Source organism: Prionailurus viverrinus, chromosome D2, assembly GCF_022837055.1.
Source record: "Prionailurus viverrinus isolate Anna chromosome D2, UM_Priviv_1.0, whole genome shotgun sequence".
Classification (NCBI taxonomy): Eukaryota; Metazoa; Chordata; class Mammalia; order Carnivora; family Felidae; genus Prionailurus; species Prionailurus viverrinus.
Window position 1 is genome coordinate 8,125,693 of NC_062571.1, and position 60,948 is coordinate 8,186,640.

At 45.3% G+C, this 60,948-nt stretch overlaps 2 protein-coding genes and 1 long non-coding RNA gene across 5 annotated transcripts; 2 read left to right on the forward strand and 1 right to left on the reverse strand.

The window, feature by feature from the left end:
- The first annotated feature begins 8,022 nt into the window (after positions 1 to 8,022).
- Positions 8,023 to 27,603, forward strand: LIPM (lipase family member M). Its single transcript, XM_047826508.1, has 9 exons — positions 8,023 to 8,169; positions 11,045 to 11,162; positions 15,848 to 16,046; positions 17,125 to 17,234; positions 19,500 to 19,636; positions 20,491 to 20,637; positions 21,905 to 21,976; positions 23,454 to 23,525; positions 27,123 to 27,603. Exons 1-9 carry the CDS (start codon positions 8,023 to 8,025, stop codon positions 27,390 to 27,392), a joined length of 1,272 nt encoding a protein of 423 aa, XP_047682464.1. The 3' UTR covers positions 27,393 to 27,603.
- Positions 27,604 to 28,035: 432 nt separating this feature from the next.
- Positions 28,036 to 59,621, reverse strand: ANKRD22 (ankyrin repeat domain 22). Of its 3 annotated transcripts, none has more exons than XM_047826298.1 (7): positions 59,605 to 59,621; positions 51,715 to 51,838; positions 51,213 to 51,620; positions 37,661 to 37,852; positions 35,361 to 35,468; positions 30,361 to 30,459; positions 28,036 to 30,083 (listed from the first exon to the last, which is right to left on the reverse strand). In XM_047826298.1, exons 3-7 carry the CDS (start codon positions 51,231 to 51,233, stop codon positions 30,006 to 30,008), a joined length of 498 nt encoding a protein of 165 aa, XP_047682254.1. In that variant the 5' UTR covers positions 51,234 to 51,620; positions 51,715 to 51,838; positions 59,605 to 59,621; the 3' UTR covers positions 28,036 to 30,005. The 3 variants fall into 3 exon arrangements, with proteins under 3 accessions (XP_047682254.1, XP_047682253.1, XP_047682252.1); XM_047826297.1 differs by lacking the exon at positions 59,605 to 59,621 and adding an exon at positions 32,999 to 33,076 and having other exon boundaries at positions 51,213 to 51,413; positions 51,715 to 51,826; XM_047826296.1 differs by lacking the exon at positions 59,605 to 59,621 and adding an exon at positions 32,999 to 33,076 and having other exon boundaries at positions 51,715 to 51,826.
- LOC125148317 (uncharacterized) lies at positions 36,777 to 46,606 on the forward strand. The gene is made up of 4 exons (XR_007145491.1): positions 36,777 to 36,912; positions 43,227 to 43,299; positions 44,546 to 44,701; positions 46,074 to 46,606. It is a non-coding gene; the product is annotated as an uncharacterized LOC125148317 (long non-coding RNA).
- Positions 59,622 to 60,948: the final 1,327 nt, after the last annotated feature.

A 60,948-nucleotide genomic window follows, 5' to 3' on the forward strand; every position in this document is an offset into this window, starting at 1 on the left:
TAAAAAGCCTAGAAAATCATTTTTAAAAAGTCAGAGAAAATAGGCTAATAATTTGAAAGGACAATTCGTAAAGGAAAATCAGTTAGCCAAAGCACATGAAAATTTCCCAGGTCCATTGTAACTCAGGAAAATGCAAACAAAAATGACAATATCATCTTGATTTCATCAGACTGGAAAAATTAAAAAGACTTATGAAATGGGTCACCTGGGTGGCTTAGTCAGTTAAGCATCTGACTCTTGATTTCGGCTCAAGTGATGATCTTATGGTTTGTGGGTTCAAGCCCCATGTTGGGCTCCACACCGGCAATGCGGATCCCGCTAGGGATTCTCTCTCTATTCCTCTCTTTCTCTGTCTCAAAACAATAAAAAAACAAATTTAGGAAATGCAGAATTGATAAATGCAGATGTGAATCAAAAATCATGGTCCTGCCTTATCATGAGAACTTACATTGGGTCTATCTCTTGGACACAATTTAGCAGGAGCTATGACAATGTACAAACTGCATAAACTTTGATCTAGTATTCCCCGTCTTCGGTCTGTCCTACAAAAATACTCTCGTATGTGCACACAGCATGCAGATACAATGATACTCACGATGGTATTGTTTGTGATAAACACTGCAGACAGACGAGAGCCAGCCATCAGCATAGAATGATTGCTGCCTTTTCATATCCTGATCCCCACTATGTGACTTTTTGCAGTAGTGAAATCGAACGAGGTAGATTTAAAATATTGAAATAAAAAGGCCTTTTCTAGGGCAGACATTTTCAAGGCTATATAGAAACATGGAAACATACACGTATTTCTACAGATAAATGCATTTTTTCATGTAAATAAAGCTGCATGTGTTTGTGTGTATGTATAATTATGCGTATGGAAACATATAAAAAGTATGTCGGAGGTGACATGTGGACCGATCAATGGGGATTATCTCCAGGAAGAAAAGTAGGATGAACATCTTATTCTGTGTGCTTCATAGTGTTTGAGGTTTTACTGCAAATACGTATTCTGCATAACATATAATTTTAGTCAGGAAGTTGAGCTCATTGATTTCAGAAGTCTGTGATTTCAGCTCTAACAAATTGTGGCTTAATTAATCCCGGGTTGGAAATAAATCTGAGAACTTAAGCCACCAAGTTTGTGTCCGTATCACAGGATCCTTCCAGAAGAAAGAGTAACTGGGAGAGAGCTTACTGCTCCTTAAGCAGGCGATGCACTTAGCCCATTGTATATGTTTTCCCATTTATCGTCGTGGCTCTGTATTTTCACCAAGGTGCTGAGACGACGAAGGTCACCGGGCCAGGAAGGGACAGAGTCAGGAGGAGTCAGGCTTGGACCAGCCTTCAGTGCATGTGACTGTGGCTCTCCACACTGGATGATTCCTAGTTTTACTGGTTGATAGACAAACTGGTTTATTTTTTTAAATGTTTATTTATTTCTGAGAGAGAGAGATGGAGCATGAGCAGGGGAGGGACAGAGAGAGAGGGAGACACAGAATCCGAGAAGCGGGCTCCAGGCTCCGAGGCATCAGCACAGAGCCCGAAGCAGGGCTCGAACTCACGGACCATGAGATCATGACCTGAGCCGAAGTCGGACGCTCAACCAGCTGAGCCACCCAGGCGACCCCAAACCGATATATCTTATCAAGGTCAAGTCAGACAGCAGGAGGCCATGGTGCAGAAGCCTGCCGAGCATCACCACCACCACGATCTGCATGACATAAAATTGCTGCGATGGGCTCGGTGCTCACTCTGAGCCAAGCATTGCCTTCTTATCTCACACAGAAGTCGAGGAAGGAGGTGCCATTACTGTTCACGTGTCACAAGGGAGGCCACCGAGGCTCAGCAAAGGGAAGAAAGTGGCAGAGAGGCAGACGTCCCACAAGCAGGGGGGACCCCAGCCTCCACCCCCCCAGCACAAAACTCAACCCGTAGACAATTGCCCGCAAACAACAACAGCTCCGGGAGGGTTCTGGGGTCCACGTAAGGAACCTCAGTAACAAATAACCGGAGGACAACCACACGCGAGAATAAAGGAAGATATCTTGGCTTTGCCCGCATCGCCCCAGCCCCGAAGCCGGCATTGCCCAGGGTGAAGGGGGAGCCCCCACCCCCCCCAGCTAGAGAGAGTCCCCCTGCCTGAGAAAGAAAGAAGGAGCTAAGTGGTGAGCTTCCCCGGCCTTTCAGGACACCACGTGAAAGAACCTGCTTTGGTTTCACCCCACCCAGGCGGCAGAGCTGAGACACTGAGAGACAGGTGGGAACAAAGAAGAGAGCAGGGGCCACCCATACGGCCACGCAGCAGAAGCCATCCCCATTCCCGGGCACCTGCTCTGCAGACAGACCTGGCAACTGTCCCCATGAGAGACACCAGCGGCCAGCACAGAGCCCTGCAGATTTCACCAGCTTTTCCTCCGTGGGTATTCACATCCCCTGACGCAAGCCTCCGGAGTGCCTGGTCCCCTCCACCCCCCGCCTCGGCTGCAACGGCAGCCAGCCCGGACCCTGCAGCTGCATGAGAGCAAGACACCAGATTAGACCCCCCTGGCTGACCCCCTACTGCCACGCACACACTCAGGGCTAGTCTCTCAGCCGTCCTCTTGCACACCACCCGCCAGACGCCGGTCACTGACCTCCGCTGCTATGCACGTGCCCCACAGGACACAGTGCAGTCAGCGGAGAACACATGACTGCCCGCAGCAGCCAGCATGCCCAAAGTTGAGCCTGGTCCTTGCTGCCTGCCCTACCCCCCACTACTACCCGTGCGTCTGCCGTCGGCCCCTGCCGCTGGCCCCCGCGGCCAAGTGCGCGAACAGCACCAGCCCCAGCCATCACTGTTGCCTACGCTGATCCCCAGCCCCTGGACCTACTGAGGACCCCAAGTGCCCTTGCAACCCCTGCACACCCTCACAGCACTCAACCAAGGACCACACAGTTATCGATGCCATGGACCTCAGCAGCCTGAGCCAAAAGGACATCACTCCCTCCCAGACTCAGTGCTGACACATACCTCCCACACTGGCACCCTGTGCCTCGTGGTCTGGTATCACAGCATGTTCCCCCCACAGGGGAAAGTTTCCCTCACCAACAGCAGTTCACAAAGTCTGAATGAGGTGACAGCTTCTTCAATGAACAGACACCTGTCCAAGGGTACGGCAATCATGAAGAATGAGAGAAACATGACTCCACCAAAGGAATATGGCGCCCCTCCAATAACTGGCCCCAACGAATTGGGGATCCAGGAACTGCCTGACAAAGAATTCAAAACTGCTTCTTGTAAAGATACCCAGAGGGCAAAAAGTGAACACACAGGTAGCAATTTAATGGTATCAGGAGCTCAATGGGAAGTTCAACAGGTAGAAAACATAACAAAGAACCAAACGGAAATTTGGGTGCTAAAGAACACGATGGCTGTACTGAATAATCCAACAAAGAATTCGAACAAAACTTGAACAACCGAAAGAAAAAAGAGGTGAGCTTGAAAACGGATGAATTGAAATTATCCGCTCAGAGGAGCAAAAGCTAAAAAAATAAAAAATAAATAAATACAAAAGAAAGAAGAAAGCCTATAGGACCTTATAAGACACATGAATAGAAACAGCATATTCATCACTGGAATCCAGAAAGGAGAAGAAGGGAAGGAGCAGAATGCTTATTTAAAGAAACCCTGGTGGGGGCGCCTGGGTGGCTCAGTCGGTTAAGCAGCCGACTTCGGCTCAGGTCATGATCTCGAGGTCTGTGAGTTCAAGCCCCGCGTCAGGTTCTGTGCTGACAGCTCAGAGCCTGGAGCCTGTTTCAGATTCTGTGTCTCCCTCTCTCTGACCCTCCCCCATTCATGCTCTGTCTCTCTCTGTCTCTCAAAAGTAAATAAACATTTAAAAAAAATTTTTTTTAAAGAAGTCCTGGTGGAGGGGCAACTGGGTGGCTTGGTCAGTTAAACATCCAACTCTTTATCTCAGCTCATGGTTTATGAGTTTGAGCCCCACATCAGGCTTTGTGCTGACAGCACAGAGCCTGCTTGGGATTCTGTCTCTCCCTCTCTCTGCCCCTCCCCTGTTTGCTGTCTCTCTGTCTCTCTCTCTCAAAATAAATAAACTTTAAAGAAATCCTGATGGAAAATTTCCCACATCTGGGGAGAGAGTTGCATGACCAGGTTCATGAAGCTCTTAGGTCACTCCAAAGTTTCAATTCAGAATGATCTTCCCCAAGATACATTATAATAAACCTGCCTAAAATCTAAGGCAATTTTTAAAGCAGTGAGAGGAAAACAATGATCTGATATAAGGGAGCTCCCACAAAGCCATCAGTGGATGTCTTGGCAGAGGTCTTACAGACCGGGAGAGAGCTGGACGAGACATTCAATGTGCCAATGATACTGCAGACCATGAATGCTTGACCCACAAAGTCGTCCTTCAGAAAGGAAGGCAAGATAAATACTTTCCCGGACAAACAAAAGCTTAGGGAAATTTTTTTAGAGCTTGTATATTTGGTTTTAGAAATTAACCCACTGTTTACCCAGCCACCACGATATTGTGCAATTGGTATTTTAAAACTCTGTAGTTTTCCTTGTGTCTCACATAAACCTAAATATATTCGGTTGTCTTGTTTAGCAATCATGTTTTAAATATTTTTCCCAAACTCTAAAAAAAAGTAATGTTTATTTATTTGTTTTGAGAGAGAGAGAGGCAGCGAGAGAGGGACAGACAGACCCCTAAACAGGCCCCACACTGTCAGCGCAGAGCCCGACTTGGCGCTCCAACTCACAAACCATGAGATCGTGACCTGAGCCGAAATCAAGAGTTGGTGCTTAACCAACTGTGCCACCCAGGTGCCTTGCAAACTCTAACTTTTTTAATTTAACTACAACTTATTTTAGATTTTAATAACTTTATTCTAACTTAAAATAATTTCTATTTTCTTAAAAAAAAAAAAAAAGGAGCCAACCTATGCTGATTACTATAGCTGAGAGGTATTGGTTGATTTCAAAATGAGAAACATATTTTCGGGCATGTCTGACCCGCCGGGAGAGTAGATAAGCCAAAAGGCCATTTGCCTGAAGGCCTGGAGTGTCCTTGAAGATAACTCTTGGTGAGAGAGGAAGAGATCAGGCCTGAGTTCAAGGCCTGAGTTCGAAGTTCCGGATGTTTGATCACAGAGAGATTCTGATCAGAGCCCAGACTCAGACTTCAGATAGATCCCACGGCCCAGCCTCCACCGGACTCAGGGCTTCAGCTTGTAAAACCTGAAGGAACTGTTGTAAAAAGACTCAGTTCAACTGAGTGGAACTGTGGAACACAGCTCTAAGTTGAAAGCCCTTTAACCCACAACTCAAACAGAAAAGAGGATTTCTCTTTCAGTTTGAGGGTTGTTGTTTTTTTCATCTTCCCTTTTTTTTTTTTTTTTTTTACTCTTGTGTTCCTGTGTGTTTTCTGTTTTTTTGGGTTTTCTCCTGTTTTGTATAACTGTTTCCATTTTTACAGTCTTTACACACACGACATCTTCAGGGAAGCCTACATGTCGATTCCTTTTACTGAATGAGACCCATTGCTTTTATGTAATTTTGATATTTAATTGATTTGCACGTAGTGTACTTTGGGAGAGACCCATTTTCTTAGTTTCAAGATGGCAGAGTGTTGCAGATGCTCTGTCTTTATGCACTGACACAATAAAAACCCATTTAAAGGATGAAAGGAGGATAGAAACCCTTGAAGATAGATCTCTGGGGATAAATAGTTCCAAGTGGGAGGTCACGTTGGAACAGCTGGACCCCCATGTCTCTTTCTAATGCTTCTGATGCTTTCCATGCTTAAGAGTTGCTCATGGGGTCAAAATTCTGGAATGGGGAAGAACTGAACTTATATCACATTTGTTCAAAATGTAGCTGTTTCAGCTGGGTTTAGAATGTCATTTACCTGCTTCCAAAATGACAGTTATAGGCTCCTAAAAGTCACCCGAGAATTTGGTAGCCAAATTGAACTGTATTTTCTCTGCCTGGCTCACACCCACGGAGGACACAGTGAAAAAAGGATGAAAACAAAACTACCCCAAACATAGGATTCATTCTGAAGAGACATCAATTCTTTTATTAATAAATCTGTGTGATATTCACAAGTTAATTAATCTAGTGTGGGAGTTGATCTTACCCGAATATATTGGAGCAAATGGGAGTAGATTTCCCAACTTATAATGAAATCACAGAACAATTTTGAATCTCAAATCCGGGAGAGAATGTTTTAAAGAGACCAGTTACCAATTACCAGCGACTGATGTCATTTCTTCGGATGGTGGTGAGGCTTTGTCCCTGAATGGGCAAGAGGACACTGAAATATGGCACTTTTTTTTTTTCTTTTTCCCATGCATCAGGAACACTCACCAATAAATTAAAACGCCTGAATGTCAGTTCTGGTGTTACCACAACCCACCTAGGTAACGTTGGCCAATCATCTAATGCCTTCGCATTTCTAAAAACAAAAGATTTGCCTTTTTTTCCAGCTATGTGACATCGAGAAGTCCCAAGAGGGCAGCGATGGGAGAGCCAGAGTCTGGCTCTGCAGAACTGGAGAGTGAGTGCAGAGGGTACTGGAGACACGGGGATCCTCAGAGCTAGGCGGCTGTCCCTGCTGTCCTGAACTAGGTCAAAGGGCCCCTCCTTAGCGAGCATCTGATCGGCCTGGTGGGAAGGTTGAGGTGGGTCTGAATAAGAGCCTCCGGCTTCCCCCACAGCACCTGTGCAGCCGGCCCAGCTTGGGTGAGGCCCAGACTGTGGGTGGTACTTTCTCACAGACCCATCAGTCCTGTTCTGGCTTGGGCTCCTTGGCCAGCCACATTCCAGAAGGCTGTAAGTTAGGCTGCTTCTCTGCTCCACTCTAAGGAGCTATTGTAGGGGTAAAGAAATATATGACTTTAAATAAGGTGTTTTTTCTGATATGCGAACACATTCTTTCTCAAAACGACAGCACGTCTATCCTCCTGGCCCGTCCAAATAATAGTAAGTTAAGGAGGGGTTTGTGTGACCACACAGCACAACAAACTGGGACATTTAGCTCGTGCAAATAACTAGGCTGCAACTCATTCTAGTTATTGCAGACGATTTAATTACCAGGTATCCGTCTGATTAATCTCTCGGCAATTAGCCAGTGGTTACGACCCCACACGAAACTTTTCTCACGTGTCTATTTAATGGAGCCACATTAAAAAAGGGTCTAAACGTGGAAGATGCATTTTCTTCCAACCAATGATCTCACTCGTCACTAAAAAAGAGGGAATGTCCTGTAATTTTCTGACATGTTAAATAGAACTCCTTATAAGCTACATTGATCTTCAATAAAAGGACTGATCATTGAAACCCTAGAAGGTGGCTATCGAAACTTGTAATACGTTCTGCCGACTGGATTCCACCCTTGGAAGAGAGATTGAAAACTAGGGGAGAAAAGGGGGGGCAGCTGGGTGGCTCAGTCACTTAAGCGTCCAACTTTGGCTGGGGTCATGATCTCGGCGGTTCGTGGGTTCGAGCCCCATGTCAGGCTCTGTGCTGACAGCTCAGAGCCTGGAGCCTGCTTCAGATTCTGTCTCTGTCTCTCTCTGCCCCTTCCCCCACCCCTCTCTCTCTCAAAAATAAAGAAACATTAACAAAAAAAAACTAGGAATAAAAGAAAAATGATCTTCCCTATGGTTCTTATTTCCTGATGATGAAGAACAGAGGTTTTATGGGCTGTATCACGTGCACATAATTCCAGGTTGCATCAAAGAAAGTTCCCCACACCTAGAAGGTGAGGATTGGTGAGTTTGAGCCGTGTGAGCGGTAGGAGGGGCCTGGTGGCATTGGGACATCCTCGGCCACGTTGCCAGTCCACTTGGTGTTCTTTCCTTCCTGTCAACCAAGCTTGTTGAATCTGTCTCAGAATTGGGGGGAAGCGTCCTAGATGGGACACTCAGCAAACAGTGTTTAAACCTCCAGATCCTTCTGACATTAGAACCGGTTGTTCCATCGCCGGGAAAACACACACATGCAGATGTTGGATCATGTCAAAACTCTTGTCAAGAGTGTGGATTGTCTCACACAGGACGGAGATGTGGCTTCTGATTGTGGTGGCATATTTGTTCCAAAGAAATGTGAATTCGGGAGGTATGCCGACTAAAGCAGCGGACCCAGAAGCATTCATGAATATTGTAAGTTGGGATTTTCCACGCTTGGGGGGAAATGACGTGGCTCCCACGTTAACTTTTGCACTGCGTATTATCTGCATTATATATTATATTTATGTGTGGTCGTGACTTTTGCTGGCAGAGCGTACTCATGGACCAGTACACGGTACTGGGAAGAAAGCCAGTGAGTGAGTAAGCCTGCATTCTCCTTGAACAAATTCAGTGAATTTGGGCGAGTGGCTTAATCCTTTTGCTTCGAGCACAACTTAACTCTTTCCTGGATTCTTAGGCTCATTTTAGGAGCAGAGAAACCACTGTGGCATCTCGTGTGGATCAGAAGGGTCTCGCTTCTCACTCCTTACTGTCAGGACACCTGCTCCTCGTCACATCCTGTGCCCGTTCTGGTGTATTCTCCTTACCCGCTTTTGGATCGGTCACTCGGTTGGCTGGCAATAAGAGGTCCCGGAGGAAATCTAGAGAGGGGTAGAACTCATGAACGGCGTGACGACTTTTTAAGCATCCCAGAGAAGTTTTCAGCTCACTTTCGAGCTCTTAGTGGAGCTCAGCAGCGCCCTTCATCAAGCTGTGCGTATCCCGTCGCAGATACTGTCATGAAAACGGCAGAGGGGCCGTGTCCTCCTCACTGCCCCCCTGCAGTAGGTAGGATCATCCCCGTATTTCAAATCAAGAAACAGAATAAAGAGGCTATGAGGAGCATCCGTTGGGCCACACCACTGGCAGGTAGCATAGCTTCAACTTCAGTCCAGGCCTGCCCGAACACAAGCCTCATCACTCTAACCACTGCACAGTGAACCCTCCCAGGTGAGGAGAGGCTCCCTCCTCCCTCCTGGCCCGGCGAAGGTCCCACACACATTCCTCTGAGTAATTAGAGGGAATCTCTCTAGCCATAGACAGAGCCGGTCTCCCTGGCCTCACCCACTGGGTGTGCCCAGCGCCGGGCGCCCTTGGGACCTTAGGAGCCCTAATACTAAAATCCATTGAACCGACTCTGCCATTGAGAGTTCATGCATGGAGAGGCAAAGTAAAGTAGGAAATTCATATGATTACTGGTTTCGATTCAAAGAAATGAAATATAAGCGGTTCGGAGTCTGAACGGATTTGATTCCGTATACTGATTTACACGGGTATAGTCTCTCCTATGTTTTGGTAGACAGCTGGCTTCATGCGTGTGGTTTTCTAGCTGGTGTTAACTGAGCACCTATTAGGCCCTTGATATGTGCTAATCACTAGGTTACAGAGATCTAAGGATACCAAAAGACCCTAGTTCATGGAGCTATACCGTCCAGCAGGGAAAATAGACACTCAATTGCTAATGACAAGAGCAGTGAAATCAAAGAAGAAAACATAAAATAGGGGGACCCAATCCAGAGAATTCAGGAAGTTTTTTCTGAAAAAAGGTCTCTTAACCTCACATCTGCAAAATGAATAGTAGTTACTTGAGAGGGTGGGCGTGATGTTTAGTTACAGTAGTCGCTAATGTGCATTAAACACCTACTATGTGCCAGGTAATCTAGTGAGTGTTATATGTGCATTATCTCTTCACATTCCTTGCAAGAACCCCATGGAGTATAAACCATGGGCATACCTCATTTATAGGTTTATAAATTGAGGAACAAGGACAAGTTAACTAATAATCGTACAGCTAGTTTGTGTATCAGTGTTCAAACCAGGATTAAAAGTCAAGCAATGGGACCTCAGGGACTTTCTCTCCACTACTAGGCTTTTCCTCAGGTACTATGCTGGGCATTTCAGTCCCGGCTTTCTCCTCTATCGGTCCTTTTAACGCAGCAGCTGATAGAAATAATTCCCTCCTCTGGGTAATGACAGTGGGTAGGAATAGTGAAGATACGGAGATTTCTGAAGCCTCGTATTTCACAAAGACCTTTTACATGTGATAACTGTGTAGAGTAGGGGTCCTTAAACAGGGGTCCATACACAGGCAACAAGAAATCAGGAACTCCTGAAAGTATACACAAAAACGTGTTTGTGTGTCCATGTGTGTATTCCTTTTTATAGTTCTCCTCGAATTCACCGAGGGATCCTTGACCTAAAAATGTTAAGAACTGCTGTTCTTGAGTCTGTGGTTTTTATTGTATTGTATTTATTGTATTTATTGTATTGTATTTTAAAAAGCATGAGCAGGGGAGGGGCAGAGAGAGAGGGAGAGAGAATCTTAAGCAGTCTCACACCCAGAGCAGAGCCCGACCGAGGTCTCAATCCCGTGACCCTGGGGTCATGACCTGAGCTGAAACCAAGAGTTAGATGCCCAACTGGATGAGCCACCTAGGTGTCCCGAGTCTGTGGTTTTTAGATCTGAAAAGAACCTTAGGAAATTCCATGGTCTAAGGGTTCTCATAAGCTCTCCTGGGACAGATGTCTGCATTGACTGCATTAGAATTACCTGATCCCTAACCTGAAGTGGGCCCAGATAGCTGTACATTTAAGTGCCCCAGATAATTCTGATGTCCACTCAGGCTTTGGAATCAGTATTCTGGTCCAGTGGTTCTTAAACATTAGGGTGAATCAGAATTTCCGAAGGAGCTCGTTAAACCACAAATCCCTCCCAGTTCCCAATTCAATAGTTGTGGAGGGAAACGGATCACTTGTAACTCTAACAAGTTCCCAAGTGATGCTGATGCTTTGGGTCCAGGGCCCACACTTTGAGAACCATTGCTCTGGTCCGTTCTCCACATTAAAGGCAAAGAAATCTGGTGGTAGTGTTGGTGGCTAGTTTTTCTAAGGTAACATGCTTAACTAGGGAACAGAAGGGACGTCTTGTCCACATCTTCCAGGTCAAGGAATCTACTAACTACTTTTGAACTATTGAGAGTATAGCCATACAGAACTGAACTCAAAAGACACTGTGCTTTTTCCTTAGAGTGAAATCATCCAACATCAAGGCTATCCCTGGGAAGAGTATGAAGTCGTGACAGAAGATGGGTATATCCTTTCTGTTAACAGAATTCCTCAAGGCCTAACGAAACTTAAGAAGACAGGTATGATTCACCCCATGCCCCTCCAATATGGCAGCCTTCCCTACAGTAATGACTTCCTTGTGATTTGGGTGTGTAGAGGGGAGTCTGTGTTCTTGTTCCAGACTGGAGCCCATTGTTCGGGTCAAAAGATAGCTTCACTACCCCCCATAATCTCCATCACAACCACTCCATTAATCCAAATATCTCCAATTATCTCAAAGAAACATAGTGGTTGCCTAAAAAACAAAAACAAAAACAAAAACAAAAAAACCTTCCAGGAAGGTCCATTCCTTGACCCCTTCTAGCATATAACCCATCCCCAAACTCCTTTTATATAGACGTTCTAGAATATTCACTGACAGTCTTTTGACCAGACCACACCAGGCCCTGCTCATGAAGAATGCAAATTTCAATATGGCATCTCACACCCACCCCTGCACACTCTATCTCCCATCCGAACAGCACTTTAAGTATTTGAGATATTGCCCAACTTCTCACCAAAATTTTTTAAAAATCAGGCAACACGTGTACATTTAAAATTTGTTAGACCTTTCTACAATTCATATAATCCCATTCTTTGTATATAGGATTTTCAGCTCATGCTGGTTTTTAAAAAATTCGCGCGTTCCTTACCAATGAAAGTGTGCCCACCCTCTGCCTCCATTTGGCTCTGTTCCTTTGAATACTCTAGCTCTACGTGTATAACAGCAACTACATTATTTGTGATGAGTACAGATAATATAATTTCATATTGTGTTCTTTCTAAACGCCAGGTACATGGCTACGTGTTTTATTTGCATTCGTCTCATTTAACTTTCACAATACTCCTAAGAAACTGCCCCTCACAGAGGTTAAGTAACTTGTCCAGAAAGCCTGTGCTAGCACTTGCTAGAATGTTGCAAAACCCACACTCAAATCAAGATCCGTCTGCCGCTCTAGCCCATGTTCTTAACTAGAACCAGGGAAGGCTGGGTGAATGCTATTGTCTTTGGTGTGAACAGGCTTTAGGGTTCTGTTTTATTGCAACTTACACTTGTGCGGCTTTTTGAAAACCAACTTGTTTTAAGCCAGCTGCACAACCCTGCCTGATATATCTTCAGCATGCCCCAACCTCGGTGCCTTTGAACTTAACCGTGCTCCCTCTGGACCGCTAATTCATCAGATAGCTACACAGTCTGCCCGGGCCTTCATTTAGGTCCTCTCAATCATCTTCTTTCCCTAACCACCCTTTTCAAAATAGCAGCCCTTTGCCACCTAGCAGGCTCTCGCCGCTTTATCATGCTTCCTTTTCCCTATAGCACCTGTCAGCTGGTGGGATAGATATTTACTTATTCACGATCTGTCTCCCCCAACCAGAATGTAAACTCATCGGGAACTGGGACTTTATTCTGTTGAAGGCTACACAGCCAGTGCCTAAAAGAGTGCCACACACGTTCTAGATGCCAATAAACATACGTGGACTGAGTGAGTGGATTTTAATGAATTTTATACAAATAAACAAGTAGCCGGGAGTTGCAGAAAGAACTTCTCACCAAGCCCCGCTAATCCTAGGACGTAAACCAGGCACAGCTCTTCTGAGCGATCGAGTGACTGTGGCAGTTCCTAAGCTCACGAATCACCTGCAGCCCCCATTCATGAATGGAATTTGTTTCCTCACATCCTGTTTACTTAGACTGTTCACTCGTCACACGCGAGTTTGGAGTTCAGTGCATCCACCTGCCTTTTGGGTCCAGTTGATGCAGAATACTCCCCTCTCGTGGCCAGTGTTGTTTCTGCAGCTTCTATTGGCCTCTTCGAGGAGGCCTTTCTTCGAGGAGAAAATCCCCTAGGAGGCTAGGTGGTACCCTGATCGCCTTCACTAAAAATGTTCTTTTCTCTCATCACAGCACATTTCTCAAAAGGTAGGAAATTGAATGATTGATGTTATTACCTACTGCATATCCCATATTACAATTATGTCAGTTATACCAAAGTCCTTTATATTTGCTTTTATCCCTGGTCAGTAATCTAATCCAGGGTCGTATGCCACAGTTAGTTGTCATGTTTTGTGGGGTTTTTTTTTGGGGGGGGGGTTCTCCTTTATAAACTGAACCAATTTCTCAGGTTTTGTCTCTTTGCCTTTGACATTTTTTAAAAGCGTTTTGGACAGTTATTACAGAACGCTCTCCAATTTGTTTTGTCTGGCGTTTCTTCATGATGGGATGCAGGTTATACATTTTGGCGGGAATGCCACAGAAGCAGAGGTGTGCCCTCAATGTGTCATATTTTGGAGCACATGATAACGGCTTGTCCCGATACTGGTGATATTCGCTTTATTAAAAAATATTCTTCTTTTCTCCCCAGCTTTATGGATGCATAATTGACAACATTGTATATATTTAAAGTGCACAGTGTGATGGTTTGCTCTGATACATTATGCACTGATCGCCACAAGCAGGTTAATTAGCAAGCACATCCATCACCCCCAAGAGTTACCATTTTATTTTACTTATGTTTTTTTTTGTAGTGAGAATGCTTAAGATCTATTCTGTTAGCAAATGCAATATTATTAGCTTGATATTACCTATTATTGATAATATTACTGATATTACCTATTACCTATTGATAATATTATTGACATTACCTATTATTACCTTCATATTAATATTACTATTAATATTATAGCCACCCTGCTATACATTAGCTACCCAGGAATTGCTCATTTTATAGATGAAGACGTGTACCCTTTAACCAATATTAGCCCATTTCCCCCACCCCTCAGTCCCTGGTAACCACTGTTGTATTCTTTGTTTCTAGGAGTTCAACTCTTTTTTTTTTCAGATGCCACATATATGTGAGATTATACAGTATGTCTTTCCCTGCCTGACTTATTTTGCTTAGCATAATGTCCTCTAGTTTCATCCATGTTTGTCACAAATGGCTAAATTACACACACACACACACACACACACACACACACACAGACACCACATCTTTATGCATTCCTCAGTCAACAGATACTTAGGTTGTTTCCAATCTTTTAATGCTGCAATGGACATGAAAATGTAGATATCTCTTTGAGATTGCACTGGTTTTATTTCCTTTGAACATATGCCCAGAAGTGTAGTTGCTGGTTTATCTGGTAGTTCTATTTCTAATCTGTTGAGGAACCTCCATATTGTTTTCCCTAATGGCGGTAGCAATTTATGTTACCACCCAAGTGTACAAGGGTTCCCTTTTCCCCAATATTCTCAACGTCCTGGTTGCTCCTTCTTTTCTATAACAGCCTTTCGAACAGTTGTGAGGTGATAGCTCATTGTGGTTTTGATTTGCATTTCCCGGACGATGAGTGATGCTGAGCACATTTTCATGTGCTTGTTGAACATTCGTATGTCGCCTTTGGCAAAATGCCCTTTCAGGTCGTTTGCCCATTTTTCAATCAGATGGGCTTTTTTTGCTGTTGAGTAGTACGAGTTCTTTTTATTCGGGAATATTAACTGCTTATCAGATACATGGTTTGCAAATATTAGCTCCCATTCTGTGAGTTGTCTTTTCACTATGAGGGCGTTTCCTTTGCTCTGCAGCGGATTTTTAGCTTGACTCGGTCGCACTTGTTCATTTTTGGTTTTGTTGCTTGTGATTTTGGTGTCTTATCCAAAAACATCAGCGCCAAGGCTAATGTCAAGGAGATTTTCCCCTATGTTTAGTTCTAGGCATTTTATGGTTTCAGGCTTCACGTTTAAGTCTTAATACATTTTGAGTTAATGTTTGTGAATGGCATAAATGACTGGTCCTGTTCCCTTTAGCGATATTAGCTCTCTAACAATTTTGTTAAGGTAGAGTCTGTCGGGTTTTCTATTCTGAATCCAACATTTTCCCCTTTGTAACTAACAAATAATTTTTGAGGAGATACTTTCAGATAATGTAAATATACTATATCTCGCTGAACTTTTACCCACTGATTTTAGCATCCCCTGATGATTTTATAAGGCCATCAATCTTTCCATATTTATTGATATTTTACTGTAAGTAAGAGCTTTTCTTTCCCTCTCTAATTATTTGTTTATTCTTTTATTGGTGGGTATCAATATAGTCTTAGGCATTCTTAATGTATTCACTGGGATATAACTTACTGCTGTCCTTATTTATTTTGAGTCTCAAAGGTTCCCATATTTGAGAAGTGGGAACTTCTTCAAGCTGGCTAATGAATCCTTTTGACATGAAGGGCCCATAATCATTAAACCATTACATATATGGTATATGCGAAACATACATCTATATATAATTTTATAATAATAAATTATATATACATTTAAAAGTAGATGATAGATAATTATATTTGTCATTACACAATTATCTTAATCATGATACTATACTGCCTCCAGGACACTTCCAATGTCCTCTGTGGTGCCCAGACACATCTAGTGATAGTAAAAACTACACAAAGACCACAACGGACGCTGAACTTTATTGATCTCTTCTCTATGCCCGGCATGGCCCCATCTGCCCCTTGTGCACTATTTTACTTAATCATAACAAAAATCCTGCTCTTCTGATGAGGAAATCAAGAAGCAGAGAGGTTGAGTGACCAACCAACACAATCCATCTGGCAAGCAGCTAAATCAAAATTTGAACACAGGTCCTTTGGCCTTGAAAGCCCTTACACCCTAGAGGGTAACAAGAAAGGTGGAGAACATTTCACGTGGCTGAAATTCTCTCCCGTGTAGGTTCCAAGCCTGTGGTGTTCCTGCAGCACGGCCTGCTTGGAGACGCCAGCAACTGGATTTCCAACCTTCCCAACAACAGCCTGGGCTTCATTCTGGCCGATGCTGGTTTTGACGTGTGGCTGGGGAACAGCCGGGGAAACACCTGGTCTCGGAAACACAAGACCCTCTCCATTGACCAAGATGAGTTCTGGGCTTTCAGGTACACGACAGTGTTGAGAGTGGAGGCGGACATGGATGTCTTTGGGAGAACTGGATAAAGAATATGGCTTCTAGCATTTGGATAATTTACCTTGGTTGGCTCATCAATATCCTACCGTGATGTCCCTCAATTGTTTTAGTTTCACTAGGGGTTCTTTGAGGGGAGGAGTGGGGAAGATCGGGTTTCCCAAGTAGAAGGTGGGTCTGGCTAAAAGTGGTGGTTGTTGTCAGGTGGTTGAGACTGGGAGGAGAGAAGATGTAGGTCCATTTCCTTGTAGATGCACATCCTGGGGCTAACTCCCTCCTGAGTAATGACAAGGACTGATACCCAGAAAGTGATGAGATCAGGCAACATTAAAGACATAAGGGAAACTCGGGGTGCCTGGGTGGCTCAGTCCGTTAAGTATCCAACTCTTTGTTTCAGTTCAGGTCATGATCTCACAGTTTGTGAGTTCGAGCCCCGCACTGGGTTCTGTGCTGACAGCACGGAGCCTGCTTGGGATTCTTTCCTTCTCTCTATGCTTCTCCCCACTCATGCTCTCTCACTCTCTCGCTCTCTCTCAAAGAAAAAAAAAAAAGATATGAGGGAAATCATGAAGTCTTAGGGACCATCAATTTAACTAATACATATCTCACACTCTTACGAAAGGTTTTTAACGTTTTTATTTAAAGTACCTATTGGCATTCAACCTGCTCTTTATCCATGTGATCAGAGAAGGGCCCCGCAGCATTTTCAATCCTTTCCATACAAATGAATGTGCACGGCCCTGTGCTGTTCTACTAACTGTGTAACAGGACGCCTCCACTGGGAGGTAAGTCGTGTGCTCAGTAAACATCCACGGAAGATGATTACTGCTCTGCGATCACATCTGGAGAAAACAGCAGTGTGCAAATAGCTGGTGGCCCCAGAGGCCCCCATGTGTCCCGGGTGTGAAACAAGTCCATTCTGAGGGTTGTGAGGGGCACAGTAACAGGCCTGTGGGGATGACGCCTCGGGGGCTTGTTTGTAAACCCCGGGGCTGCTTTTGTCGTTTCTGATTATAATTTTTCATGTAACTTTGTCTTTTCCCCCCTTATAGTTATGATGAGATGGCTAGGTTTGACCTTCCTGCAGTCATAAACTTTATTTTGCAGAAAACCGGCCAGGAAAAGATCTATTATGTCGGCTATTCACAGGGCACTACCATGGGTAGGTTCGAAGGAAAGCAGGTTTGTACAGTCAGAAATGCGGGCAGGCGGTGCGAGTGGCTCTGCCTGGGATCCGTCATCCGACACGCGTCTCAAAACTGACCCCATCCTCTTCCCACTCCGAGGGCCGTGGGAAACCAGGGGTTGAGCTGAGAGAAGCTTGTGGTGTGGTAGAAAGAGCGAGGGCTTTCGAGGCGGACAGATGTGGAATTAGATCCCATCTGGCTCTGGGGCCTCGTAGCTGAATGTCCTTGAGCCAATTATCCAGCCCCTCGGGTCTCGGTTTCCTCATCTGTAAGATGGTGATAATCACTCCTTCTTAGCAGAGTTAGAGGTAGTTTGGACTATTCAATGGTAATGTATACAAGGTCTGGGAAGGCAGGGATTTCATCTCAGAGCCGTTTCTGGCCCAGAGCATACCTGCAATTCAATACACAGCAAGCATTGTCGTCCCGCTGCGGACAGCAGTGATGGGGGATTTTATCCAGGTCTTTTTCCTTTCCTTCGAAGGACAACGCCTGGAATTTTGTGCTGTTGTCCTTTTGCATTCGCTGCACTTGCGAGAGACCGTAACGCACAGCCCCTGCGGGATACAGGTCATCTACCGGGGAGACGGGAGTGCAGTCTGCGGCCTCCCGCCTCGTCTCAGACCGAAACCAGTAGGAAAAGTGTGTTTGGCTTAGATCAGGACAAGGGGAGAGCAGGAGGGGCCCGGCGCAGGCCGTGAGGGGAAGGCTGTCCCGGGAGGGCTGAGAGAGTTCACCCCGAGCCGAACCCGAAGGTGACGGCCAGGGTATGGGGCTCTGAGAAGGCAGGTAAGCGCACCTCCTGGAATTCGGGGCAGGTGTTCAGTGGGCTTCTTTTTATTTGGTGCTCTCTGGCCAATGAAGAGTCTGACTTCCACGTTTTCTCCTCTGGATTTTTCAACAACATTAACCGGTTGCGGTGACGCTCCCGTCTCCCCACACACTTCTCAGAAAGAAAGTTGGGGTGTTAGTGCCTGCCCTTGCTCTAATGTCCAGAGGCCCTTGAGATTTTCTCTTCTCTACACGCAAATTGTCCAGCATGACATTAAGACCAAGGTGCTACTGATGAGGCCAAAGGCTATTTCGAGAAGAAAAAGGGGGCCAAAAAAGCACAGGACTCTTCCGGTGGTCAACCGTGGAGCTGTTCCTACAGAAAACTTGTACTTGATTTGCAGAAAGAGAAGTATCACTGGGGGAGGTTAGCGGGAGTTCTCAAACTTGACATTCGAGGGAGTTCAGAGAGGGTCACAGTGAAGCTGGACTACAGTTTAATGGCGTTCCGGCTCCGTCCTGCGATAGGACCTACAGCTGGGAGGGCAAACGCTACGAGTGAGTTACTCTTGAACCTGCCTTGGCCTGTGGCTGGCAAACCTAATCACAGGGAGGGAGAAGTTGAGAAGGAAGTGCTCTTCGTGAATACTCACCTTCTGGGGACGGGAGGAAGTCACGTGATACTGGTTTCCGTCTGCCCTGCCCCCTACCGCTCAAGCTGCAAATACCTGAGTGCACAGAGTATTTCAAACTCAATGACCTTGCCCTGGCTTTAAAAGGCCCCTTTTCCTCCCCAAGGCTCCACAGAGATCTCCCCTACACGGTGGTAATTTGGACTGTTTCATAGATAGCGAAACCGAGGCACGGACTGGCTAGCCAGGGTCCCAGACCTAGTCTACGACAAAAATAAGAGTTGAAACCCAGTTCACGAGACAACTTAGATTACATTACAGTTTGGGCTCCAGAAAAGGTAGGAGTCAAGGAGACCAGCGTAAACCCTGCTCTCCCAACACCCATTATATTACGGAACATGCTCATTACCAATAAACAAGGTGATTTCTCTAACGCTCAACCTCTTTCACCGTAAAGCAGAGATTTGCCTCAATACCTCCCTCGCAAGAGTCAGAATTAAATGAAGGAAGAGCTACAAAAGTCCCCTGAAAAGTGTCTAGCACACAGTTACTTCCCTCTACATATATATGTTCTCAGAGTCCGTACTCTTGGACTCAATAGGTCCATTCGGTAATGTAATGAGAACCTACTAGTTGGAAAGTGTTTGCAAGATGTCTTAGGGGACACAGAGGTGTTTTGGCGGCTGGTGTTTCCCCCTTTTAAGGAGCTTGTATTTCCCTGGGACGGTTAAGACACCATCGCACAGAGTTCCTGAAATAACTTGACCAGAGTGAAATCAGTATTTTACGGGTTTTAGGAGATTCAATATCCACACTGACGTATCTCTTCTTTTGTAGGCTTTATTGCTTTTTCCACCATGCCAGAACTGGCTCAGAAAATCAAAATGTATTTTGCTTTAGCACCCATAGCCACTGTCAAACACGCCAAAAGTCCTGGCACCAAATTTTTGCTGCTGCCGGATATGATGATCAAGGTATGTGAGTCCTCAGAGAACTTCCTGTCTGTGTAGAAGGGTCTCCAACCCGATTTGCCACGACACACAGAATATAAAATCGACACAATGATCTTTCGACTTTATGACGGCGCGAAAGCATTCACTAGAAACCATACTTTGAATTCTGAATGTTGATCTCTTCCTGGGCTAGTGACATTTGGTACGATCCTTTCTCGGCAGCCACAGCTCCTGGGCAACCACAGGGTCACGAGGGTCAACGAATGATACACTTACCACCCTTCTGTCCCCACACAGCCACTGTTTGTCACTTTCGGCGCAGTACCCAATAAATTACACTTTATTATAAAATAGGTGTTGGGGCACCTGGGTGGCTCAGTCAGTTAAGCGTACGACTCTTGATTTCCACTCAGGTCTTGATCTCACGGTTCATGGGTTTGAGCCACACATAGGGCTCCATGTGGACAGTGTGGAGCCTGCTTGAGATTCTCTCTCTCTCTCTCTCTCTCTCTCTCTCTCTCTCCCCCTTCCCTGCTTGTGTGCACTCTCTCTCTCTCTCAAAATAAATACATAAATATTTTTAAATCTCCTTTAAAATAAATAGATAAAATAGACCTTGTGTTAGGTGATTTTGCCCAACCGTAGGCTAATATAAGCATTCTGATCATGTTTAAGGTCTGCTGGGCTGAGCTATGATGTCAGTAGGTTAAGTGTATTAAGTGCATTGTTGACTTTGGGTATTTTCAGCTTATGATGGGGTATTATTGGGGACATAACTCCATCGTAAGCTGAGGAAGATCTGTATGCTTTTAAATTAGACTCACTTCTTTTGAACTCTAATGTAATAACTACTACCCCATTTCATATTTTTACAGGGGCTGTTTGGCAAAAAAGAATTTCTGTACCAGACCAGATTCTTCAGACAGTTTGTTATTTACCTGTGTGGTCAGATGATTATTGATCAGATTTGTAGCAATGTCATGTTACTTCTGGGAGGATTTAACGCCAACAATATGAACATGGTAAGTGGGAGCCTAATAAATCCTGTTTCCACTAGGAGTGATCGGTCTCAGTCCCTGTAAGTGAGCTACTACAGGGCAGGCTTAGAGAAATGACATACACGAACTAATTCGGTTTTCTTCAAATCATACTAACACGCAGAAAATACTTCACCACGGGCTGAGTCAAGGTTGAGGTAAGGGCATTGCTAGATACTAACTTCGTAGATTATGGATGGAACAGGTGTGAGAGCAGCTCTACTGCGGTGAGTTAACTGCCAGACATCACACACCTCTTCTTTCTCCGTAGGTCCTTCCAGTTTGTAGTTTAAGGGGACGTCTCGGAATCTCCGTTCAGCTTAGGCATAGCCACCGTTGGTGGGGTCGCTGGCGGGCTTCCTCAGAAAGCACCATCTGAGTTGGAGACTAGTGTGCAGAATGATTTGGAGGGAGACCCTTGGGATGTCACCCAGGGCAGGGAAGGAAGCAGGATTCAGTAGACTGAAAGCGTCAAGTCGCTATGGGGTCTCGGTGGGAACCTCGGTTGATGTGAATATCAGATGACCCTTCCAAGCTGTCCCAAGTCAGAGTGAAGGGGTTGGTCTTTATAATCCCGCTTCAACCCATCACTTACTACAGATGTCACCGGGGGAGATGTTGGGCAGGACAGCTCTCTGCAACTGGGACCCCCCCCCCTCCCCCAACTCCAAGGAAGTCCAACAGTGTGCGAGCCACACTCCCAGCAGCCGGGGGCATACGTCTTTCACTCCTAAAGATTTTTTTTCCCTTTTTTATTAATAATATGATTAATAGCTACCATTTATTATATGCCAGGCTAAGTGATTCCCTATAACAACCCTATGAGACAGGTATTATCAATACGTCCATTTATAGACTAGTATCCTGAGACTTAATGCATTAAATACCTAAAGAATTAATTAATCAAATATATAATGCATTAAAGAACTCCCAAATTGAATGACAGAGGTGGGATTTGAATACAGACCCGGTTCTAGAGCCCTCATGCTTAATGATCTTAGTCAAGCTTTTAGAAGAAGTCAGATGTCTAAAGAGAAGCTGTTCTCAGATGAAAAAATACAGGTGCCTGAGAATACACTTAGTGGCATTTTTAAAATTTATGTGCATGTGTATATGTCTGTTTCGTAGATAATTGCTGCTAAACTAACGATGTTCCCATGTCTTACTCTGACCCCCTGGAGATGTGGTCTTGTCAAGGTGCACATCTCGTGAGTTTTCCCACGCCCCACAAACCACCCGTGCTTTGTTACAGAGCCGAGCAAACGTGTACGTGGCGCATACGCCCGCCGGGACGTCTGTGCAAAATATCCTACACTGGAGCCAGGTAGGAACGTCGCCTTGGCTGAGGGTCTGTGCGTCTTGTCTGAAGTAGTCGAAGGATGTCCTTTTGACTGCGCAAGTGTTATTTCACATGTATTCCAACAGGAAACATGATCCTGTCAATGCTGTTTCCACTGTGGATTTAATCTAGAGCAGTGAATCTTTTCAGGAGATGGGAGGGAAGATGGGAGGGAGATGGCTCAAGGAATCTTGGGTGGACCTTAAGAATGTGACTTCAGGGAAGCCAGCGTGGTTCAGTCGGTTAAGCATCCGACTTCAGCGCAGGTCGTGAGCTGTGAGTTCGAGCCTGCTTCAGATTCTGTCTCCCTCTCTCTGCCCCTCCCCTGCTCAAGCTGTCTCTCCCTCTCTCTCTCTCAAAAATAAATCAACACTAAAAAAATTTTTTTTGAAGAATGTGACTTCAGATGGTCCAAGAGAGACCTTTCTCTGTCCCTGGACACGTCACAGATGAGGCTGGAGATCACGTTTCCATTCTCTTTTTCGGCTCCTCCAGCAGCACGGTCAAGTGGTGACAAAAATGTGAAGGCAGGACCTAAATGCCCCAAGAAGTTTTCACAGGAGTCCTTTGTGCTGCTGACTTCATCGACAGTCACAGACGGGAGAGTCCCGATCACCAGACACATGAACTGTCTCTGGGGGCCGCGGGTGGATCTCGGATTGCTCAGAACTGATTCTCGGACTGTGTGGATGCTGATTAGCCTTTCACACGTGGAGAAGCACCACACCTAATATTGCTCGTTAGAGACGTACTGCAGAGTCTACGTAGACTGGCTGTCGGAGGAAGGACGGAGATAAAGACAGAAAGCTAGAGCGTGGTTAACCTTAGATTCTCATCTACTGCAACTACCACTTCGTGGAACACGTAAACAAATAAAACTACGACTTTGTTGAACAAAAAATCCCAGAGGGATCCTACTGCAAGCAGAAAGTTTTAAGAATATGATGAGGACCTTTAAAAGCCATAAATATGGGTCCTGTTTCTCCAAGGATTTAGAGCCTAGTCAGATTGTTCTTCTAAGGTCATTGCTGTGTGTGTGTGTGTGTGTGTGTGTACAGGGCGGGGGCGGTAGCGGGGTGGGAGAGAGACTTTATTATCAAAAGCAAAGAAGAATTCTGACCTGGATTGTACCTCGGTGGCCTTCTCCGAGCACCACCCCACCGCGAGCGCCAGGGGGCGCTCTCCCGCCGCAGCCGGCTGGTCCTGCGGGACAGCCGACTGCACACGGGCTGCTATGGGCAGGCACTTCCTGCAGTTGTAGGACAACGTGGCAAGTGCTTTCCGGGTACGTTTTTCTCCCCGAAAGGGCCTCACTCTTGCCTTTACGCCTTCCCGGAAAGCATCCTAGCCCCGAATGGAAGAGCAGCCTCAGCCTTGGTTCTCCAGTTCCCTCCCGACTACAGACGGTGGTAGCAGATGCGTCTGGTGCGTTTGAAGGCCATGTCCGTTTGTCTCCTTTTAGGCAGTGAACTCTGGGGAACTCCGGGCGTTTGACTGGGGGAGCGAGACCAAAAATCTGGAGAAAGGCAATCAGGTAAGAAAACCAAATGCATCCTGTTTTGGCAATAAACGGGAGGGAAGTGATCGTGGCAGGGTTTCTGTTTTGTTTTGTTTGGTTTGGTTTTGTTTTTGTTTTTCGTCAAGGCGGGAATAAAATATGAGAATTTGACCAGCAGCTAACAATTCGGGCTTGACTCCATTTGAAAAGAGAAGTTCAGGGGCACCTGGGTGGCTCGGTCAGTGAAGCATCAGACTCTTGATCTCAGCTCAAGTCTTGGTCTCAGGGCCATGAGTGAACTCAAGCCCAGCGTTGTGCACCACTGGGTGTGAAGTCTACTTTAAAAAAAAAAGAAACTAGAGAAGTTCACGGCTTAGCCAAGAGGCCTCCTGCTTTCATGATGGAGTAGCAGAACTTTCTAGATGAGGCTGCCTCCAGGAAGAAGGCTCTTGGGCTTCTAAGGAGCAAGGACAGGGTAGATTTAGTGAAGGGAAGAGTGTCGTCTGTGGTGGTCAGTACAAGGATCTTTTTAGGATGAAAAAATAAAAATAAAAAACAAAACCATGAGTCAAGATGGCAGGGGTCAGGCTGCTTCATGGCCCATGAAAGAGCACTCAATGCCCATGGGCCCTTCTCTTGCATGACCCTCTGTGTGGTCCTGGGCGAGCTGCTTTTGATTCCACAGACCCCCATGTCTCCGTCTTTAAAAGTTAGTGGACTCGATAACCCTTAAGAGTCCTGCTGGTCACACTTTTAATGAATCTGTAATTTGCAAGTGAAAAACACGGAAGGTTATTGCATTACCTAAGAAAATGCACAGTTGATGCTACAGGATAAAATTAACCGTTGTGGAAAGTCTGAAGGGACTAGGATACTCTTCTGAGCATGAAATCCCCACTGAAGATTATTGGTTGGCTTCTGTGTGAGTGCAAACAAATACTGACCATGCAAACATAGAGCGAGAGGGAGCCCGATAGAGGCCAGCCTCTGAGGGTCTAGATGTAAAAAGCCGAGAAATGGGACAGACAGGGAGTGCCCTGACCAGCATATTCTCCATCAGAGCCATCAGCTACCTTTTATTAGGTCCTTCTTCACTGTTTCCTAAAACACGCCTTTGGAGAAAGCAGTCTAGCTTCAAGATAGTTTTATCAACATAAATGTTTTACATTCTAGAGAAAGCAGCGTGTGCAACATAGGCCCTAGAAATGGTCAGGGAAAGGAAAGGAAGACACGCGTGCCAAAAAGGTGTCGTAGAATCACAGCACCTTGGAGTTCGACCCGAATTCAGTTCAGTGTTCTCACACGTAAAAGAGAAAAATGCATTAATGGCACCATAGAATGCTCCGAACTTTTGTGTCGAAGTTAGGCTATAGAAGGTAGTTCCGATCACTCAATTCCTCTGTGTGTGTGTGAGTGCGGGGAGACCCCTCACCACCAACAAGCAGTTCTCCGGGCACCAGCTGGGGTCCTACAATTTAACTTCATTCGGGCACTACCTGGAGACAGCACCAGATCAAGGGCTCGATTTGCTGAGCGTGCCCTCCGGCGAGATGGCAATCTCAAGCCCAGGTTGTTCCTGTGCTTCTGACCGACTAGCCATAAAGTGAAGATCTAACAACCCTCCCCTTGGGTTCTGTTAATTTGCCGGATTGGCTAGCAGAAACCAGACAGACGTTTAACTTACTAGATCACCCATTTATTGCAAAAGACAGTGACCCAGGAATAGCCAGATGGAAAAGCTGTATAGGGCAAGGTTGTGGGCAAGGGGCAAAGAGCCTCCAGCTCTCTCCTAGCATGCCACTTTCCCAAATCCCCACGTGTTCACCAGCTAGGAAGGTCCCCAACCATGTAGGATGTTTATAGAGGGTTCTTTACATAGGCAGGATTGATTCAATTATCGGCCACTGGCGATGGAACTCGTCTCCAGCCCCTCTCCCCTCCCTGGAGGTCTGGGGGCAGGACTGAAAGTTCCAGCCCTCACGTGCTTGTGTCCAATGGGGGGCCAGCCCCCATCTTTGGGTGAAGTCCAAAAGTCAGCTCATTAACTTCACAAAAGACACTTTGTTGGCTCTCATCACCTGGTAAACTCCAAGGGTTTTAGGAGCTCTGTGCCAGAAATGGGGATGGAAACCAAATATATATTTCTTATTCTAAATCACAGTCTCAGGCCAGAACTGTCAATTCTTAGAAAGCCCCAGAGAGTCAACCAGGACTGCCTGGGTTGACACCTTGGCTCCACAGTGGATTTCCTGAGAAGAAATGAGCCTCAACTTCACTGTGGAGAGTTCTAGGTGCTTGATCAACCTCAGGGCTCGGACAGCCAGTATGATCTGGAAGCACGTCTTGACAAAGGAAAAGTATCAGGAATCCTGGATACTTTTCTTCGGGTGATAGAAGACCGGAACCGGGCTCTAATTGTTACCTCGCTTGGTTCAGACTACCTGCGTTCCAGTGCCATTGACTTCCCCAGGTTTTGAGCTTGGGTCTGCCTCAAGGGCTTTCTGTTATTCCAGAAAGTCTCTGTGAAGATTCCAAGGACTTCTCAGTGAGGCTCCAATCTCTTGCCTTTCTCTATAGAATTGTGTATATATATATATATACATATTATTATGTGTATATTATATATATGTATATATACACATATATATGTATGTATGTCCATATGTATTTATGTACATGTGTGTACACATACATGTATGTAAATACATATGTGTAGGCACATATATGTATGTGTATACATGTATGTATGTACACATATGCATATATGTGTACATACATACATACATGTATATACATATTATGTGTATATTATATATACACACACATACATTATGTGCATATTATATATACACATACATATATATACATACATATATTATACATATATAATATATAATATATAATATATAATATATATTTATATTAAAATATATTATATTTAAATTTATATATATAATAATTATATTGAAAATAATAATAATAAACATATATATATATATATATATAAAATTTCCCTCTAGCCTTGTGGAATTTCTGAAATCATCCTTTAAAAGGACAGGAACATTATCTTCCAAAGATAATGTGTGTGTTAAGTATTTATTAATAGGAAGAAAAGTAATGGAAAATTAATGCTTAAAGTGGAAGCCAACTAACATGGTTTCTCCCTTAACCTCCTAAGTTATTACAGGTGTCATCCCCATTTCCCAGATGAAGAAACTGAGGCCCAGCAAGGTTAACCAACTGTGCCTTCAAGCAGGGGCTGAACAGAAATTCTTGATGAATTTCTGCTTGGCTGCAGGTGCCCGAGCACCTTTCTTCACAACACATGGCATATATTTTTTTCAAAAGCTTGTTTATTTATTTATTTTGAGAGAGAGAGGGAGAGCGTGCGGGAGGGGCAGAGAGAGAGGGAGAAAGAGAATCCCAAGCGGGCCCCTGAGCCATCAGCCCAGAACCCAACTCTGGACTCAGTCTCAGGAACCATGAGATCATGACCTGAGTCAAAATCAAGAGTCAGACGCTCAACCGACTGAGCCCCCCAGGCACCCCACACGTGGCATATTTTTGTCGTTTATTTGAAATATAAATTGTGAGCTTGAAAACCCAAACATTACCTACGTTCCTTTTTTCTAGCCAACTCCTGTAAGGTACAAAGTTAGAGACATGACGGTCCCCACGGCGATGTGGACGGGGGGTCAGGACTGGCTTTCAAACCCAGAGGATGTGAAGACACTGCTGGCCGAGGTGACCAATCTCATCTACCATAAGAACATTCCTGAATGGGCACATGTGGACTTCATCTGGGGTTTGGACGCTCCTCACCGTGTGTACAATGAAATCATACACCTGATGAAGCAGGAAGAAACCAGCTTTTCCCAGGGAGTGTGTGGCATCCGATTGTGAAACCGTGGACACTGACAAGTCTCAGAAAAGCCTCGGGGAAGAGGGAACCCTTAAATGGAGGATTTTAAGGATTTCCAGAATTGAAAACCCACCATATGAGTAGGGGGGTGGAGAAGGGAGGACAGAGATATAGTACATATTCCTTGAGATTTCCTGTATTTGGCACTAAAACTGACATTTAAATTTTTATCAGCTAATTAAAATATTGATTGGGTGAACATAGGTTTCATGTGTCATATTCTACCATCCTGAAGGGTAAATTTTACCTGACCACTAGAGGTTATCTAGGATTCTCTATGTCATTCAGAGAGAGCCCCTTAAAATGTTAATTTTCTTCTATAAGCCATCTATTTGGACCAGTCAAGTCAAATGACTGATCGGGACAGAGACAAAGGTCTTGAATCTCTGGACTGTTGTGACCTTGACAAAATAAGCTGGACATTTTCACCTTATTGCTGTAGAGACATAATACTACTCCAGGAAGCTGAGCTGAAGAAAGAAAGAAAAAGAAAGAAAGAAAGAAAGAAAGAAAGAAAGAAGAAAGAGAAAGAAAAGGGAGGGAATGAAGGAGAGAAGGAAGGAAGGAAGGAAAGAAAGAGGGAGGGAGGGAGGGAGGGAGGGAGGGAGGGAGGGGACAATATGGATGAAATACATTTTAAGCCCCATTAGAAAGGGCCAGGGTTTTATAGTTAAGTCTCAGAGGAAATAATTTTGTGAGGAATTTAGTGACTTTTCCGTAAGCACGTTATGCACTCCATGAAGCACGTATACGTATTTCAGTACTTAGCACCTAGCCCAGCTCGTTTGAGAGTTCATTGACTGACGCTAGAAGACCTAATGTCCACAAATGTCTGCCCCGGTTTTCTGCCTTCAAAAACGAAAAACTAGGAAGAAAGTATTAGAATGTCATGAGCATAGAGACAACAAACTATCGCATATTTTATTCTTTGATCTTGATAACTGCCCAGAGTCAGTCACGAATAGAAGAAAATGCTCAATTTTCACACCGTCTCAAAGATGACAGTTACGGTCACACATGAGTGATAGCGTAATTTTGCAAACCAAATTGAAGGTACACAGGTGCGGTGGAAGGTACACTGGTGTGTGAAGTTCATTTGTTGATTCCATCCCCCAGAGCCACCTGCTAACTCGATTCGGTGCCACGTATCTAAAATAATTTCAGAGACACGTAGGGGCTTCTGAATCTGTATCTACACACTACTATTTCCTTCACAAAACATACACCTTAAGGCTCTGTACATAGCTCAATAAATATTCCGGATTTGATTTTCTGTTCAAGGATGGTAAATCTTTTCTTCTTAGACTGTTCATTTGTGACCTCATATAGTGTGTGATACGTCTACACTTTAGTCCATGTCTAAAGATATTAATGATTCAGTCCTGCTTGGCGAAATTTGATCATTTTTAAATGTGTTTATTTCTACTCTGTGTCATTGACACAGGACTTGAGAAATGTATTTTGATATTCACTATCTCCCTTCTGGAAGTATAATGCAGATACCATCTTTTCCTGTTGCTCTATTTATTGTAAAGAAATCCTTTGTCCCACGTTAACAGTAATAGTTTGAATTTTAACAGTGAAAATAAACAGAAAGAACAACCTTAGTAGCTGCCTGGCATTCACGAGAGAATCATAAAGGTATTTTTGAAGGAACATCTATTCTCTTAAATGTTTATTTATTTCTGAGCCAGAGAGAGACAGAGCATGAGCGGGGGAGGGGCAGAGAGAGAGGGAGACACAGAATCGGAAGCAGGCTCCGGGCTCCGAGCTGTCAGCCCAGAGCTCGACGCGGGGCTCGAACTCACGGACCGTGAGATCGTGACCTGAGCCCAAGTCGGACGCTCAACCGACTGAGCCACCCAGGTGCCCCATGAGGAAACATCTTGATAGTTGCCTGATTTTGTTCATAATTAAGACGGATTTTACTTATAAGCTGAGAGCAAAATGTCTAGAGGTATTCTAAACTGGCTCTCGGGAAAGAAAACGAAAAAGCCTGGCTTGTAGGATTTCCCAACATGACTGTGGCCTAAATACCCCCACCCCTGATGACTGATAGATGCTTTTATTGAAGTTGTTTCACCAAATGAATATTTACATATGAAGCTCTCCCCCCACCCCCCCACCGACACATCATTCTATACAAATATATCTACTTCGAATCTTCCTCCTACCACTCAAAAGGACGGAGAGAAACAGTCGTTTTTTGGGTATGATATAGACAGGACCACCTCTTGGTCACAGTGGCACACCTGAGAAGAGAGGACCGAGCCAGCCAACTGCGATTCTCTTCTTCAGGACCAACCGGGGTGGAAATGTCACCTTTGTGTTGACCAAAGTGGAAACTCCCACGACTTCAGTGTTTCTCCTAGAAAGATTATGACCATGGTGAACTCCACTGGGAGAAAAAAAAAATCATCAGTACAAAGCTCTTCCACAAATGTCACCATGGCAACCGCCATTAGGGTTACCCATGGTAACCGTAAAATTGCAGCATCCAGGTTGAGCGGTCCACAGACCGATTGATTGTCCAAAATGGAGAGAGAACACGGCGCTTTAGTTTCTTTCTACTTCTCCACGTGAGGCCTCTAGGATTACGATGCTTTCCTTAGCATTGACTCAATCTGGGAAAACTTCAATCTCCGTGCAATGTCCAGCGAAGTCTCACCACGCTGAGGAGAAAAAGAAATTACGGTCCTTTGTCTCCAATGGAGTCCAAGGTCGATGCAAAAGGCCTAGTAAACAGTCTAGACCAACTGACTTACAGGCCCGGCAAGGGCTCTGAAGGTCATTTGGTTCTAACAGGAATAGGACAACGTAATTCCTTAGTGAGGACAATTAGCTTTGCTGTCAACAACATCGGAGGCAATTAATTCACTTCAGCACACAGCCCAAGTTAGGAGATGCTGTTGCTGGAAGGACATCGGACCACAGCCCACAGATTCTTACCCGATTCTTGATCATGGGGTCTGCATGAGCTTCAAGGAGCAGAGGGATGAGATTCTGGTTTTTCATTTCGCAGGCGTAATGTAACGCGGTGCAGCCGTACTGAAACCGAAAGACCAACAGGGAGTTCATCGTGGGCTCCAGGGACCCGGCAGGCGGCTCCTTCGGCAAGCACTTGTCACATCCTAGAGCGTCCCCCCAAGCCGACCGGTCTGCAAATCATCCACGCACACCCACTTTTCTTGTATTTCAAAAGCCTTCCCTGCCTCCATGTGTATACGGTTAACGTCCTATAAGCCATTAATATCTTCCTTTCTCATTTTCTGTTCCAAACTTAACACAACCTGCAAGAAGTTAACGCTCGATTGTCTCAAGGTTTCTTGGTGGGATTCTACTATATGTCTGGGCAATCACCGCCTCGATCATTGTACAGTCTTTTCTCCTCAAGGGTCCCCACACGGGCTTTTTTGCAAATATCATCCCCCGTGGTTGTTGATCAAAATCCCCACAACCTGAAGACGGTGCTCATGTCACTACAGCCCAGCTCCAGGATCGGTGCAGTTGGGTCTATGTAGAAACCTCTCATGCTTGGTTTGCTGTGGCTTATATTCTGCATTCTGAAATAGCGGATCTACTCTGCTGGTACTAACTTAAAACACCAACTACAAGTGAAAAGAGATGGATAGCTACGGTGTTTGTACCCCAGATATTGCCTTTCAAAAAGCAGCCCAACAACCGTGGTTTGGGTATGTGACGAATTAATGCCAGACCTTATCAACTCTTCCAAGAGCATAACGGATAATGCGGCAATTGCTGATTTTTCTTAAGTGATAACATCATGCACCAAACAGCTGGCTTTGAACTTTTCCATGTGAAATAAAGTGAGTGTAATTACCTAGAAATACAATGCACCGCATTACTTAGAGTTGGAAAAACTATCTGAATATTCAGATAGTCCTAGAAAAATGGTGGTGCATGTGTGTGTGTGTGTGTGTGTGTGTGTGTGTGTGGAATGTAACAGTCCAGCTAGAGATACATATCGAGAAGCAGAAAAATATCCTAGAGAAATTTTGATCACAGGCAAAGTTTCAAACCTTTTGAATTTCAATGAAAGGACCAAGAAAAACCTTCAGCGAACCATTCACCCAATCTTTAATAACATCTTAATACATTTTGAAGTTTTCTAAGGAATGACAGAGCACCATAGTCGTCTATCCAAATTAACCCAAAAATTCTATTTTCTTTTTTTTTTTCATGTTTATTTATTTACTTTGAGAGAGGCAGAGAGAATCCCAAGTAGGCTCTGCACTGACAGCGACAGTGACACGGGGCTCAATCCTATGAACCGTGAGATCATGACCTGAGTCAAAATCAAGAGTCAGACGCCCAACAAACTGAACCACCCAGGTATCCCCCAAAATTCTATTTTAAATAAAAGGAAAAACATACACTTCAGTAACTTATTCTCCTGTGTTCTTTCTCTCTCAATCTCTCACACACACGCACACACACGTGCACACACACGTAGAGCTACCTCCGTTTAAACATATGATGATACCAATATAATCAAAACTAAAATGATGTAAATAATTAATAGAAACAGGGATGGGCACATTTTCTCTCTCATGGAACAGTGGTAACACACACACACCCACAGAGATGCACACGCCATAAAACAAATCAAGGATCACAGAATATTGGTTCGTGTCTACTCAAATTGCAACTTGCCTCCTTTTTAAATAAACAATTGGGAATCCAAAATTTCATCCAGTCAATATAAGGAAATAAGACGTCATACAAATAAACATCGGGCCCATTTATGATCATTTAAGGGAGGAAGAGGGGCAAGGGTGAAAGGTGAGAACAAAACCTTATATTTAGTTAGAGACAGGAAGAAGTTCACTGCTGCTTGCTTATCATGCCCTCCGCGCCACTTGGGCTCTTTGACTTTGATCCTTATCCATGGAGTTTACAGGTGGGGACTCGCTTAAGGGTGGGTTGGGAGCTTGGCCACCGCAGCTGTTGTTCGTTGAGCACTTATTGTGTGCCAGGCACTCTGCTGAGCACCCTACATGAGTCTGCCTCGCAAGGTAGGTTCGTGGCTACCCTCACATTACAGGTGAGAAATTGAGAGTCCAATACGTGTATGACTTGTGAAAACGCCCACAGCAAACCATGAGAAGCTGGGGGCTGCCTGGGCGGCTCAGTCGGTTGAGCTTTTGACTTCGTTCGGCTCACATCATGATCTCACAGTCTGCGGGTTCGAGCCCCACGTCGGGCTCTGTGCTGACAGCTCGGAGCCTGGAGCCTGCTTCGGATTCTGTGTCTCCCTCTCTCTCTGCCCCTTTCCCACTCGTCTCCCCCTCTCTCTCTCTCTCAAAATAAAAACATTTTAAAAAGTTCTAAAACTGTCCTCCAGTCCATAAAGATCCCTGTGAGTTTAGTGGCAGCATCTAACCAACCCCCAGCTCGCCTGACTAGCAGTGAAAACCGAAAGAAAGAAAAATGAAACGTAAAGAAAGACGAGGAACATGTAGACGTGTCTAGGAAAACAAAGCGAGTGACTCTGTAGGTGACAAATACTCTGCCCGCAAATACCATTCTGAATATCGTTTCAAGGTGACTAAACGCACGAACTTACGCAGTCCGTGGCGTTCACGTCGATGCCAGCGTCGAGCAGCATTCGAACGAGAGCCTCGTTCTGCTTGGTCTTTGACACCTGTTACAAACAACACGTCAAGAGGAGGTTCGTTGACAAGCATTTTCTCCATCGTGTGCCTGGACTATTCTATTCCACAGGGTTTATTTTAATCCCAACACCTCTGTGCGTCTATGCATCTTTCTTAAAATCTCCCCGCCTCCTCACCCCGTCCAGTACCAATCAGGTTCTCAGATTGTGGTCCTGAAGCAGCAGCGTGGGCACCTGGGAACTTAGAAATGCAAATTCGGGGGCCCCACGCCAGACCTGCCAAATCCTATTGAGGTTGGGGCCCAGGGACCGGTCTTTCCCTTCCTGGCTCAGAACCCACAGGCACTGTCCCATTGCTCTGAGGACAAAAGCAAACTTCCCAGCCTGTCCTGCAAGGCCCAATTTGTTTTGGCCTCTGGTCCCTGCCGGCTCACCCCGCCCTGAATGTTCCTTCCGCCTAGAAGCCTCTCCTCTCTTCTTCTATTTTCAAAAAACAATTTTTTAATTTTATTTTAGAGAGAGAGAGACAGAGAATCTAAGTGGGGAGAGGGGCAGAAGGGGAGAGAGAGAATCCCAAACAGGTTCCAAGCAGAGCCCAACATGAGGCTGGGGCTCGATCCCACAACCCTGGGATCATGACCTGAGCCAGAATCAAGAGTCGGACGCTTAACCAACTGAGCCACCCAAGAGCCCTGTTTTAATTTTTTTTTTTAATTTTATTTTTAAATCCATTTTTAGTATCCCAGCCCGAGCCCCTCTTCCTCCAGGAGGCTTTCCCTGACCTACCCGGCGAGGTGAAATCTCTCTCTGGGCTCTCGTGGCACTGATCACGTCCCCGTATTACCTACTTCAGAGTAATTTTGCAGGCGTTTCTGCCGTATTGTATTACTGATGCGTTCTTCACTGCCCTCCAGCGAACTCTTGCACGGACAGGACTCCATCTGTTTGGTTCATCTCTGCATCCCTCACACCCAGGGCCTGCACATAGTAGGGCCCCCGCAAGAGTGTGGCAGAAGGTCGAACAAAGAAACGAAATGAACCAGACCCCTCAGAAATCCCCTTTTCCTACCCAGTTCCCCGAGACCCTGACCACAGGACAGTTTGGGCATCACCCCAACATCCCATTGCTAGGGGAGCACGGCAGTCCGGGCTGTCCTGGAGGTCAGCCCTTAGCCATACAAGAAGCCCCACCCACTTTCTTCCCTGGTTATACTTCCCTCCTCTGTCAACATCTACACTGCCTTTCTCTGCAGTGACACAGTCCTTCCTGGTCCCTTCCTCTGAAATTTCCTCCCCGGTCGCTTATGCCGTACATATCTCAACTGCACAGATTCAAGCCCCATGAATAAGTAGGAAAATGTGCATTAAGAGGCGGTCATTCATTCCAATTGGTATTTTTGCCAGGGCCTCCGGCTTTTAAACATCTGACCGTCTTAGACAGCAGCGTTGTGAGTCAACAAATTCTGAACGAGTCTTTCTAATCCCCCTTGTGATCCTTTTGAAAATAAACGGAAGATCTCTCACCAGTCCTGAAACTCCAACTGCCATGTACTAAACACACAAGTAATTTTTCGAGAACTTTTCCGGGGTATAAACAGAGTATGTGTTTATCAGTGACTTACAGTTTTCTTTTTCCCATAAATCGAAGCATCAAAATCAACACTATCATATCTAATTCTGTAACACTTAAATACCCAAGGAGGTAACAATGACACTTCCAACTGGCAGATTTTGTCCCGGAGCCCATGTTAGCAAAGACAACTAACTAACATCCACGGTCTATTAGCTGCAAGGAGAAGGGAGCTTGGTCATTTAACGAGTAAGTGACACATGTGTTGAGTCATCTCTCAAAGGTGGAACCAGCCACTAGGGAACCAGATGGAAAATAGGGAATGAGTCAGCACAGAGCTGGTGTTCTTTGGGGGGTGAAAAGAGGGAGGCACTTGGGTGGCTCAGTCGGTTGAGCGTCCGACTTCGGCTCAGGTCACGATCTCACGGTTCGTGGGTTCGAGCCCCACGTCGGGCTCTGTGCCGACAGCAGGAAGCCTGCTTGGAATTCTCTCTCTCCCTCTCTCTGCCCTTCCCTGCTCTCACTCTCGCTCTCTCTCTCCCCCTCTCAAAGTAAATAAATGAACATTAAAAAAAAAAAGAAAGAAAGAAAGAAAGAAAGAAAGAAAGAAAGTATATTTTTAGATGCAAACCGAGAGTTCATTTTTGTTACTATTTCTTTATACATGACCGGCCCAGCAAAACTTGATGATTCATGCTGCTGATCTCCACGTTTGCCCTTTGGTCACACGCACGGTGTACTCACCATGAGGAAATACCCAATAAGCATAACAGGCATTAAGAGGATAATGAGTAGGTAATCAAAGAAGGTGAATTTCTTCTTCACAGCATAATGCAAGCAGTTTCTCTGTTTCTGAAAATTAAGAAAAGGATTCCTCATTAATATTTGTCTCAAATTTCATATTTTCAGATTACTGCATCAAAAAGTTTAGTTTCTGGGGCGCCTGACGGGCTCGGTCGGTAGAGCGCGTGACTTCTGATGTCGGGGTTATGAGTCTGAGCCCCACATTGGGCAGTGGAACTTAATTAACCTTTAGAATATGTGCATTTTTCCATGCCTTTTAAAAATGGTAAACATAGGCCTATAACGGCTTCATGACTTTCTACTGAATGGAGCTATTCTAGTTTATTTAACCAAACCCTATCTGTTGGACATTTCAAGTTTTTAGCTTTCTGTTTTTATAAATTATGCTGCCTGAACATCTCCATTCATAAGGCTTTGTCAACATTTCTAAATTTGTCTTTAGCCAAAGTTTCTCAAAGTGTAATTGCTAACATGAAAGGTGTGAATGCTTTTTGTATTGTGCTAAACTGTGCTCGGGTACAATAACGATTTAAACTTCCTTCCTGAGGCACCCGGGTGGCTCAGTCGGTTGGGCGTCCGACTTCGGCTCAGGTCCTGATCTCTCAGTCTGTGAATTCCAGCCCCACGTCGGGCTCTGTGCCGACGGCTCGGAGCCTGGAGCCTGCTTCGGATTCTGTGTCTCCCTCGCTCTCCGCCCCTCCTCCACTCGTTCCCTCTCTCTCTCTTTCTCTCTCAAAAATAAACATTAAAAAAATTTTAAACTTTCTTCCCGATCAACCCTTGGTTTTCTTTTTTAATCCTGCTCAGTCTGACAAGCCAAAAAAAGAGCGTATTTATGTTTTAATTTAATGTGCTCTCCAGAGAATTGATGGTCTCTATTAGGTGCATGCGTGTGAATTACCCACAGAGCTTTTTGTTTTATTTTCAGGCCTTTGTTTATAGGACGTCTGAAAATGACTCCTGAACATAGATTTAAGACACGAGAAGGCACCGGTTAAGTTATTAACGTGCAAAGATTAGTGTTTGGGAAAGATTAAATATTTAAAAACCATTAACCAGAGGATCCCTGCAGGCTGGCTGAGGTTCTCCGCCTTCTCGGCCCCATCCCTGTGCTGTCCGACATCACCCTCCCCCAGCTTCCAAATGAGCACGTCCCCCCGACAGAGGATGTGAACCCACGGACATCTGCCTTCGCCACTCCCACTCACCACAAGCCCACACACCTGGCCCTCCAGCTGTGTGCAAGGGAGACGGCGTCACGGTCCACGAAGCTGCATCGCTGTCACATTCGGTGCAGGCATGCCTTGCTTTTAAGCCCAACCAAGCAAAAAATAGGAAGTACCAGCAAGAAGGCCCGGTAGCGATCCATTTGCTGATAATACGCGATTGCTCCAGAGGAGCTGGTGTTGATACTGACTCGGAAGGGGGTAAGCGGGGCCCCGACAGGCTGTGTTTTCCTCACTCCGTGTATGTGAGTGGAAACAGAGCGTTCGTAAGTATTACAAATAATGACTTTTTATATTTACTGAGTGTACTTTAAATGCTGTCTTTACTCGGATGCAGACACTGGCCGTTCCAAGGTGCTCCGAAAGAGATGTTCGCAGCAATACACTTGTGTTCCGCTCGTCCTTGATTCTTGAGGGTTCCGTCAGCTAACACTGCATCTTTAAGTACAATCTTTCTGCCTCTCTGTGTGGCTTCAAGGAGCCTCTGGTTCGTGACCTTGTTTGTCCTTGGCAAATACCTACCTGGCCTTCTTCAATCCTATGAGCGAACGGTAGGATCTCCCGGAGAACATTGACCCAGTAGGTAAAAACCTCATGAAATAGCACCACCAGGTCAGCATTTCTTTTCCAGGAAATCTTTCCCATTCCTTCTGGAATCATGAGGAGGAGGAGCAGGGAGAGGGAAGCAGGAAGGCAGGGAAAAGCATGAGGAGGAAGAGGAAAGGAAAGAGAGAGCTCTAACTAGTCAAATGAATAAATGAAGGAATGAATGAACCTTTCTTTTCAGAAGTACAAGGACATAATTAACCATAATTATCAACCTGCTGATTGAACTATGATTTATTTTGGCTCTTTAGCCTGATAGAATAGTATGTGTTAGTCCCTTTAAAATAAAGAAAAAAAAAATTGGTATCAGGAGCTACAAGCAACGAGAAAATGGCACATCCTCGACTGCTAGGAGGAGAAAAGATTAACACAGTCAATTGCTGTCTCCACTCATGTGTAATGGCCTACCTGGTTTTTGAGGTTCACATCAGCATTTCTTTTCAAGAGGAAGGAAACGATTCTCAGGTGCCCCCGGCGGCAAGCACAGATCAGGGGGGTGTCTCCATTAAAGCCATCTTGCACATTGATACGGTTGCGGTCCTCTCTCACCCAGCGCCACACTTGACCAAAGTCGTTCTGATAGGCCGCCTGGCAGATGGGCTAAGAGGGGAAAACCACAAGCAGGTCCTGAAATACCGGCATAATGAAGCCCCCCGGGAGAGAGAAATCACCACCCGATAATTTAAAACGCAAGTCTTTCCCAATCGTGAGACAGTAAAACCTTGGCTTGCGAGTAACCTGTTCCGTGAGGGTTCCACAAGACGAGCAAGAATTTCTGACAACTTTTCACTTGATAAAAGGGCGATGTCTTGCAATGCGAGTCGTACATGACGCCGAATGTCACGTGATCACAACTGAGCCGATGGTTCTTGAAGTTCACTTTGAGAGACAACCGCTTTGGATTACAAGCATGTTTCTGGAACGAATTATGCTCGCAAAGCAAGGTTTTACTGTGTATCGCTTTGTACATGAGATTTTTGGTCTCCATTATGCCGAGCCTTAAATCCAGAACAAGCCCAAGTCCACGAGGAACCTCTCAACGATTTCCTGAATTGCTTGGCACACAGATGTGTTCATGGAATGAGTGAACAAGTGGAAGCAATATTGCAGATTTAACTCCGCGGGGAAGAGTGTGCTCACGGATGGATGACGCCTGTCAGAGAGGCAGGATTTCACCGAATATAGAGTAGGTGCATCAGAGGAATTTAGGGCAGTACTAGATGATCAAACAAAGACATATGGCGCCCTGTGCTCCAGGAAACCAGCCCAGTGGAAAAGACCCATTTTAGACAAATAATACATAAATAACAAATGACATCATTGATTGGATCCGATGCTTTTTATTTAGAAAGTGTCCTAAGGGGCTTTGCAAAGCATCATGGGAGCTTGACAGCAAGACCTAAGCTGACCTCCTCCCCTTGCCCACTTTCCCCCACCTCCTTCTGGACCTGTCTTCTGTTTTCAATGCTTCATGTTTGGTTTCTTCCATTTGGGCCCCGCCCTTACTGCTTCCTCTGCACAAAACACCTTTCCCCCTCTCTGCTCACCTGGCCGCCTCTGGCCCATCCCTCGTGTCGTCAGTTAAGTTTTACTTTACCCGGTCTTTGCTGACTCCAGCCCTGTTTCACAGCAACTGGCCTAACTGTCCACTCTTGTCTTAATTCTGTATAATCGAGCGCTGCAGGCCAGCACGAATCGGGAGGGGTTGAGGCAGCATAGAGTGCGGGAAGGCACTGGCTGCCAGCTTCGTGCGGATAGAGGCTATACTGTTCCACGTAATGTTTGAATTTATTCCATTCATACCCCCAGTATGTAACACAGCACTGGCACATGGTAGGCAAATACTAAATATTCTCAGACTGATTTTAATTAGAGAGTGTGAATAAAAAAAAGGCACTTAGAATCACACCTGGCATGCTCAACTTATGGAAATTATTATTACTGCTTATTCAGTCGTTCTGTAATTTGGCGACAAGGTCAGACCTCTGCTGTGTCCCAGTCGCAGTTGCCGGGGACAGGTGTACAAAATACTCTCAACCATGCAAAATGTACTTACCGGTTGGGAATATAGCGTGAGCACACACACACACACACACACACACACACACACACGTTCAACAATGAGAAAACAATGTTAAAGAAGCATAGATTGGAGTAATGAGCACCAGTAAGAAAGCTGAGTGGTACGTTTGCTAAGCAATTCATGTTTCTAACATAGCCAAATATCATAATCAGTGAGCTTTTAAAAGTAAGATTTTTTTTAATGTTTATTTATTTTTGAGGGAGAGCACGTGCACGCAAGCAGAGGAGGGGCAGAGAGAGAAAGGGAGACAGAACCCCAAGAGGCTATGCACTGTGAGCGCAGAGCCCCGATGCAGGGCTCAAACTCGCCAACTATGAGATCATGACCTGGGCCGAAATCAAGAGCTGGATGCTCAACCAACTGAGCCACCCAGGCACCTCAAAAGTAAGATACTTTAACAAAATTTTTTTGACATTTATTTATTAAAAAAATTTTTTTAACGTTTATTTATTTTTGAGAGAAAGAGACAGAGCATGAGTGTGGGAGGGGCAGAGAGAGAGGGAGACACAGAATCCGAAGCAGCCTCCAGGCTGTGAGCTGTCAGCACAGAGCCTGACGCGGGGCTCGAACTCACAGACCGCGAGATCATGACCTGAGCCGAAGTCGGACGCTCAACCGACTGAGCCACCCAGGCGCCCCAATAGTAATATACTTTTAAACCCAAGGCCCCACTCACGAAAGAAACATCCCAGAGGCAAGTCGGCTCAATAGCAGATAAGAGGCAAAGTTCTGTGCCCCCAAAAGAATTGGGCATGATACAGGCGTCCAAAATGCAGTAGAAATGCCCAACCACACAACCCCCCTTCCACTACCCTGAGGTCATCCCGTGCCTAGGCCTCGTCACCAGCTGGGCTCAGCAGCGTCTCCGGGTTCTGTGGGGTGACGTGCAAACGACCAGAGCGTTCGAAAGGACGCGTTTGCTGTCAGCAGACTGGGTTATAGTCCTGACGGTGCAACTAGCCGCCTGGCGACCGTGGACAAATCTCTCCCCCTCGTGCATCTTGGTGTCCTCAGTCACGAGACGAAAGAATGAGGCGAACGTCCATTTCGTCGTCACACCCTGTGACCGCCACCCTCCAGGCTCTCCCCAGCCAACGCATCTGCCCCATCCACTGCGAGGTGGTGGGGAAGTCCTTTCGAAGCGCAAATGCTACCCCACAACGTTCAGCCCTTATCTTAACAGTGGCGCCCAGCCACTGAGATCCCAACAACGAACAAAACAGAACGAAGCACAACAGGCGATGCTGAGTCGCCAACTCTTAATTCTGCCAAGTAAGTCTGTGAGAAGCAACATCATCATTTCGTAAAATAAAAGGCGTTTTAGCATAAATGTAGGAGCAAAACTACTTTAACAAAATATACAAGGACACAGTCACAGAAGAGGGGGAAAAAAAAGCCATCTTTTATATGAGACAGATTTCGCTGTATGGAAAACCCTGCTTCTTCGTCTGCTTCTCTTCTTCTAATTTCACCGTAAATCGGTGCAAATTTGCCCCAGATTACGACTCATCCTTTATAGGACTAGCATTTGGTAACCGACAGACCACCATACTGAACTTGAAAGCAGGTGGCTATAGAGCTAATTTCTTTCTTCTTGAGATTTTAAATTACAACATTAAAAATCCTGGCACATTTCATGCACTCATCTGGCTTCCCAACTTCTCTTAAAACATTTAAAGCTTTGACAACGCTGGGCCCACATTCCCATAGGACACCAAATAAAGCCCCCCTTGCGTGGGCTCCGCAAAATCTTCACTGAGAGTCCTCATCAGAAAGGAGGAAGGGACAAGTAGACAGTTTACCTTCAAGAGACACCCGGTACGGCTGAGTTCTTCCTTAATCCCATTCAAGCGACCGTCCTTAAAACACCACCCCGATCTTATCTCTTAATCTTTCCTCAGTTTCCTATGTCCCAGGCACAGAGCTCCTGTATTTGAAAAGTAAAGTGCCATCCTGGTTCAGCTGGACCCCCAAGTGGCTGGTGGAGGGAACCACAGGAAGGGTTGGGCGCTGTTGTAAACTCCCAGACTCCACCAGGGGGCAGCTCAGGGTCACGAAAGCACCGACGGGGACCCAAGGGAAGTCCAATACAAAAGCTAGGGCCCAGAAAGAGTAAGAGGCTGTCCTTGTGCCTTGAGGGAAGAGTTATCGTGAATTCTGTTGGCCTCTGAAGTTTCTGGAACTTGGGGGATTCTGGGGGAGGAGGAAACCGGTGGAGACCTTGGGAGATCGTCATGATCCTTCCATCCCCTGGTGCCCTTCTGCCCATCCTCACTGGCAAAGCACTAGTTCAGATCTTCGCTGTTCTCACCAAGACTGTTGCAAAACCGGTGGCTAACTGACCTTGCTTCCTCCTGTCTCCCCCTTCCAGCCCCCAGTCCGACCGCCAAAACGGCAGCTTCCTGTCACTTCCCTCCCGAAACGTTTGGTCACTTGATGACCCGCTGGGTTAGGATGCTGTCCTCCAGCGGACACACGATTCTTCGGATCTCCCAAATCCTGTCTTTCCAACTTCATCTCTTACCACCGCCTTCTCTGTACCCTTGATCTAAGGGAAGAAAGGCACGAGTATTACTAACAGCTATCTCCCCAGCTAGACTGTAAGCTCCGTGAAAGCAGGTACTGTGTCTGTACTAGAACATTCTATCCCCGGCATCCAGCATATGCCTGGCACACAGTAGGCATCCAATGTCTATTTGGTGAACCAGTAAGGGAGTGAATGAGTCGTAATGTGATCTCGCCTTTATTGAGTCCTTCAGCCAGTTCCTTTAACCCTCACACAACCCTCCGAGCAAAACCGTATGCCCCTTTTGTATTGGTGAGACTGAGGGAAGTTGCCTTCCGTGCCCATGGTTACACAGCTCATAACTAGCAGTGCCAGCAATGAAATCAAGGGGAATGACTACAGAATACATCCATTCTTCCGGCTCTAATTACTTCAGGCAGTTTGAAAAACAGCCTTCAGAATGTCTTTTGGCTGCAAGACTTTGCATTTGAGATTATTTTGTGTTCCACTTGCACCCCAATTAGGCTACAGTCTACACTCTCAGGAGGCTGGTCTGTCCCCTTTCTGCCCTGATCAGCTGGTGTCCAAGCCTTCCTGGTTATGTATCCAGATTCTTCTCCAAACTGACCTAGATTTAGCAATATCTGCCAAGAGGTAGAGGAGTGATGGTCAGAGAGGTTGCAGGAGAAACCAGAAAAAGATTTGGTCCAGATGCAAAGAAGAAAAAGTTCCAAAATGGACGTAAGGGTATGAAGTGTAAGGAGAGACTCTGGATTTGATCATGAATAAGTATCCAAAGATCAATGTTCATAGAGTGATGGGGCAGGAGGCAGAACACGGGGGCCTGAGCACATGGTCTACAAGGAATCAGAGGGTGTGACTGGAGAGGAATTGTCATCACTTTGGCAGTAAAAGCCAAGACAGAGCTCCTGGAGCACAGAGGGAGGCAGCAGGGTCTCGTCCTCATTCCGCGCATCTGTAGGCAAAGTGCTATCGCATGGTCAGAAACGCGAGCTCTGGAAAGAAACTCTCTGGGTCCCAATCTCCACACTGCCACATAAGCGTACTGTTAGCTGGACAACTTACTTAGCCTCTTTGTGCTTTGTTCCCCTCTAGATTTAATAACCACATCTTCTTGGGGCACTTGGGTGGCTCAGTTGGTTAAGCATCCAACTCTCGATTTCGGCTCGGGTCACGATCTCATGGTCTGTGGGATCGAACCCCACATCAGGCTCTGTGCTGACAGCGTGGAGCCTCCCTTGGGATTCTCTGACTTCCTGTCTCTTTCTGCCCCCACCCCCCGCTTATGTGCACTCTTGCTCTCTCTCTCAAAATAAATAAATAGACGCTTTAAAAAATAATGATAACCAAATCTTCTTTATCAGGTCACAGGAACGTGATTGCATAGATGAAACACTGAGCTCAGATCAGACCCATAATAACAAGCCCTCGATTAAGGTAAAGTACTCTTGTAATTATTTAAAACATGAGGAGCCAGGGAAGACGGGCAGAGGTGGTCATGAAAGGGAATGAACAGCAGTGGAAGCACTGGCCTTAAACAGGATGACAATCCGGGCTCTGAGCAAAGCACGGGAGGCAGCTCAGGTGGCTGGGATAGAAAGAACGTTTTAGGTCGGTCAAACTTTTCGCCCAAAAGCCTGAAGTTTTGATCTCCATGCTTTATGCCAATACGTATCTATCGTAAATAAACAGGCATAGACAGATAACTCAACAAGCCACCATTACGTTTAGCTAGATGAGCAGGTTAGTAACATAGGAGACAAGACTGAGACAAGGATAGAAGAGGTTCTGGAACCTGGTGGGGAAGATGTGGGACAGCCATCATGAAACGCGCTGCATGAGAGGAACAAAAAACATGAAATTGCTTGAAGCGTCAGGTTATGTAGAAACGCGTTAGACTACCAGACAGGTTTGCAGTTCTCCTGAGCACATCTGTCGTCAGGGAGGGGTGGGGAAAGTGACAGGGGCAAAGAATGAAGGTTAGGAAACAGGTCTGTCAGGCAAGGGCTTGGGAGGAGCAGCTCACCCTGGGATACAGACTGAATGGACGACACATGGAAACCAGGTGGAGCCTGATGGACTTGGAAACAGAGACAAGCAGATAGAAACACGAAGGAGGATGAGAGCAGAGTCAGCACGTGTGATCTAGTGGGAAATGGGACCAGTTACGGAGTTGGGATAGGAGGCAGAGTCACCGAATCCTACCCGTTGCAGACTGGGCTTCGTCCCTAGAAGTCACGAGCAGTCATGTTGGGTGGTCGATTTGGAGCACAGGCAGAGGTCCGGAGAAGAGAGGGAACGCTTGGGGGTGTGGAGGTCACTGCAGATGACCCCAGGGAACAGAAAGAAAGGGGAAATTGCGCTCCGGAATCAAGGGAGGTAAGGGTGGGTCCTTGGAGGAGGGTGGGCAAAAGTGAGAAAATAGAGAAAAGGGCACAAGCAAAGTGATCGAAGGAGAGACGGTCACAAGACTTCAGTGGACATGCAGGGGAAGGTGGAAAGGAGGAGACGGAAGGGAAGGAAGAGAAGGGTATGTACCAAGAGTGTGTGTGAGTTCACATCCACTGACTTGTGGGGATGGCGTCCCCTGGAGTTGGGCTCCGTGCAACCTGGAACACTGAGGCACAGCGTGAAGGGAGCACGCTAGTGAACGGACTCTTCTCTCCCATCTCATCCTTCCCAGCTAGTTCAGGAACATTCCACGTCCATTTCTGTATTCCGTCTGCACTTGGTTGTGAGTGTACGGCTGGCCCTCTTCCAGGATAAATCATGTCTCAGCCCACACATCACCTCTTCAGACAGGCTTCCCTGACCACTGGCCATCCGTCCCCCAGCCCAGGTATGGTCTATCACATCACCTTGTTTTAATTTGCGTCTATTTAATTTGCGTGATTTTTTAAAATTTGCGTCCATTATTACGGAGATTGAGCTTAATGTTCCCCATTTCCTAAGAGAGTGAGGTGGCCATGATTTTTGCCGTGTTCAAAGCCCCTCAATTGTTCTTCCCCCTATTCTGGCCTCTCTTTCAGTCCAACGGCCTCGCTCCCACCTTAGCTACCTGCTTGCCACCGTTGTGACTTCCCAGTTGCACTATGGGTCCCTCAAAGCCCACTTCATGGCTCACATCCAAGGAACCTCCTTGATCTGTCCTACCGAGAGCATGAACCACACAGCGCCTCACCCTGCTCACTGGCCTTTTTCCTGCGTGTTAAGTCCGGTCCCTCTAACCAGACTGTAGCCTTGATGTGAGAACCAGTGGTTCTCAACCCTGACTAAGCATTAGGGCCCTTAAAAAAATTTTTTTTAACGTTTATTTATTTTTGAGACAGAGAGAGACAGAGCATGAACGGGGGGGAGGGTCAGAGAGAGGGAGACACAGAATCGGAAACAGGCTCCGGGCTCCGAGCCGTCAGCCCAGAGCCCGACGCGGGGCTCGAACTCACGGACCGCGAGATCATGACCTGAGCCGAAGTCGGACGCTTAACCGACTGAGCCACCCAGGCGCCCCTAGGGCCCTTTTAAAGTACAAGCCCGGGTCCCATCACTAGCCAACCGAATTAGAATCTAGGGAAGAGGGTACGGCGAGTAAGGCGGGGGTATTAGTGTTATTTTAAAAAGTTCCCTGGGTGTTTCTAAGGCATAGAGAGGGTTGGGAACCACTGCAGAGGTGAAAGAAGAGAGCCCCATAATAGAGGTAACCCTTAATGAAACACTGCAACTCTTACACTGATGTTCGTTAAGGAGCATCAGGAACTCAGGAAACTTGACACGTCAGGGACCACTTTTCGTGCACTTTCGTCTCGCCATGAGCCTGGTTTTAAAAATACCCCAAGGGCACCTGGGTGGCTCAGGGGGTTCAGTGTCCAACTCTTGATTTCTGCTCAGGTCATGACGTCAGGAGATCGAGCCCTGCGTTGGGCTCGGAGTTGGGTGTGGAGCCTGCTTAAGATTCTCTCTCTCCCTCTGCTCCTCCCCAGCTCATGCTTTCTCTCTCTAGTTCAAACTAACTAACTAGATAGATAGGTAGATAGATAGATAGATAGATAGATAGATAATAAAAAGACTCCCAAACTTGGTGCTAGAACCCCGCCCCTGCCCACTTTGTATCTCACTCTCCTAGGGCCTAAAATTTAAGGAGTGTCTCTGGGGAGCTCATGACACGTTCAGCAGGTAAATGATCCGCTAAAATATTCTATGTGTATCATTTACAGAATCATGTTGGACACCAATCCCAGTGGCGGAGACATCACAGCTGGGAAATACTTGGTGTTATTTTAACCACGTAGCAATACCTGAGCCGCGTGCACCATTACCAGTGTCTCTAAGAGCCACACGTGCCCCCCGCCCCACTTTCACCGTGGTGAAAATTCTCCTACAGAGTAATGGAACTTCGCTGGTTCCCAGTGTAGGGAAAGAGCTCGTGGAACTCTGCCTGCTCTCCGGAGGACTGGGTCAGTTGTTGATTAACCATCTCCGCGCTGAAGCTCCACACCATGTGAGAGGTTTCATAACAATTTCTAAGAAGGATTTGTGCTCTTTGAAGCAAAATGATTCATGTAAGGAGCCTGGGCGCACTGATGAAATGTCTTCTCGGGAAACAAAAGAAGATGGGGGCGCCTGGGTGAATTAAGCATCTGACTTCCGCTCAGGTCACGATCTCGCGGTTCGTGAGTTCAAGTCCCACTTCTGGGAACACGAGCCCCACTTCGGGTAAAACATGAGTCCCATTATTTTGGGGTGAGCCCTGCTTCTCTCTCTCTCTCTCTCTCTCTCTCTCTCTCCCTCCCTCACAGGATTTTCTCTCTCTCTCTCTCTCTGCCCCTCACTCACTTGTACTCCCCCCACCAAAAAAAGAAAAAAATGGGATGCCTAGGTGGCTCAGTCTGTTGAGCATCTGGCCCTTGATATAGGCTCAGGTTGTGATCTCACAGTTGTGGGATCAAGCCCCACGTTGGGCTCCGCGCTGAGCATGGAGTCTGCTCGGAATTCTCTCTCTCCCTCTCTCTCCATCCCTCCCCTGCTGGAGTGCTCTCTCTGTCTCTGTCTCTCCCAAAAATAAATTAATTAATTTAAAAAAAGAGAGAAAACAAGACAGTTTTTTTTTCCTTTTCAGATTAACTAATCTTAGGGAACAGTATTGAAGGGTCCATCTATTTGTACAATTAATCTCAAGCCTTTCTTTCTGATGGCTCATTTTGTCACATGCTGGAATTTGGAAATTTCTTAATAAATTCTGTCTGGAAGGCAAGTAAAAAAAGCATAGGGTTGGTTTTTTTATTTTTAAGGTTGACTTAGGCCCATTCAGCTTTTATGTAACATGAAGGAAAGTTCCAGAAGTGGTTGAATTGTAAAGAAGAGTAGCAATGAGGAGAAATGGAGGCAGAGCATAGTTATCTGTTTTGTATTCTTTCTCCAACAAGGTCTCCTTGAGAGTATGTTGTCTTTACTGCTGGAAGACTAAAGGGGCCCCACTGCTGGGCATCAGACCGGAGAAGCTCTGAGGCCAGTGATGACAAGAAGGAGAGAGCAAGAAAGCCTTTTCTCCCAACGAGGAGGAGAAAAGGTGACTTCTCGCTGCCGGGATCGAGCAGATCAGAAGCCCAGATACCTTCCTGCCACCTCAGACCACCCAAGAGGTGAGTGCCGAGCCCAGAGGAAGCAGGAACGTCACCCTTACAGCCTCCTGGGCGCTGGGACCTTCTGTCAAACAATGGCCACCCGAGGGTAAGGAGGACCATGCTGGAGTTACTGGCAGTAATATACAAATATACTGCAGCACATACAACTACGGAGGCATTACGCTACGCACCCGAAACTAATATAATGTTACGTCAATTATTCCTCAATAGATGTATACATATATGCAGCGTAGGCACCCCAAAATACACCCCTGGCATAACGATTATTCTGAGCTGAAGGCAACAGAGAAGAAGCAGATACAAGGAAAGTTCTCTGCCTTCCTCCCAGTTACTTAAAAGCACGATATAATTTTGTGAAGGGGTTCCCCCTCTCCTCTCTGCCAAGAAGGACAAAAGTTACCCTTGCCAGCCCAGAGAAGGCACCAAAGGAAGAGACATAATAACATTTACTCAGCAGCCCTTGCCTTCCATTAGCTCCCCCATATATCTGCCTTCCACAGTTTGCCACCCTAAGAAATCAAAGTCCTTCTGCTGTGTCTGATAGCTCCTCTGAAAATATGTGGTCCTTTTGTCGAGACGGTGTAAGCGTCCCAGTTCTGATCACCCCTTTGAGTTACTCATCACTGGGTGCTCCCGTGTGTGCTTTGATTAAGAGACACTTAGCATGATGAGCACTGAATGAGGTATAGAATTACTGAGTCACTATATTGTACACCTGAAACTAATATGACACTGTGTGGTAACTACATTGGAATTTAAATGTTTTTAAAAAGCATAGGACCGGGGAATGAATGGCGAAAACTGGTCGGCTTTCGTCCTGTCCTCATTCGGTGGTTTGCATTCTTTACACCTTAGGAAACATAGAAGGAAACTGGCACAAGGCCAAAGCGACTGGCAGAAGGCGACTGGCACCTACATGACAGATGAGGACACGGTGTCTACACATTTGAGGAATTACTTCAGAGCTTCTCACCCTCTCTAAAATCAGAGGTGGGAGAGTCTCACAGAGAGACTGCCTCAGAACACCAGAGGATAAGACTAAGTTAGGTTGTTGTCTTTTCCATTCACCTGTAATTCCCACGTGCAACTACAGTTCCAGCTTCCGGAAAACAAGCGACGCCTTCTTCTCATCTAAAAGCACCCACTTTTAGGGGCGCCTGGGTGGCTCAGTAGGTTGAGCGTCGTCCAACTTCCGCTCAGGTCATGATCTCACGGTCCATGGGTTCGAACCCTGCATCGGGCTCTGCGCTGACAGCTCAGAGCCTGGAGCCTGCTTCGGATTCGGTGTCTCCCTCTCTCTCTCCCCCTCCGCCCTCTTTGTTTCTCTCTCTCTCAAAAATAAATACACATTAAAAAATATTTCCAAGGACCCACTTCTCTTCAGGCTCTCTGACCCACGACTCTGGGGCATCATCGCTCAGTCAACTGAAAATGCAAAGTGTCTAAAGCCAGCAGTCAAACCAGAGTCCCTTCAGCAGAGCTCAGTAAGAGCACCCTCACACCAGATGAGTACCTCCCAGGGTCGAGGCTGCTGGCGAGTAAGGAGAAAGCAGAATACACACCTCTTTTCCGGAAACAGCATCCTTGGCACAGCGACACTATGGAAGATCTAACACTTACTCCTCATAGGAACCTGCTACTCAAGCCAGTTTTACCACTGCCTTTACTATCCTCAGTGGTGGCTACGTTTACCTTAAAAACAAACCACAAAAACCAAGTCGGTATCAATGGGGAATCCTGCAAATTGAGAAACTCTTTGCCAAAAGGGTGGGCAACTCTCGTCTCTGAAAATGGTGAACCTCCCAGGTGCTCATATGTTTCATACTGCTGTTACTAGAGTTAGTGAACAAGTGTGCGCAGTCAGACGGAAGGGCCTAGAATCTACGTCCACTTGTGATATGGAGTCGCACGGCCATCACGTCTATTTCAACACTACCTTAGACTATCTTGGATTCGATACTAATTATGAGCTTTGAATAATTACCTATGAGCGTCTAGGCATGTTAGGAATTTTTAGAGGTGCGTGTGTATGTGTGTGTTTGCACATGGGGTGTCGGATTTGTCTTTAAATATCATAGTACATTCCAAGTTGCTTTGTCCTCCATATATCTGAAAAGCGAAATATTTATTCCACTTCTGGGGATATTCTCATTGACCCTGAAGGGGCCCAGGGTAAGTCTCCCCAGAGTATGCCACTTTGGCACGTGAAGTCTTGTTTTGAGCTAGAGGCAGTCAAGATCCAGTAGACTCAAGAGAAACAATATATGTAGTGTTCCCATACATACAAAATCAAATTTGATTTTCTCCTGTTAATCTGTCTCATGTCAATTTAGTTCTTAGACCAACCAGAAGAAATTTTGTAGAGGAAAACTTTTCCCCCAACAATGCTTATAAACAATTCTTCGTATCTTGCCTTGACTCAACTACTTGCCAGATCAACACCCGATAAACAAACAATATGCACCGCACAGGAAGAAGACTTTTTTTTTTAACGTACTTGGTCTCAGGACCCTGATTACAACCTGGCTGCTTAAAGTGTGGTCCAGGGACCAACAATACAAGCGTCAAGGAATTGAAATGCATAATCTTCACCCCCACCCAAACCTACAGAACCACAATCTGCATTGAAACCAGAGCTTGGGTGATCGGTCCTCACATTAAAATTTGAAAAGCACTAGCCTAGAGCAGTGTTTCTCCCAACGGAGGTAAATGGCTCCTCTCCCTGAGAATCACTGGGTTGCCCCCCTAAAAAGTAAGTTTCTCCATTCTACCACAGTGAGTGATGCAATTTCTCAAACTTTAGATTGCCTAAATCTAAAGCTTAAACTAATCAACGAGTACATTTACTAGAAAGACACACACACACACACACACACACACACACACACACACACGGCATTGGAAAAAGTTGCAAACGCAGAGAAACGGCCTTTAGTAGAAGAACCACCAGAGAAGGTTCTGTTGAGCATTTGTAATGAAATGCAGAACAACTGGTTAATTGTTAGAGAGGAAAGGGAGTAAATTGTGAATAATGACATCATTACTCTAGTTCATACATTACGTGTACTCCTTTGAAACATTATTTAAAAATTTATTTGATTCTAATAGGTTACTTTCAATACAGGGGAAAGAAAGCGTTTTTGTATCCATCAGATACGGAAAGAAAAAACTCAAAGTGCCAAAAAATATACATTCTGCATTTGTCCCTCTCTTATACAGGGATAATCTTTACTTATAATCGCTGGTAGTGATTTTCTTTTCAAATACCAAGTTGAAAAATGTCAGACCGTCCCTGCTTTTCCCCAGAAGAGTCAGTCTACTTTTGTATGTTTAGAAAATCCAGTGGGGCGCAATTTTCACTTTTCCTCTGGATGTTTGACATCAGAAAACATGACTCTGTTAATTCCATTTTCCTAAGTCCCTGCAAGATCCAAATTACCCCCACAAACGTCATCTAGACATCGGGACATATATATACTGTATAACTCTCTACTTACACCTAGCTCGAGTTGTAGAATTACAAAATGATTTACCACATAATATTAAGTGTATTAAAAAGATTAACGCCCAAGACTTCGTTTTGACTTCACACTCTCACGGAAAGCTACGCAGAAGAAAAGGAGACATTTTCACAGGACCGGGGAATTACATTTGAAAAGCAAGAGCGATTTTTAACACCTTTGGAGTCTTACTTCCAGAAAGGTCACATACCTCAGAGTATAGGATTCCCATGCTGGCCCTCCACAGATTTGCGTCACCCCTACAGCTTCTTGAATCTTCCGGAGGTATTTCTGATTAACATAAAATCCGTCCCGGCCCAGAGAAAGGTCTCTAGAAGTCAAGGCTGGTGGCAAGTCCTTTCTTCCCACACTCGTGAACGTTCTTCTGGCAATTCAGTCAGCCGCACACCTTCTAGAGAACCCAGCCCAGGGAAACACAGGCATTGGTTTACAGCGTAATGACCCCAGTGTGGCTCATCTGATGTTACAACCCTGGGGAACCGGTTTCTGAGTCATATTTGCTCTTCCAGTACTGACTTGTGGGAAGACGGGAGCAAAGTCAAGAGTGAAAGGGAAGTTCTCACCCCAACAGGAAGGACTCAGGGCTCAACATGGGGTACTGTGGGGAAAAAAGTAGGATACTGTGTTAAAGACATTAACTGAAATCTGGTTTTCAGTGGCTATTGAGAAAGGCTAGGGATGGCCAAACTCACTTGTTAGAACACATATGTCTGCCACGGGCTTGACTTTGATGAAAAATAATCTTCAAGAACTGTCACCATGGATTCTTTGCGATCTTTCAGCACAGATAAGGTTAATTTTTTTTCTTTGATGCTCCTGATTAATATAAACAAATTAAAATAATAAGTCAAGTGACAGATGAAGGTCAATTTTTAAGCCATATTATTTTACATACGTGAATGTGTTCACTTCCTTTTTTTTTTTTTAAATTTTTTTATATTTCTTTATTTTTGAGAGACAGAGTGAGACAAAGTGAGACAAAGTGAGACAAAGTGAGACTGGGGGAGGGGCAGAGAGAGAGGGAGACACAGGATTGGAAACAGGCTCCAGGCTCTGAGCTGTCAGCACAGAGCCCGACGCGGGGCTCGAACCCATAGACTGTGAGATCATGACCCACAGACTGTGAGATCATGACCTGAGCCGAACTCGGACGCTCAACCGACTGAGCCACCCAGGAGCCCCGAATGTGTTCACTTTCAAAGGCATCTTTGAGTAAAGCTTGAGCAACTCAAATTGAAAAAACTAACCTCTTTGAAGAATCAGTCCCATTTATATCCTAGTTAATTAAATTATCTCTAAATGTTTAAACTACACTTAGAGTATTACTCTCTATATTTTTAATGTTTATTTATTTTTGAGAGACAGAGCATGAGTGGGGGAGGGGCAGAGAGAGAGGGAGACACAGAATCTGAAGCAGGCTCCAGGCTCTGAGCTGTCAGCACAGAGCCTGACGCGGGGCTTGAACCCACAGACTGTGAGATCATGACCTGAGCTGAAGTCGGACGCTCAACCGACTGAGCCACCCAGGCGGCCCAGTATCACTATATTTAATTTTCTTTTGTAAACACTTCAGTTCTGAACCTAACAATTAATACTTTCCCAGCTAAGTGGTCTTATAAATGTAATAAACTTACTGTCATAATAAGTATTAAGTTGTCTTAAATAGTCTAATACTGTTTATATATTCAGCCAAATATTTTATAATATTCAATTTTAAAATTGTCTATTTTAAATGAGTCTAAAGTCGCTTATTACATATTTTATTTTATTTTTTAAGTTTATTTATTGTGAGAGAGAGCGAGAGAGACACAGAGATAGAGAGAGAGAGAGAGAAAGAGAGAGAGAATGAGTGAGGGAAGGGTAGAGAGAGAGTTTCTCTCTCTTTGAGAGAGAAATGCAAGTAGGCTCCATGTTGTCAGCACAGAGCCTCTACATGGGGTTCTATCTCATGAACCGTGAGATCACGACCAGAGCCAAAATCAAGACTCGGATGCTCAAACAACTGAGCCACCCAGGCCCCCTATGCTGTTACGTATCTTAAATGGAATCACCAGGCGACTTGGCCAAACGTTCTAATACGCCGAATCTCTTTAACATTATACATTTTGTATACTAAATATCATACCAAATACTCACACACTATCTCTGAACACAATCAGAGCAAAGCGTGAAAATTTCCCAGAATTAGAACATTCACACACACCTATGGGAGAACTAGTTTCAACCATCCCGAGCAAACTGTTGGGATTCTTCCAATCATTGAAGTTTCTTCAGTGGCCAAGAACGGGGGCCGGGACCCAAGGCCTGGGCCTACATATATTCAGGGAACTTCTTCCTACACCACTGATGGACATGATGAGCTACTTTTATACGTGTTATTACAAGAATTACATCCTTTGCCTTGGACTTGGCATTAGGACCAATCTCCTGGGAGTTTAAGAATTAGCTAATTCTTTGGGCTCCTGGCTGGCTCAGTCCATAGAGCATGTGACTCTTAATCTGGAGACTGGAAATTCCATCCCCACATTGGGTGTAGGGGTTGCTTTAAAAAAATGTTTTTCTTAAACACAAAAGAATTAACTAATTTTTCTGTTGAAGGTGGAAGTGTGCAATAACCACTAAAATTGCGGCTGACTTCCCTTTTGGCTTGGTTCGATTTTGCATTTTTTAAACGTCTTAAGACCTTTTCGGTGTCTTTCCTTTTGATGTAAGCATTAATGTTATTTCCACTGGGTACTTCATGCTCTTACGCAAATCTCCTGCAACCCCTTTTAGCTTCTTTTGTAACCTCTTTTAACTAAGTGGTGTGGACAGACCTCGTCACTCTCACTACCTCTCTGCTAAGATTGCTTCCTTCTCCACGCTTCTTCCTCCCTGATTGACCTCGAGAGGCTTCTTTAAATTTTTTTTTCAACGTTTATTTATTTTTGGGACAGAGAGAGACAGAGCATGAACGGGGGAGGGGCAGAGAGAGAGGGAGACACAGAATCGGAAGCAGGCTCCAGGCTCTGAGCCATCAGCCCAGAGCCTGACGCGGGGCTCGAACTCACGGACCGCGAGATCGTGACCTGGCTGAAGTCGGACGCTTAACCGACTGCGCCACCCAGGCGCCCCTCGAGAGGCTTCTTTGATTTCCTGTCAGGACCCAAACCCATCTGATGGGATTCCGCGTGTCTCTCCAGACTGCATCTCCAAGGAGAGCAGAATACACCACCCTAAAACACGCCTGTTTGGCATGAGGATTGTTTTGACTTGGTTGTTTCTGAAAGCCTGCAGACACACAGGAGAATCTCTGAAAACAGAGCGGAATCTACCTTTCTGTAAAGGACACCTACCCTTAGCAAAGAAATCTCTATTTTTAAGGTGTCTCCCTCTGGAAGAGTAGACTGACTCTAAATCTCGTTTGGAGATTAATTCTCCAATTAATGGAGAAGACAATGGCTTAAATCTAGAGAACAAATGACGCTGTTTACTGTGTTTTTACCGGTAGCATCCCATAACTTTCCCCACGCTCAAACATCTTCTTTTTTCTTTAGCTGGAGATGGTGTTTAAGGCATTGGTTTGGGCCACTTCAAAGGATTTTACTCAGTTTTCCTGGGTCTCCCATATGGACACATGAGGGACGCATGTTACTGAACTTCAGTTTGTTTTCTTCTTCTTAATGCCTCTTTCGTTATGCAGGGTTCTCAGCCACAGAGCCTCGAAGGGAAGAGGAATGATTCTTTTTCCTCCCCTACAGTCTGGTTTTAAAGGCACACAACTATTATAATTATGGAAGAGCAACTGCTTCCACGTAGGGTTGCCTCTTAAAAACCAGCCAATAAAAAAGCAATCGACTCATTGCCATTGGTAAGGACACTCTAGGCCAATGAGTCTTGACCAGCGATGACTTGGCCCCCAGGTAGGACTGCCAGATTTAGCAAATAAAAATACAGGATGTTTAGGGGCGCCTGGGTGACTCAGTTGGTTAAGTGGCCAACTTAAGCTCAGATCATGATCTCACAGTTTGTGAGTTTGAGCCCCACGTCGGGCAGCTCGGAGCCTGGAGCCCGCTTCGGATTCTGGGTCTCCCTCTCTCTCTGCCCCTCCCCTGCTCTCTCTCTCTCTTTCTCTCAAAAATAAATAAACATTAAAAATTTTTTTTTCAATCCAGGATGTTTAGTTAAATTTGAATTTTAGATAAATTTCTGAAATACCGCAAGGGGCATGCTTATACTCAACAATTGTATTGTCTAACTGAAAATTAAAGGTACTTGACAATGTCTGGAGATATTTTTGGTTATCACCACCAGGAGTGGGGGCAAGCTACTGGCATCTAGAAGGCAGAAGGCCAGGAATGCTGTTACACAAATTCCGGTGCTCGGAACGGCACGTCACAGCCAAGAATTACCCTGTTCAAAACAGTGCAAGGGTAGAGAGAACCTCATCGAGGCCAATGGGAGAATTTAATGTGAAAGAAGGGGACTTGATGAGTTACAGTGTGGGAATGGAACATGGTTGCAGAGAGGGGAAGAAATCTTTTTCCTTCTACCCTTCTAGGTTCTTGGCTGGGGTTCTCTAACATAAGATAGGTTACCAAGAGAAAAATGAAGAGAAGTTTGTTATATCTCATATCTGTATAGAAGAAGCCCGGGGATGTGGAAGTCAAAGAGGTGTTTAGCATTTAGGTTACATACCAACTTAGGCTGACGGAAAAGAGGATCTGGGGAAGGGATGGAAGGAAAGGGGGAAGCGAGTTACGGACAGGTGATCAGGGAAGGTGCTGCAAACAAGGGATGTTCAGTAAGGTTTGTTGGGCAGATTTAAGTCAGTGTCTTCTCTACAGCTAAGAGGTAAGAGTGCACTACAAATTGAAATTTCCTTTATAGATGTAAATTTCCTTCATAAAAGGAAAACTTGTGCTCTGTTTTTCAAGCTTTTCTTGCACCTATTGGTTCTCAAAAAGCCATTAGCTCAGAATAACCCAGGTGCCAAAGAGGCATATTTTAGGGTGATAGATTCTGGTACTCCTCATGTTGAAACACTGTCATAATGGATAACTTTATGCATGATGGATACATTTTTCAATTAAAAAAAATTTTTTTTAAGTAGGCTCCATGCCCCAGATGGAACCCAACACAGGGCTTGAACTCACAACCCCTACACCCTGAGATCAAGACCTGAGCTTAGACCAAGAAAGTGGATTTGAGGCAGACAAGAGAGAAAACAGCAAGATGAGATGAGTTAGGAGGCCACTGCATTAGGTCAGCAGAGAGATACTAGGACCTAAGGCAGGAGAGCAGCAGTGGGGGTGGAGAGAAGAGGAGGAAATCCGAAGGAGGTAGAAATAACGGGCTTTTTGTTGAAAATGCATCGGGAGGCTGTGTTGAAATAAATGTCTATGTCCAAGATGCTCAGAATGCCACATCAGCAAACCAAAACCGAAACAACTTTCTTATTCTTATAAATGATCCATCTGACCAGAAAGGCGGTATTTGCACCCAGTCAATCCCCAACTGCCAAGAATCGGTGCTGATACGTAGTTCTGAGTAAGGTCAGTTACGCAACCCTGGCCAATTAGTTCACACCAAATACGTTTTCCTTATTCCCTGACTGACCTGCTAGCCTCAGAAGGAAATACCTGACCTCCTAGCCACGGATGCCCTGTTTCCGTGTTGTGCTGCTTCTAACGCTCTCTAGAACTCACTTCTGTGCAATCATCATCTCTTCGGGAGAGTGTCCCGGCCACGGCTTCTTCTCCCTTGAATAAAGGACATCACATGAAATTGTTTTATTGTCGTCATTTGACAATTGTTGTCTCCTGGCACCAAATACACGTCTGCATATGTTGCTGTGGGACGCTCACACTGGCTCTCCGTGAGCTATGTTTCTCTTTTTCCCGTTGGCCTCCTGTTAGATTTCCCCCATAGGGAGCACTGAGGGAGGACAGTAAGACTAAGGAGGCAGAAAAAGAGCTGCCCTTTCCTATGTGTTTGCTGATCCCATTAGCATAAACCCAGCCATAGCCCTTGATCTTGGAAACGGCCATTGGTCTGGCTTTTTCCCTGCCTTCCCTAAACCAGCCTAATCACACCCTTTAGAGGTACCAATACCAACCATCTCCCGCCTCCAGCTCAACCAGGTGTCACTCCTCCCCTGAGCTCTTGTGGTAGCCGCAAGCAGATAGTAACCCCTTCTCAATGGCTGGGCCCCAAGAATTTCAGGGTCCTTCCCACAAGCTCCTAAATGCTGGTAACCCCAACCTCTGTTCTCTGTTCCCCCAGTCCAAGAGATGGTAGCCCCTCCTGGGGCTCTCTGTCACCCCAATGTTCTCCTTTGGCCTTTTCAGACTTGCAATACCCACCGAACGGATTCCTTGTATTAAATTCTTTTGGTTAAAATAACTAGTATGGTTTTCCTTACTGGGGTCTGACTGATAGAGTACTCTAGAGATGTGCAGAAGCTACAAATAGCAGGAATTCTCAAGCTGATAGAAGGGACACGGGGAATCCCAGATCAAGGACCGCACGCATGTGTCCCGCTTGGCGCCTTTCGCCGAAATGCGAAATACTGGAAGGGAAATAAGATGAGGGAAGGACTGGGGAGACACGGTCGGTTCCAGTTTGCACAAGTTGTGTTTCAGCACAAGTTGTGTTTAGCACGTCTAAGTGCAGACACACAATAGGAAGTTTGTTATGTGGTTGCAGAAGCTTACAGTCAGAGTTGAGGCAGAGATTTGCCGAGAATTATCAGCAAATAGACCCGTAGTTCCCAAAGTAAGAAATGAGGGAGGTTAGATACCTTATTAGAGTCTTTCCGCTCATACACAACCTGTATAAATTCCTTGATTGGATAGGGTCATTCTCCTTAAATAACACAACAGCTTTTTCTTGTCATTTTAGCACGTTTAAATGCTAACAATGGCTATCTAATCAAATAAGTACTTTTGCTAATCAGAATGTTTGCGTTTCCGAGTTTTATACGTCAGAGCTCAGCCATCTCCTCCCATAATTCTCTTGCTTGTGACACCTTTTTATATTATTTGTTCGCTTAAAATGAAGCCCAGGATTCTGAGGCCAAATTGCAATAATAATCATTGTTTTGTACCAATGTAGGGTTTTTTACTCGAAGACTTAAAAAATCTTGTCAAATTTGAAATCACTTTTGAATTTTCCAGTAATTAAGAAACTGATGGTAATGGAAAAAGGAAATGGGGTCAGCCAACCCTTAAAATAAAAACATACATTGGCATCGTAAGTTTAAATGTAAAACAGGTCACTTAGTTCTTTAGCACTTAGGCAACCCTTAATTCTCCGTGTGTTCTATTTCTGTGTCATCCTGTCATGTACTCACAGAATTAGTAATTATCATGTGCTTTCATGGAAATGCAAAGAGTTGGGCGCCCGGATGGCTCAGTCGGTTAAGCATCAGACTCTTAAACTTGGCTCAGGTCATGATCTCACGGTTGGTAAGATTGAGCCCTATGTTGGGCTCCATTGTACTGACTGCAAGAAGCCTGCTTGGGATTCTCCCTCTTCCTCTCTGTCTCTGACCCTCCCCCACTTGTGTTCTCTCTCTCTCTCTCTCTCTCTCTCACTCTCTCTCCTCTCTCTCCCCCTCTTCCCCTCTCTCCCTCTCCCTCTCTCCCAATGAATAAGTAAACTTAAAAAAACTGCAAAGAGTAAACTCATGCTCCTGGTCCCACAATCACTGGGATGCTATGATTTGTGTTGCTTAATTTTTTAAATAACTTCACGTATCTGAGACAAGAGCTTATTTTTATTTCTTGGTAAAAACAGAAAACCACTGACAAATGCTGTTACGGTGGATGACTGTTTCGGGATATAACCAACTACTTCTGCAAGCTGTCCACTCTTCCTCCAATGACTCAGGAATGTGTTGGATGAATTAAATTATAAGGCTCTTACAATTTTGCGGTAAAACCAGTTTCACAGTATGAGACAAGCTATACTCTTCAGGGTGTGGGTTTACTGCTCTGCCCCAGGACAGTGGATGTTGCCTACTTTATTTACACTTAGAACTACAATTTTCTCTCACTCCTGGTGCTTTGTGGGGCTTGAAAAAGAGGTGATTCATATCAACATTTTTGTGGGGCCTTAACGTTCGTTGCGTTACATTCCCTTCTGAGGTTATGAAATGCAGTCTCAAGTTTTTATGGGGTTTCATTGGTTTTGTTCCACTTTATAATAAAGTGTTGCATTTGGATTTCGTTGTTTTGTTTCTTAAATTAAGCTATCGTTAAGGTCACAGCTGTCAGACTTCGGTGGGCCAGATTCTGATCCTTCCTCTTTAGAAATTGACCTATTTGGGGCACCTGGGTGGCTCAATTGGTTAAGTATCCGACTTCTGTTAAGGTCATGATCTCATGGTTCATGAGTTCGAGCCCCGCGTGGGACTCTGTGCTGACAGCTCAGATCCTGGAGCCTGCTTTGGATTCTGTGTCTCCCTCTCTCTCTGTCCTTCAAACTCAGGATCCTGATCCTGAGATCAAGAGTCACATGCTCTTCCAACTGAGCCAGTCAGATATCCCGCCCCCCACATCCTTATTTTTTAAGTCAAACTGTAAGTGGGTTGAACCTACTTTCCAACGCTTTGAAGACATCCAAGATCGCTCACATACTGGGTTTTCCCCCTTCCTTGGGACATATCAGAAGCCTTGGTTTCTTTTTTTTTTTTTTTTTTTATCTTTCCGGTCTTTTTTGATCTTCTTGGACAGGAGGCATTCATCTGGTTCCAAAGGCAGTTTTGGACCTGTATATAAATGCATTTGAGTATGAGATTCTAAAAATTCTTCACATAAAATTAATGAAGCTGGATAGTGAATACTATTCCTGACCTTAATGCCTCTACTCTCTCAACAGCAATACTCATTTCTCGATAGGCCATTTTGGGGCCAGAACTGCCTGCTCATTTCTATTCTAGGCAGAAAACCTAAAAAAGACCTTATGGTAAATAACCCATGAAATAGGAACGGATTCATGCATGCGTCTGAATTGCTGGGGCCAAGGTTTGGACCTACTAAATTTCCTACACTAGATTTTTCTTCCTTGGCCATCAACATTTGTTTGTTTCTCTTATTTTAACTAATGTGTGCTCAGTGGGGATGATATCACTCCCCGCTCCAAGCAAAATTACTTCTTGGAGAGAGAAAGAAAAACTGATAATTTTCATAACTATAGCCCAGACATAAATATAGTACATAAATGGATATACAGTGTATCTGTGATACTAAAATTTCACAGAGGAGGGTCAATTACAGAAGGACGTCTACAGAGTTTCTTTAAAAAGAAACATGAAGGAAAGTTTGAGAAACACTGCTTCGACTGATTTCGATCTTAATTTTCTAGTTTGTAAAATAAACAACTTCTGAGGTTGGAAAATAAAGAAGAAACTGATTTCTGAGCATCCTGCTGCACAAGCAATCCATGCACGTAGCATCACCAAGCACGCAGATGTCACTCACTGCTCCGGGGAGTAGTCTGAGCCCTTTACGTGTATTAACTCCTCTAAGATGGTCAACAGTCCTTGACCACATTAAACCCAACAATGATTTAACAGGTGGGGGATTGAACAGATGTGTCTCTGAGGCACAGAGACATTAAGTAACGCACCAGGGTCACACAACTAATAAACGGCAATAAGAGGGTCAAAACCCGCGACACGTAGTTTCAGAATCTGTCACTCTAGCCATTATCGTCTATGGCCTCTCTTTTGGTACACAGCCTTCACCTCGTCCAACGGGTGTGTGTGCACCTAATTAATTAACTTGCAAAAAGTGATTTTTGTGTGCGTGCAATTATTCACATCCTACCTTTGCCCTGGGACAGTACCTAATGACACTCTTTCCTGTCACAAAATGGCCTTCAATGTCGTGTCTTGTGATGACATTCACGTTTCCTTGCTATTGATGCTAACCGCTCTCATC

Coding starts and splice junctions, on each gene's coding strand:
- ANKRD22 (XM_047826297.1), bottom strand. CDS start 51,233: ATGGGAATCCTATACTCTGAG. Junction 33,077..35,360: donor TTATTGGGTATTTCCTCATG/GTGAGTACACCG, acceptor TGTTTGTAACAG/GTGTCAAAGACCAAGCAGAA. Junction 30,460..32,998: donor ACGTGAACGCCACGGACTGC/GTAAGTTCGTGC, acceptor TTTCGGTTTCAG/TACGGCTGCACCGCGTTACA.
- LIPM (XM_047826508.1), top strand. CDS start 8,023: ATGTCAAAACTCTTGTCAAGAGTGTGGATTGTCTCACACAGGACGGAG. Junction 11,163..15,847: donor AACGAAACTTAAGAAGACAG/GTATGATTCACC, acceptor TCTCCCGTGTAG/GTTCCAAGCCTGTGGTGTTC. Junction 17,235..19,499: donor TTCACAGGGCACTACCATGG/GTAGGTTCGAAG, acceptor CTTCTTTTGTAG/GCTTTATTGCTTTTTCCACC.